The sequence below is a fragment of the Hibiscus syriacus genome, unplaced genomic scaffold (assembly GCF_006381635.1).
Source record: "Hibiscus syriacus cultivar Baekdansim isolate YM2019G1 unplaced genomic scaffold, ASM638163v2 tig00110940_pilon, whole genome shotgun sequence".
NCBI lineage: Eukaryota > Viridiplantae > Streptophyta > Magnoliopsida > Malvales > Malvaceae > Hibiscus > Hibiscus syriacus.
Window position 1 is genome coordinate 2,912,442 of NW_024062923.1, and position 65,561 is coordinate 2,978,002.

General features: G+C 34.5%; 2 protein-coding genes, 2 long non-coding RNA genes and 5 pseudogenes across 4 annotated transcripts; 5 read left to right on the top strand and 4 right to left on the bottom strand.

Annotated features, from left to right (window-relative positions):
* Window positions 1–7,848: 7,848 nt before the first annotated feature.
* Window positions 7,849–10,525, bottom strand: LOC120147643. The gene is made up of 3 exons (XR_005518302.1): window positions 10,392–10,525; window positions 9,578–9,585; window positions 7,849–7,858 (listed from the first exon to the last, which is right to left on the bottom strand). It is a non-coding gene; the product is annotated as an uncharacterized LOC120147643 (long non-coding RNA).
* A 4,419-nt stretch (window positions 10,526–14,944) lies between these two features.
* Window positions 14,945–15,302, top strand: LOC120147694. Its single transcript, XR_005518307.1, has 3 exons — window positions 14,945–15,007; window positions 15,087–15,188; window positions 15,293–15,302. It is a non-coding gene; the product is annotated as an uncharacterized LOC120147694 (long non-coding RNA).
* A 4,937-nt stretch (window positions 15,303–20,239) lies between these two features.
* On the top strand, window positions 20,240–23,745 carry LOC120147633 (annotated as a pseudogene).
* A 1,192-nt stretch (window positions 23,746–24,937) lies between these two features.
* LOC120147520 lies at window positions 24,938–26,531 on the top strand. The gene is made up of 3 exons (XM_039160873.1): window positions 24,938–25,204; window positions 25,329–25,807; window positions 26,264–26,531. The coding sequence occupies exons 1-3, from the start codon at window positions 24,938–24,940 to the stop codon at window positions 26,487–26,489; spliced, it is 972 nt and encodes a 323-aa protein (XP_039016804.1). The 3' UTR covers window positions 26,490–26,531.
* Window positions 26,532–26,610: 79 nt separating this feature from the next.
* On the bottom strand, window positions 26,611–28,379 carry LOC120147634 (annotated as a pseudogene).
* A 2,161-nt stretch (window positions 28,380–30,540) lies between these two features.
* LOC120147636 (ribulose-phosphate 3-epimerase, cytoplasmic isoform-like) lies at window positions 30,541–32,857 on the bottom strand. Its single transcript, XM_039160954.1, has 8 exons — window positions 32,590–32,857; window positions 32,483–32,487; window positions 31,907–31,969; window positions 31,705–31,811; window positions 31,500–31,597; window positions 31,217–31,309; window positions 31,093–31,134; window positions 30,541–30,784 (listed from the first exon to the last, which is right to left on the bottom strand). The coding sequence occupies exons 1-8, from the start codon at window positions 32,695–32,697 to the stop codon at window positions 30,632–30,634; spliced, it is 669 nt and encodes a 222-aa protein (XP_039016885.1). The 5' UTR covers window positions 32,698–32,857; the 3' UTR covers window positions 30,541–30,631.
* Window positions 32,858–38,312: 5,455 nt separating this feature from the next.
* On the top strand, window positions 38,313–40,885 carry LOC120147635 (annotated as a pseudogene).
* Window positions 40,886–44,263: 3,378 nt separating this feature from the next.
* LOC120147594 lies at window positions 44,264–53,255 on the top strand (annotated as a pseudogene).
* Window positions 53,256–53,809: 554 nt separating this feature from the next.
* On the bottom strand, window positions 53,810–56,528 carry LOC120147576 (annotated as a pseudogene).
* Between the last annotated feature and the right edge of the window lie 9,033 nt (window positions 56,529–65,561).

Sequence of the window (65,561 nt, forward strand, 5' to 3'; positions counted from 1 at the left end):
TAAATGATAAGTATATTGGTAAAAGCTTACGAGCTTATGGGATAAATGGTAAAAGATTTTATACTATTTTAATCATGGTAAATTATTGGATATGAAAATAACATGATTTTATGGCATTTTGAATTTGTCATTGAAATTCATGCATGAATTGTATTGCAATGTATATTGTTTTAATTGCCTCACTAAGTTTATACTTAGCGTGTGATGATTTTTTAGCCTGTGATGATTTTCACGCGTAGGTAAAAAGCCAATAATGGAATAAAGAGTTCAACGTGACATCAAGCATCGAGAAGTATATTTCAATATCAGTAAGACATCCTATGATGGAATTTGACTTAGATAGTAGCATGTAATTTGATAATGTTTAATTTGTTTTGTTGAATTAATTTGGAAACAAATTGATAAATTGAAAGGTTAATTTTTATGAGTTTTATATGTAATTTTCGAAGTTACTGTAGCAGTGAACAATAACCATGTTTTAAGAAAATTTCCAGAATGCATTTAGGGAACCGATTCCTGCTACAGGGGAACTGATACCCCCACTGTTCACTGTATATTGTTCACTGTTCACAGGTACTATTCACTATTCATAAAAAAAACTTTTGAAATAAATTTGTTATAAAGAAACACAATTCATATGATATGATATTTTATAATATCATATATCATTTTAAGAAAATAAATTTTAAATCGCTTTCGAATTGGAAAATGGTTTTAGAAATTCGGGTGACACCTATAATCTGTATAGGTATAATTATAGGGTTATAGGTGTTACAGAATTCGTTTCGACGAAGCCAGACTGCTTTTGGAAGTGCAGTGTGCTTCGACGGTTCTTGAGAAATGTTTCGTTATCATTAATGGTTGGGTAAGTTCCATTAAAATTCTTACAGAGGCTCGTGAAGAAGGTAGAATGCTCATAGATGTCACTCAGGCGGGTGGTGGTCTGGTGCTTCTAGCTGGCGATGTTGATGTTCCGTTTTCAAGGTTGCATGAGGGTTCTACTACAGTTGATGTTAACGAGGTAGGCTTTATTGAAGATAGTTTTAATGAAACGCAAAGTATGAGGAGCGAATGTGGTGTTCTGAAAAACAAGTTTACGCATGCTGCCCCTTTTGTGAGGAATGTTGAGTTTGTCGAGGATGGTTTACACGATGTGCCCATATTGGCTTTGTTGAGATTAATAGAGAGCCAACCCATATTGGATTAACCCAATCCATCTCTAATAGTTCCAATTATTAGAAGTTCCTATAGCTGAAGCATTTTTGCTCTAAGGGCGAACAGATGGAATTTGGGTTGTATCATCAGCGTCTAGCAAAGAGAAAGCTACAACCAATTTCGATGGAGTTATTAATTATGTTGTGGGCGAGTCAAAGAAGGTAGCAGGAAGAGGATAATTCCCGGAAATTCTCAAAATTGGGTTGGTAATTCCAGTGGTGATAATTTCGTTCAGCCTTCGGGGAATGTAAATGAAGCTAAGGCAACCTTAGCAGTGGCGTATACGTTGGTGTATAGTTTGGAACTTCAAGGAAAAGGTTGCTCGAGAGATTAGAACCCACTGTTTAATCGGGTAAGCCTTGAGTATGTGATTGAACTATGGGTGATAATTGCTTGTGTGTTTTAGTCTTTTTATATGGATTTTGGTCTATATGTTTTGTCGTGGAATATAAGAGGGTTGGGTAAGAATGAAAAAGTTATAACAGTAAGTCGGGTTATTGATTCGAACCAAGCTAGGGTGGTGTTGTTACAGGAATCAAAAGTTGTAAGTTTACTTGTTGGTGTAGAGGGAGGGTTAAAGGGTAGGTTTGTTAGGGAGATGATCTGTGCTCTGGCAGAAGGTGCTTCAGGGGGTTTGATTTCTTTGTGGGATATGGACGTTTTTAATGTTATCTTTATAACGTTTACAAGAGATTCATTGTGTTAAAAGGTCTGGTTGTGCATCAAAATTTGGAAATAGGCATCATCAACATCTATGGTCCGAATGCCTACAGAGATAGAGTGAGCTTTTTTGAACAGTTAAACAATATTATTGAAATTCTGAAGGTTCCGGTTATTGTGGGCGGGGATTTTAATATCGTTAGATCGGACTTGGAAAGAATATGGAATCACGATATTTCGTCTTCAATATTACTTTTCGAAGAATTCATTTCGAAATGGGACTTGGTTGATGTTCTAATCTCGGGTAGCATTTTTACATGGTTTAGGGGAGGGGTAAGCACAGTTGTTAGTAGGCTCAAAAGGTTTCTAATTTCAGCCGACATTGTGTGTTTAAGTCCAAATCTGGTGTAAGCAACGCTACATAGAGGTCTATCATATCATAATCCTATCATGTTATGTGAAAGGAAGCCAAAAAAGGTTTGTAAGCCCTTCAAATGGTTTGACCATTGGGCGGATGACCCATCTCTTGCTGATAAAATTAGGAGGGTCTTCGGCGCTAATCAAGGAAAATACTTGAATCACGTGTTGTTGCTAACGAAGAAAGCGACTAAGGAGTGGGTTAAGTTGAGTAGAGAGTTGAAATCTGATCTGATTGTGGTTTTGGGGAAAATGATTCTTTAAAATTATCGTGTTTGGAGAACCCAAGCGATAAGGCTACACAAGCTGAACTCGTGTCAGTAAAGGCGAAGTTGTGGGCGGAGTATAGAAAGGCGGAAAGAGAATGGTTGCAAAAGTCGAGACTAAAGCGGTTTAGGGAAGAGGATAAGAATACCAAATTTTATCATCTCACTGCTGCGATCAGAGGCCACAGGAATCAGATTTCGAAACTGAAGGTGAATGGTTCGGTTTTCAAAAATCAAGCATGGATTCAGTAAGCTTTCGTCAACCATTTTCACTCTTGTTTTAACAAAGTTAATACCATTCAGTTAAAGAGGTTTGATATTCTGTTTAAAAGGATCAACTCTGCATCGAGAAGATTAATCGAAAGCCCTTTCTCGAAAGAGGAGGTTTGGCTCACAATTAATTCTTCTGATTGTTCGAGAGCTCCCGGTCCGGATGGGTTTAACTTGGATTTCTTCAAGAAGTTTTGGAAGGATATTAAAGGCAATGTTATGAAGTTTATGGATGAATTTTATTGGGAAAATTACAGATTGTTCCTTGATTACGAATGAGATTGTTGATGAACTGAATAAAAATAAGACTGAAGCAGTAATGGTAAAAGCAGATTTCAGCAAAGCATACGACACAGTCGACTGAGATTTTTTGAACCTGATTTTTAAGAAAATGGGGTTTGATAAAAGATGAAGGAAATGGATTTATTTGTGCATTTTGACGCCTAAGATTGTTGTGTTGATTTTTCTATTAAAAGGGGCCTTAGGCAAGGCTTCCCGTTATCGCCGTTTCTGTTTAATATTGTAGGCAAGGCGCTTAGTAGATTGTTAAAGAAAACGACTGCTCTCGATGTGTATCGAGGGGTGCATATTGGGGTCAGTAAAGTAGATGTCTTCCACATTCAATTTGCTAATGATCTAATTCTATTTTCAGATGCCAAAGAAGATAAGATCCTAAATTTGTTTCGTGTTCTAAGAATCTTTGAGGTTGTTGTTGGCCTAAAATTAAATATGCAAAAGAAGAAATTATTTGGTATTAATGTGGATGATTGCAGAGTTAAAGGGTGGGTAGATTCGATGTTGTACGATTGGGCAAGGTTGCCTACAACGTATTTGGGGCTGTCGTTGGGTTATAAAAAACCTTAAATTGATGAGGCTTCCTATTGTGGAGAAAGTCAGATCCCGTCTCCAAAGCTGGAAAGGTAAGTTGTTTTCTTTTGGGGTAGGACTACATTGATTAAATATGTGTTGGTAAATTTGTCGGTGTATTACATGTTGTTATTTTCTATGCCAAAATCCATAACTGAGACGATTAACAAATGTATAGCAAGATTTCAGTGGAATGTTAAGTCTGATAGAGGTATTCATTGGATTAAGTGGGATATGGTTAATGGCCTGAAATCTCATGGTGGTCTAGGCTTCTTTGATGTTAAAGTTAGAAATAGAATATTGTTGAATAAATGGATTTGGCGTTTTAGTGAGGATAACGATAGCTTATGGAAAAAGATTATTGTTGCTAAGTACATGTATGATCCTGAGGTGATTTTACCTAAAGGTATTAGCGCTCGAAGGTTGAATGGGTTGTGGTACGAGATAGTGCACCCGCTGTTGTCAAATGAGGATGAATTCCTTGTTGATGTTCGGTGTGTTATGGGGAATGGTTCAAGAATAGATTTCTGGACCGATGTTCGTTCTTTGAAAGTTGACTTCCCTAGAATCTATGGGATGGCCATTAAAAAACAGGGAAAGATTAGCGAATTCGGGAGCTGGGCGAATGGGTTATGAATATGGAGGATTGAGTTAAGGCGTGGGTTGTTCTCATGGGAATTACTGATATAGAATCAATTTAATCATGTTATTAATAGTGGTGTTTCTTCTTTTCCTGGGTTAGATAGATTGATGTGGTTAGGTGATTCCAATGGCATATATAAATCTAAAGAATTCTGCATAAAATCAGCATCGGTCGGCATTATTCAAGATCCTATATGGAATAAAGTTTGGAATAAATTTGTGCCTCCTAAAGTGGTTGCCTTTGTTTGGAAAACGGTTTATAACAGGCTGTCGGTTGCGACTGAATTGACCAAGAGAGGGGTTAACAGTAGTGTTCAACTTATTTACCTTTTTTGCAAAGATCAACCGGAAGATGTCATCCATGTGTTATGCCATTGCATTGTTGTCTGGAAAGTGTGACAAAGGTGTATCTTATGGGAAATTAGGATCACTTTCCCATCGGATGTTAAACAGCTCTTAGAGATATGTTCGTCATAGTATATTAAAAGAAGAGTTAGGAACCTTTGGCATCTTGGCTTCTTCGGCTTGATTTGGCAGATTTGGTTGAGCAGAAATAAGTCTAGATTTAATGGCAGTTCATTCTCAGTTGATCAGATCTTCAATACGGTTTTACTGCAGGATGGGTTTTGGGCTAATATTCTTTGGCTGACACTAGTTCCTCATATACTAGACTTTGTGCGTTGTCCTGAGGCCATTATTTTTTGCTTCGATTATTGACTCTTCCTGATGTGTTTCTTGTTTCTCAATAGTTCACAGCCATCGTTTGCTTATTCGCACATTATTTTAGTTGTTTCCTCTGTGGATCTGCGTATTAGTCGATATGCAGCATCTGTTGTTAGCCCCCATTCTTATCGTTTGATTTTCAGTTAGCCTCGGAAAGTTCTAGATTTAGATAGTTATGTTATTAGTGGGGCATCATTCTTCCTTCAAGCTAGATGATTCGACTCAGCTGGTAAGAATTGAATTGATATCAATCCCTAGTAATATGGCTCTGTTATTGCATAAGACCAATGGCAACTTCTGCAATCCAGGAGCTGATTTCGCTGGAGTTCCTTGCTTGGCTACGTTTAAGTTTGGTTGATGTTGATGGTTCGTCTTGATAGTATGGTGTTTTCATTGGTTTAGTTGGCTGCGTTTGCTTCATTTCTAGTCCTCATTTCTGTTCATTGGTTTGTCTTTGTTTGTTTTTTCATGAGTTCAAATTGTGGTAAGGCGGGGGTATGGTCTGTATTATGTAAGCGTTTCTGTGTTATTGATCCTTACCACCTCAAGGTTTACTCTTTTTCCTCCATTTAGGGTTATAGAGGTTTTTTAATGAGGTCTTTGAGGTGATGTTCTTTGTAATCATTCCTAATACAAAGTACCATTTTTCAAAAAAAAAAAATCACAAAACGTATATCAACCATGGGAGACAAATTATCCCACAGGATTTCTAGACTAACTTTATACACCACCCTTAGATACAACTGTTTAAGTAAAGTTTGATAGCAGTTTTGAGCAAATTAAATAAATTCTTATTCGCATTTACCCTAATACTGAAAACCATTTTGTATACTTGTTTGAACAAAACCATCTTCTGAAAGACCCTAATTCACCATATTTAACCCAAGAGAACATCAATAAAGAATTGACTGTCTCCAATTCCAACGTGAGTATACACAGAGTTATAATTTACCAACAACATAAGGGAAGTGCATGATATTTAACTGAATTTATTAAGAGTTTAATTAAATCAGGTCTTACAAGCATTTACCCAAATCCCGAACTTCTTTAATCATATTGTTTACCATTTTAAAAAATCCAAATCTTTTTAAATAAACCATATTCGCCAGGTTAAACCCTAAAAATAAACACAAAAAGGAGAACACGATAGTCGCATTTAACATTTTCAATCATGCATGATAAATTAATTGCAATATAAAGAGAAGCTAATTTGTCTGATTCGTATTTGAAAAATTTACAGTTGAATTTACTAGTTCAAATCTCCAATCCTTACATCGGTACAACAAAACCCTAACCCAATATCAAATCCCCGTCAACCCAACAAAAAAAACCCAAATCCAGCTTCAAAAATAACAAAAACCCAAGAACAACCCCGTGAAACTTACCAATCTGCCACTGCTCTTTCACGGTTCCTCGAATCTCGAAAATCCTTTCGTCAACTCCCTAATCTTTTCGGCAACGAATTAAAGGAGGTAAACAGAAAGCTATTAACGATTGATTTTTGATAAAATACTCACTATTTTATCGAAAATTTTGAAAATTTGTATCGCCAAACACAAAGGGAATATTCTTCTTCTACGACACCAAAAGCAAATTGACTTTCCCGACTTTAGAGGAACTTTGACCTTTAGATTCAAGATGAAGTGATCGGACGGTTATAATTACCTGCAATCTCATCCGTTGGTTAGATTTATATAAACAACCTCACCCGTCAGTTAGATTTTTATAAACACTATAGCCTTATGTTTTTTATATGCTAAGTGGGTGAAGTATTTCAGACAAAATAAAGAAAAATTTTAGATTTAATGTTTTATCGATAGATTTTAATTTATTAAAATTGATATATAAATATATTATTTTAGTTATCCATGAAATATGAGTGTATTAAATCGGTTATTATTAACATATAGACGTACTATGTCAGGAATCATTAAAGATTTAGTATATTAGTGGTCGAAATGAACTTTTCCTATACAATAATTTTAATGGTCTTTTTAAATTTTAGTGATCGAAATAAAAACATCTTAAAAGTTTCATGACCAACAGTATAGTTTACTCTTTTTTATAAAATACGAAGGCTTCAACAACCATTAAGCCTTTGGATTTTGGATGTTCCGCCCAAATTGCTTACGACTTATGCACTTTGAGAGCAGAACCACATAAAGAAAAATAAATATTAAATTATTTAAAATATCTATTTCAATATTTAATTAATAATTATTGGAAAAGGAAATAAATCTTGATAAATATATTTTCTATTACTTACATTATAAATGTGATGAAAAAATTATATTAAACCTATATTAATATTTGTATTATATTAATAAGTAGCATTTAAATTCGAGTAAGTAAAGATGGAAGTGAAGGATGGCATTCAGCAGCAGCCTTAGCATCAGATACAGCGGTGGGCCCATTTACATATTTGTCCCATTTGTTTCTTAACACGTAGCTATTTGTCATTTAGATGTTATTTAATCTTGTTTGATTAAGCTGTCTATAATTTAAGGGTAAAGTACAGTAATGTTCACTGAACTTTTCTAAAGCTTTCATTTAGGTCTTCTAACTTTTAAAACTTGCAATACAGTCCTCCAACATTTAGTCCGTTTGCAATATGATCATCGACGTAATCAGCCGTTTGAAGCCGTTACACTGTCGTTAGTACATTTGCAATATGGTTTCTGAACTTTTTAGGCTCTTGCATTTAGGTCCCCAACCTTTAAAACTTGCAACAGTTCTTAATTTCATTCTAAACCCTAAATTCCTTTTCGATCTCGAATTTCCTTTTTCGCTTCTCTCTTCTCATTTCCAACGTAACTTTTCAGTCGGGGATACATGGGAAATTCTAATCTAACTTTGAATTATGTGGAGGTGTTGACTTGAATAAGAGTCCATTGAGAGAAGATCCGACCAATGGACTATCGGGACCATCAATGATTAAGGTGTAATGTTAGATACATGTCATCTCAGGTGAAGCATAGATGTACCGATGAAATGTTTGTGAGAAAAATGGGGTTAGAAATGCAGAGTTGACAAATACTACTAAGATGAACTAAGTATCATTGTTGAAAGTTACCAACAAAGCTGGAATTATTTTGTATAAAGGGCATATAATAATTTCTTCGTTTAATTATTGTGGTTAAAGATTTTCCAATAGATGATCAAATATAATGAAATCCAAACAACGCATTCACTTCTCAGTCTCTTTTGCTCACATGCACTCTCGTTTGGTGTTTGTTCTTTAATTTTCTGCCATGTATAATTGTAAACCCAAGCAATGCTCCGTCTTTCAGCTTTTATTTACAAAGAAAAAATGGAGGAAGAATTGTTGGACGCAACACCGATTACATTTATTTCTTAGCCTCTCCCCTCACTTGCAAGATGATATTTATTTTCACTTTTGGGCTATCCGGAAGTAAATTTTCTCTTTCGCACTTTCCCATTTTCAACTCACATTATGTGTTTTTTGTTGAAATTTTTATGTTTCTGGAACTGCATGTTAATAATCTGGATATTCAGTGTTAGTTTTGAACCAAAACCATCTATTTTTCTTTCTTTATTCTTAATAAAAACTTTTAGTACTCCTTATGAAAGATATTCAGTCCATCAGAATAGAAGTGAAAGAGGGTCTAGGCTAAATTTTTTTGATCTTCTTGTTTGGTTTTTTTTTTAAATCAGGGAATTGGTTGTGAGTATCGACATAGTGAAATCGCCAGGCTCAATCCGAGAGACTGATGGTACTAATTTACTGGGAATTGTATTGATCCGACCTGTGGTTTTCGGCGTCCTGTGAGCTCGTATTCTTTTTAATAAGTTCATGTTGATTATGGGACTGATATATCATGAACCAATTGGATTTTTTTACATGTTTTGGAAATTGAAGACTGTGTTGCAAGTTTTAAAAGTTGAGAGACCTAAATGCAAGCGCCTGAAAGTTCAGTGACCATATTGCAAACGTACTAACGACAGTGTAACAGTGTCAAACAGCCGGTTACGTCGGGACCATATTGCAAAGGGACTAAATGTTGGAGGATTGTATTGTAAGTTTTAAAAGTTGGGGGACTTAAATGAAAGTTTTAGAAAAGTTCAATGACCATTACTATACTTTACCCTTAATTTAATTATTGACTATCTTTGTTTGTATGTCATGGAATGAGACAAGGAATCTTACTGATTAACTCTTTCTGTTTTCCGCTAATCATTTGTTTAACCTACTAGCCATCTCTCCCAAGAGTTGGAAGTAGACGAGTTCACTTTGTGTTCAATGAATTAATTGGTAAACGAATTTATAAATGAGCTTTCAAATTAGTTTTTTTATTAAATTAATATAAAATTTTATTTATACTAATTTATTTTACTCGATAAAGAAATATTATACAACATATGATCAAAAGTTTTGTTCAATTACACCCAAATATCTGCAATGATGTCTATGAAAGTAGGAATAGCCTGAGTCAGTCAGATGGTAATTGCTATATCCAAACATGAAGATTCCAGCCTGCTTTGTTCCCTCAACCTACATATGTCTCTTTGTCTCCGCATATTCCCCCCCCCCCTTTTATGCTTCAATTTGAAAGGCAAGTGAGTGGTTTCATTTTCCACAAACGTACAAGATTCTCTTGATCAATATATAAGACTATAGGAAAGGAGAGACTAAAATCCATGGTTTTGAGGTGGGATTTTGGCATTTTGTGATTCGAAACATTGGGCACAAGCGCCTGGTTTAAGGTGGTGCTACTGCTGTAGTTGATCATGTTGCATGGGATTCCAAGGCTTAAATGTAACGTGGCCTTGCCTTCAAAACAGGCTGTCCAAGAGGAAAAGGTCCCAGGATTAGAGTGACTGCAAAGCTTGTTTACCATTATTCCAAGTTCCAATGCTATAGCTTTCTTCTTCTTTTTTAATTTCTTTTGGGGGTGAGAAGACATTGAAATTGCTTGATCCTTTTTCCATTCCCATATCTGGTACTGATATGATGCCTTACTTTTGTTCATCAACTGCATGTTTTGCAGATGATTATCTTATGATAGACTTATGTTGTTTTATCAAAAGACAACTTCATTTAACTTGAAATCTGTATTATTTTGGTTATACAGTGTTCACTCTCCATTTCTGCATTTCTTAAACACGCTTTTCTCTCAGCAATCCTTGCTTTGTATTTCTCTCAAGAAAAATAAAGGATTTGCCATTAATGCACCTCCCTCTTAATTGCCCTCCCTCTTAATTGCCTTATCGGTTATCTTGGACTGTTTCTCCCTTTTGTACGGTGTTTTTCAACTACCACCTTCCATTACATTTGCATTTTGCAGGCGCAGTCTCACTTGTCTTTAATACCTCACTTTCTTAAATACTACTATCGTTTTCAGAAACTTAACCAACCTATGTTAAACTAACCTTTACAGTTTGCTAATTACTTCAAGGTACAGTTTTTTAACCTTGTTTTGGTTTTCTGGGTAGTTGTTTACTTTCCCGGAAAGTAGCAAGAGGGAGAGAGAGTTAAAGACGTGTTCCTTGGATCATGAAAGTTGCTTGTTTGTTAATGTTCTCATGTGTTCTCCCATTGCTTGTCTTTCTCTTTTGACTGGAAGTTAGTGCTGAACTTTCTTGGGAAAACACCGCCTTTGGTCTTCCCGAGTAAAATTTTCTTTTTGTTTCCTTTTGTTTTTTCACCAGCATTTGCTTAAATTTCAGGCATTTATACTTTCAGTGTGCTTTTGAATTTACTAAGAGCGCATATGCAGGATTTGCAGCTCTCAACTTCAGTGAATTTTCTATTCTTGGGGTTTGCAAATAAAGGTTCAAACCTTCAGGTAACCATTGCTTATGAAAGCTTCAGTTTGCAGGTAGTCTCGTTTCTTCTGAACTTAACTTTCTTGCTTTCAATCCTAGGGCTCTTTACATCTGGAGTTTGTTGGTTCACAAGCTTGTTCAATGGGATCCTTTTTCTGGTTTGTTCTAGTAATTTACATGGAGTTGCTTTTGCCTAACTACAAATGGATTACAAAGTTATCAAACTCAACTTTTGCTGCAAATAAGGATGCATTTAGAGTACCCTTCAGAGCTCCAAATTCTGGAAAATTACAATGGGGACCTCTGTACTTGTCTGAAACGTCACATGTGGTGATATCTTGCCAGGATAATTGTCACTGAGCTTAAGATTAGGGGAGATAAAGCTTGCCAATATTGATGGCTTCAATGGATATGCAATTCCTGGTAAAACATTGTCTCTGACTTTCTCCATTGATTCCTTGGTTACCACATTGACAAGGTTAACCAGTTTGAGGGTGCTAGCTTAGTGTCTCTTGGAATATGGGGTCCACTTCCTGATAAGATTCATAGGCTAGATTCTCTTGAACTTTTGGACTTAAGCTCCAATTTCATGTTTGGCTCAATCCTCCTCAGATATCTAGAATGGTTACGCTTCAAACTCTAACATTGATGTTGGATATAAGGATATGTCGGAAAGAGATAAGTTATTTCATTTCCTTGAAGGGCTCAAGCCATGGGCTAGACTCGAGTTGCAGAGACAGAAGGTTCAAGATTTGAAAGTAATGATAGCTGCTGCCGAGTGCCTTAATGGTTATAACGATCATCCTGGAAAGCGCAAGATGTCTTTTACGAGTGGAGCTAACACCCAACAGGTTAGTGGGAACAAGTTGGCTCGAAGGGAGAAGACATCGAGTTGGGGAGCGAATAGAAGATTCCCTGGAAGGGACCCAACTCAAAATAGAGTCCCTACTGGTCCTGGATCGAGCAATGGAGGGAATAGACCCTCATTAAGGTGTTTTCTTTTCAATGGACTTCATTAGGTTGCAGAATGTCCACAACGAAGTGCTTATAATGCCATGGTCGCAACAACAAAGGACGGAGAACGAGTGAACGCTCCGATGGGAGATACCGAGCCTGAGCCGGCTAGAATGGGCTCCATCCGATTCATAACTACATTACAGTCTCAGTTGAGTAACTTGAGGAAAGAGCCAGAGAGGGGATTGATGTATGTAGACATCTCAGTAAATGGGAAAACCTCTAAAGCTCTATTCGACACAGGAGCCACATATACGTTTATCTCTCCAGAGGAAGCTAAGAAATGTAAGTTGATTGTCACCAAGGAGGTGGGACAAATGAAAGCAGTTAACTCTGCCACTTCAACGATATGTGGAGGTGTGAAGAGGGTCAGTATCAAGCTTGGGTCTTGGGAAGGAAGTGTAGATTTCACTGTCTCCCACATGGATGATTTTGACGTGGTCTTAGGGCTCAATTTTATGATGGCAGCCCAGGTGATTCCTGTCCCAGCATCAAGCTGTTTAATGTTCATGGGGGAGTAGCTATGTATGGTACCATCTACGATTTTCCCTCGTCCTAGGAAGAAGATATTGTCCGCTATCTAATTTAAGAGAGGGGTGAAAAAGGGGGAGCCTTCCTTCTTAGTATTTCCAATTTCCAAAGAGGATGACAATCTTGGCACGGTGCCCAAGAATGTTCAAGAAGTGTTGAGAGACTTTGAGGATGTAATGCCAGGTGAACTGCCAAAAGAGTTGCCCCCTAGATGGTTGGTGGACCACGAGATTGAATTAATCCCGGGAGTAAAACCTCCTGCGAAGTGCCCGTATCGGATGAGTCCTCCGGAGTTGGCAAAGTTGAGGAAACAATTGGATGAGTTACTCCAAGCAGGATTTATTCGACCCTCGAAGTCACCTTTCGGGGCGCCTGTGTTTAGGGCTGTAAATGAGACGAGATAGATCGCGAGCTATTCGAGATTGACTCAATCTTGGCTCGATAAATACTCGGATCGAATGGACTCGACTCGAGCTCGAACTCGACTCGAGTTCTTAACGAGCCGAAACGAGCTACTCGATACTCGACTCGAAAAGCTCGTGAGCAGCTCGAAAAAAATGTTATATTATAATTTTAGATTTTTTTAAAATTACATTATTAAAAATATATTATTGATGAATAAATATTCTTAAATTGAAAATGGTTAAAAATTATTTTTGAATAAATTTTCTTATATTTATTTTAAATTAATAAAAAAAATTATTATCTAATGACAAATATTTAATATTTCTAATGATAATATTTGTAACTAATTTTTTAAATTGTTGTTATATTTTGAGTTTCAAGTTCAAATATCATAAATATCAATGGTTGAGCATTAATATCAAGATGCTATATTGTACTTACCTCTAACTAATTTTTTATTTAATAATAAATAATATAATAAAAAATATGATTCATTTAAATATTAATAATTTTAAAAAATATATCAAAACAAGTATACCCTCTCTTTACCCTCACTAAGCCATCTCATTCCTTCAAATTATATGATAAGGTTTAGGGTTTAGAGTTTAGGATTTAGAGTTTATGTGATATGATTTAAGGTTTAGGGTTTATGGTTTAGAGTTTAGAGTTTATGTAATAGGATTTAAGGTTTAGAGTTTAGTGTTTAAGGTTTAGAGTTTAGGTGTTAAGGTTTAGGATTTAGAGTTTAGAATTCAGAGTTTTAGAGTTTATGTGATATGATTTAAGGTTTATAGTTTAGGGTTTAGAGTTCAAAGTTTTAGAGTTTATGTAATATGATTTAAGGTTTATATGTTTAGGGTTTATATGTTAAGGGTTAGGGGTTAGGGTTTAAGTTATGACATACAAAATGGCATAATTATCTGATATGATCCGAATATAACATATTTTCAGCTAAATATTTCAAAATATTTATTCTAAATATATACATATATTCTGAATCCGACAAATCACCCAAAAATTCAAATATTCTAAATGTACAATATCCATTAAAATCCGACAAGCCAACATGGAATATATAATATTTATCAAAATTGTATTTAAGGCAATAAATTTTACATAACATTCATGTTTCAAATCAATTTCAACCAAACAAATAATAAGAAACCAAAAAAAATAATGTAGCCCCAATTAAAAAGACACACCTCATTAACAGTTAAGGACCGATAATAACCTTTATTACGATTAGCTCGAACAGTGGATCGACCCGAATTAGAACATACAAAATATTTTAAATAAACAAATTATTCTAAAATTAATGACAAGACCAACCTACTAAAATTTGACAATTAACACTCACAGTCAACACAAGCTGCAACAGTCGATTTGAAGTTCGTGGGTAAAGTGGAGGAGGCTGTAACTCGATTCCTAATTCAAAATTTCCTACAAAATTCATGATGCTTGATTTCAAATTCAAATACCAAACTTCATAATGTAGGAACTAATTTTACAGTGACAGAAATGTGTATGTATATATTTTTCTGGTTCGAGTCGGAGAACTGGTCTGGCAGTGAGTTCCATTCGAATATAATATTCGAACGAAACAACGGAGGGGGCTACCGAGAGTAGTCTACAAGGGTCGGCGAACTTACGGTTGTACTTGCCGTGACATTAAACGGCCGGCCATCATATGGCAGTGGCAGCAACAACCAAACAGAACAGACAAAATGGAAAAACAAATAAGAAATAGAGACAAAATCAACTTGTTCGTGGCGAATCTTTCATATGAAGTGAGGGCTCTGAGGGTGCTAATGTTGTTTCTGCTGAAGTTATATTTCATGATAATCCGAGAAAGTCATCCGGCTATGCCTTTGTCTCTTTCAAATCCAAGAAAGAAGCTGATGCAGCACTGTCTACTTTCCAAGGGAAGGTAGTTCCTTATTTTGTAAATTTCTAGATTATTTTTTTTGTATTTTCAGTCAAGAAACTGATAATTTGTGATTGCAGATGTTTATGGGAAGACAGATTCGAGTGCAACGTAGTCGACAATTCGTGAAATTCATGTTAGGTCGTGAATGCTTGAATTAAATTCAAACATGAAGTTAACCTACTTTGGTAATTTGTGACTTTTCAAAGTTTCCACCATGGATGCAGCACGTTCTGGAATAAACCAGCATATTAACATATCTCCCGAAATGGCTAATGAGATAAAGGTTTGTAGACATTTTTGTTGAACTTGTTCTCCTACTCTTGTGATCTTCCACATGTTAACAAAATTTAATACATATATAGCAAGCGGAGAACCAGATAAAGAGAATACTGGGAATTGGAAATCGCATATCAGAAAGAAGGTTGATCGATGATCTTACTAGAATGGGGATGAACAAATCAATTGTAAGTAATTAACTTAAAAACTTATTCATTCGAGTATGCCAATTTTCAGGTTGTATGTACATCCGGTTCAATCATGTTTGTAATATGGTGGTTATGTTTGGCAGGTAAGAAGAGCCATTCCAGTTATGCACCAGAGGGGTAAAGTTGAATATCAACGAGAAAGGCATGTAATTGTCTGTAAAGTATGATGTTGCTGTTGTAATATTTGGGAAGACATGTTCACAGTCCAACGATAAATCGGCCGAGTGAAAGAGCTGAAACTAGAACCAGAAACAAGGTTCACTGTCCTAACTCCTATGTGAGTTATATCCCACATCGGTGGTTCTTGGGGAATAAGGGGTAAGTTGAATGTATAAAAGGGGATGGGTTTCAACAAAAGAATATTAACCCATCCTCGAGCTTAAGTCGAGCTCACAATCGAGCTTGAATCGAGCTCACAATCGAGCTTGAATCGAGCTCAAAATCGAGCTTCAATTGAGCTTGAGTCTTGAGCTTCAATCAATCTCTTGAATTTTTTTGAGTTCGAGCCTTTTCGAGTTCGAGTCGAGTTTCAATATTATTTTTCGAGTTCGAGTCGAGCTTGAAAATTTTAGGCTCGCGATTTTTCGAGTCGAGTCGAGCTTATGTTTAAAGTTTTCGAGTTCGAGTCGAGCTCGGCAATACCCGAGCTCGACTCGGCTCGTTTACACCCCTACCTGTGTTATTCCAGAGAAAACATGATGGGAGTTTGAGATTGTGTGTTGATTATAGAGCATTAAACAAAGTGACTGTCAGGAATAAATATCCCATTCCGTTGATTGCCGATTTGTTCGACCAGCTGAGTAATGCTAAGTATTTCACGAAGTTAGATCTCTGGTCGGGATACCATCAAGTGAGAGTGGCCGAAGGGGATGAGCCAAAAATGGCATGTGTAACTCGGTATGGAGCATTTGAATTCTCTTGTTATGCCTTTTGGACTAACCAATGATCCCGCTACTTTCTACACTTTGATGAACCAGGTATTCCATGACTATCTCGATAAATTCGTAGTCATCTACTTGGATGATATAATGATATTTAGCACTTCTATAGAAGAGCACTTGGAGCATCTTCGGTTGGTGCTGACGAGATTATGGGAAAATCAGTTGTTTGTGAAGAAGGAGAAATGTACTTTCGCCCAAACACAAGTCCACTTGTTGGGCCACATCATTGAGCGAGGGCGCATTCGTATGGATAAAGAGAATATGAAGGCTATCCAGGAGTGGCCGACCCCACAAAATGTTAGTGAGTTTAGATCTTACCTTGGTTTGGCCAATTATTATAGACGATTCGTAGAAGGTTATTCTCGTAGAGTAAAATTACTCACTGATTTGCTAAAGAAAGGTTGTGAGTGGGTTTGGTTCAAGGACTGTCAAGAGGCCTTTGACGATTTAAAGAAAGTGGTAATCAGTGAACCAGTGCTTACCTTGCCAGACCTAGAAAAACCTCTAGAAGTAGAGACAGACGCATCCGACTATGTAATTGGAGGGGTACTCTTACAGAACAAACATCCCGTGGCGTTTGAGAGTATGAAGCTAAATGAAACTGAAGCGAGGTATACGGCTCCAGAGAAAGAACTTCTCGCAGTAATTCATTGTTTTAGGATTTGGAGGCATTATTTGTTGGGTTCCAAATTTGTGGTAAAGACCGATAATACAGCAGTTAGCCACTTCCTGACACAAGCGAAACTGACAGCAAAGCAAGCTAGATGGCAAGAGTTTCTGGCCGAGTTTGACTTTAACTTTGAGCATAAGGCGGGGAAAAAGAATCAGGTAGCTGACGCTTTGAGTCGCATGACAGATTTGGCAGCACTCCGATGTGTGGCCCCTATATCCGCTAGTAGAGTGTCCAATGAAATTCGTCAGCTCATTGTGAACTTTTCCAAGCAAGATCCGCAAGTGGTGGCCCTTATGGAGATGGTTAAAAAGGGTGGTTCGAAATGGTTTTGGATAGAAAATGGTTTATTGATGACAAAGGGGTCACGAATGTTTGTTCTTCGAGTTGGGAATCTGCGACAGAAGCTGTTAAAGGAATGTCATGATACCCCATGGGCTGGGTATCCCGGTTGAAGGCGTACTGTTGCTTTGTTGGGACAAGGGTATTATTGGCCTCAAATGCGCCAAGATGCGATGGCTTACACCAAGACATGTCTTATCTGTTAACAAGATAAGGTAGATCGACAGAGGACTGTCGGGTTACTCGAGCCACTACCAGTACTTGCTCGTCATTGGGAGAGCATCTCCTTGGATTTTATATCACGCTTGCCTCGAGTAGGAGATCTTGGATCAATTCTGGTGGTAGTGGATAGGTTCTCGAAGTATGCCATTTTTGTACCAGCACCGAAGTATTGTTTGGTGGAAGAGACTGCTAGGTTGGTGTTCAAACACGTGGTGAAATATTAGGGCATTCCTCAGAGCATAGTCAGTGACCGAGATGGAAGATTTATTGGGAAGTTTTTGAAGGGATTGTTCCAATTAATGGGGACGCAACTCAACTTTTCATCGAGTTACCACCCACAAACAGATGGACAGACTGAGCGATTTAATGGACTCTTGGAGGAGTACCTGAGGCACTTCATTCAGGCCAATCAGAAGAATTGGCCTCCACTATTGGATGTGACACAGTTATGTTTTAATTCACAAAAGAGTTCATCTACAAATAAAAGCCCTTTTGAACTGGTGACAAGTCAGCAGCCAAGGCTTCCACATACTGTGGATGAGACCTCTCAAGGAAGATGCCCTCGTGCCTCAAATTTTGTGGGGGAGTGGAAGCAAAATATGGAGAGTCAAGGCTTTCTTGGAGAAAGCAGCGAAGCGTATGAAGAAATGCGCAAATCGTAACAGACGAGACCTACACTTTCAGGTTGGAGATTGGGTGCTTGTCAAGTTGATGCCAGAACAACTTAGATTTTAGCGCCAGAGGGATCATCTCTTGGTGCGAAAGTACGAGGGTCTAGTCTCGATAGTAGCAAAGGTGGGGAATGCTTCGTACAATGTGGACCCTCCTACTTGGATAGGAGTTTACCCTGTCTTCCATGTGAGTAATCTGAAGTCGTTTCACACCGATCCCAATGTCGCTAATCAGAGTATGCCTCCCAGAGAGTTGATTGGTACGCAACCACCCTCACAACGACATGTTGACGAGATTCTTGCAGGGAGAATTGTTAAGGTGGGCGGAAAGCAAAGACGAGAGTATCTAGTCAAGTGGGGAGGCTTTGATTAGGAAGAGAACACTTGGGAAAGAGAGTATGACCTCAGGGCATTCAAGTAGAAGATTGAAGAGTTCCAGGCCATGCAGTCGACAAAGATATCGATAAATTAGGTGGGGGAGATTGTCGTGGCCGTCCCTTTTATGGGGCCACAACCGGGTAGGCACGCCAATGCCAATCATGTATAGGGCCTAGTGGCATGGTAGAATAAAATTGTCCTATTTTCAAGCATTTCAATGTTTTAGGTAGGGAGTGGGGGTATGACTTATTGTCCCCTGTTCGAGCATTTCAACGTCTATAGGTAGCATTTCTGTTATTTTGTTTTCGCATATATGTAGGGGTGGACAACTGACAGAGTTTGGGTTGATCCACATGTAAAGGTACGTGTCTTGTGAACACCATCGAGGGCCGCCCCTACGGCCTAATCGATGGTGTGGGTGAGTCTTATGTAACCCGATATTTCTTTTTTTAATAAAATATTTTTCTCTCAGAGAAGTCCGGGGGTTGATGTGTGCATCCGCTATGCCCCACGGGCTCGGATTATTGGTCGAATGACCATGTGGCTATAAAGATCTAAAGCAATGTTTGTTTCGGTTTGATCAGATATACGAGATAAAGACTGACTTGGTTGGGAAGCGTCCCTTTCGAATGCCGCACGGATTAGCAACCGAACTAACTACTCTAAGTCTGTGACACTTTGGTCCCTCAACCTACATATGCCTCTTTGTCTCCGCATATTCCCCCCCCCCCTTATGCTTCAATTTGAAAGGCAAGTGAGTGGTTTCATTTTCCACAAACGTACAAGATTCTCTTGATCAATATATAAGACTATAGGAAAGGAGAGACTAAAATCCATGGTTTTGAGGTGGGATTTTGGCATTTTGTGATTCGAAACATTGGGCACAAGCGCCTGGTTTAAGGTGGTGCTACTGCTGTAGTTGATCATGTTGCATGGGATTCCAAGGCTTAAATGTAACGTGGCCTTGCCTTCAAAACAGGCTGTCCAAGAGGAAAGGGTCCCGGGATTAGAGTGACTGCAAAGCTTGTTTACCATTATTCCAAGTTCCAATGCTATAGCTTTCTTCTTCTTTTTTAATTTCTTTTGGGGGTGAGAAGACATTGAAATTGCTTGATCCTTTTTCCATTCCCATATCTGGTACTGATATGATGCCTTACTTTTGTTCATCAACTGCATATTTTGCAGATGATTATCTTATGATAGACTTATGTTGTTTTATCAATAGACAAAACTTCATTTAACTTGAAATCTGTATTATTTTGGTTATACAGTGTTCACTCTGCATTTCTGCATTTCTTAAACACGCTTTTCTCTCAGCAATCCTTGCTTTGTATTTCTCTCAAGAAAAATAAAGGCTTTGCCATTAATGCACCTCCCTCTTAATTGCCGTATCGGTTATCTTGGACTGTTTCTCCCTTTTGTACGGTGTTTTTCAACTACCACCTTCCATTACATATGCATTTTGCAGGCGCAGTCTCACTTGTCTTTAATACCTCACTTTCTTAAATACTACTATCGTTTTCAGAAACTTAACCAACCTATGTTAAACTAACCTTTACAGTTTGCTAATTACTTCAAGGTACAATTTTTTTAACCTTGTTTTGGTTTTCTGGGTAGTTGTTTACTTTCCCGGAAAGTAGCAAGAGAGAGAGAGAGAGTTAAAGACGTGTTCCTTGGATCATGAAAGTTGCTTGTTTGTTAATGTTCTCTTGTGTTTCTCCCCATTGCTTGTCGTTCTCTTTTGACTGGAAGTTAGTGCTGAACTTTTCTTGGGAAAAACACCGCCTTTGATCTTCCCGAGTAAGAATTTTCTTTTTTGTTTCCTTTTGTTTTTTCACCAGCATTTGCTTAAATTTCAGGCATTTATACTTTTCAGTGTGCTTTTGAATTTACTAAGAGCGCATATGCAGGATTTTGCAGCTCTCAACTTCAGTGAAATTTCTATTCTTGGGGTTTGCAAATAAAGGTTCAACCTTCAGGTAAACCATTGCTTATGAAAGCTTCAGTTTTGCAAGGTATGTCTCAGTTTCTTCTGAACTTAACTTTCTTGCTTTCAATCCTAGGGCTCTTTTACATCTGGAGTTTGTTGGTTCACAAGCTTGTTCAATGGGATACTTTTTCTGGTTTGTTCTAGTAATGTTTCATGGAGTTGCTTTTGCCTAACTACAAATGGATTACAAAGTTATCAAACTCAACTTTTGCTGCAAATAAGGATGCATTTAGAGTACCCTTCAGAGCTTCAAATCCTGGAAAATTACAATGGGGACCTCTGTAACTTGTCTGAAACGTCACATGTGGTGATATCTTGCCAGGATAATTGTCACTGAGCTTAAGATTAGGGGAGATAAGCTTGCCAATATTGGTGGCTTCAATGGATATGCAACTCCTGGTAAAACATTGTCTCTGACTTTCTCCATTGATTCCTTGGTTACCACATTGACAAGGTTAACCAGTTTGAGGGTGCTTAGCTTAGTGTCTCTTGGAATATGGGGTCCACTTCCTGATAAGATTCATAGGCTAGATTCTCTTGAACTTTTGGACTTAAGCTCCAATTTCATGTTTGGCTCAATCCCTCCTCAGATATCTAGAATGGTTACGCTTCAAACTCTAACATTGGATGGCAACTACTTCAATGATACCATTCCTGAGACATTGGATTCCTTATCAAATCTTACCGTTCTGAGTTTTAGGGGCAATAGGTTGAAGGGTCACTTTCCTTCTTCAATATGTCAAATTTCAAACCTAACAGATATTGCCTTGTGCCACAATAAGCTTTCAGGTAAGTTGCCTGTCATGCCCCAAGGACTGGTTACAGCTCTTCTTGCTCAGAACTTATTCTCCGGTGACATTCCGGCTCAATTTGGCAGATTGAGTCATCTTCAGCACCTTGACTTATCTTCCAATCATCTGAGTGGAACACCCCCCTCTGCCTTGTTTGATTTGCCAAGCATCAGTTATTTGAATTTGGCATCAAATTTGTTGAGCGGTTCATTTCCGGAGCATCTAACTTGCAGTAGCAAACTCGGATTCATAGATATTTCTAGTAACAAGTTGGCTGGTGATCTTCCTTCTTGCTTAGACAGTAAATCAGATAAGAGAGCAGTCAAATATGGTGGGAACTGCTTGTCAACTGATGGCCAACAGCAGCATCAAGGTTCGTATTGCAAAGAAGCAAACACAAGAAGAAGCGGAAGAAAGCTAGCATTATTAATTGCTGTTATTGTAGTATCTGTTCTGCTTCTGATGCTTTTGGCATTTGGGACTATCATTCTGTTCCAAAGATGCCGGCCAAGGCGGACTTTTGAAACTCACATATGGCAAAAGGCTGTTCAAGACAATCCAACAACAGGAGTTTCATCCGATGTTCTTGCAAATGCCAGTAAGCAAAAACTGTTCTTGCTACTACTATCATTCCCAAATCAATCCAAGTTCATTTTACAGTAACTTATTAGAAGGGAGTTCATCATGATTTCTAACCCAGCTTTATAGTGCTTCAAATGGATATTTGAGTAACTATTAATGTTAATTACTGATCCTTAATTATTTGATTTTATTTGTTTAGGATTCATTTCTGAACTTGTGAAACTAGGGACACAAGGTTCTCCAGTATTTAGACTGTTTTCAATGGAAGAGTTAGAGGAAGCCACAAATAACTTTGATTCATCAATGTTTATGGGTGAAGGATATACTGGAAAGGTATCCTCACGACTTGTTCTTTCATTTTTTCCCTTTCTCGAAGCACCACACCAAAGAAAACAGCTTGCTGAAGCTAAGATTTACAAAACAAGATTATACCCTTTAAGTACTACAAAACATGGTTACAAATAATGTACTTGGTTCTGATATATATATATTGGATGGTTCTGAAAATTTGCATTTGATATCACCAATGGCCTAGCTGACTTTATTTGTTTCTATTTGTCAGCTCTACAGAGGAAGATTGGAGAATGGAACCTATGTTGCCATCCGATCATTGACTTTACTGAAGAAACACTCAATTCAAAATCTTAAAGTTAAGCTTGTTTTCTTGTCAAAGATTCACCATCCACATTTAGTAGGTCTTTTAGGTCACTGGGTTGATGGTGGTGCACTAGATGATTCTGGAGTAAACAAAGTGTTCCTCGTATACGACTATGTGCCCAACAGGAATTATCGTATGCATTTGTCAGGTCAGTGTTTTGCTTCAACTTTGAATTGTATATGTGTGTGTATGCTAAGTGCCAAGCAACATAGTGTGACCTTTCCTATATAATCCTTAATGTCTGCCAGTTTCTGACCATTATAATCTGGAAAAATGATGCAGAAACTTGTCCAGAAAAGGTTCTTAAGTGGTCAGAAAGATTAGCAATTCTAATAGATGTAGCCAAGGCTGTACATTTTCTACATACTGGAGTGATTCCCGGAGTTTATAATAACCGGTTGAAGACTAACAATATATTGCTGGATGAGTATCGAATTGCAAAGCTGAGTGACTATGGGATGTCAATCATCATGGAAGAAAATGAAAAACTAAAGGCATGTTTCCTTGCTATTTATATTTAACTTGATACTTTCAAAAGATATAATGATCCTCCTGAGTGGTTGTTCTGAAACATTTTATTGTTCTGCAGGCGAAGGATGCCGGCTTAAAGTCGAGGTATTGTCTAGAACCAGACCTCGGCAGAATATTGAAACTTTTGGCCTGCAACATGCATGACATTAATTATGTGTTGGATACTGATATTCGAAAAATGAAGAGTCGGAGCAATATACAACGATCATCATTTCTTAGACTTTATTGCCCATTGTTGTTTACATACTTACTAAACTGCCTTTCATTCTATATTGCAGCCAAAGGAAAAATTTAGAGGATGATGTTTACAACTTTGGGTTTATATTACTTGAGTCTCTTGTTGGGCCTATAGTGAGTGGGAAAGGATAAACATTTCTTTGAATGAAATGGTAAGTCATTGTTTTCTCTTATGAGTTCCATTTAACATACTAATCGACAATTAGTATCGGCTAGAAAATACGAAATTGAATATATGTTAAAGTTCATGTTTCTTAGAACTTCTAAGATCTTGTATTATGCATCGCAGGCATCTTTCGGCAGCCAGGATGGTCGAAAGAGAATTGTGGATCCAACAGTGTTGACCACTTGTTCACAGGAGTCATTATCCATCGTGGTATCGGTTACCGGAAAATGCATATGTCTTGAACCATCGTCTCGACCCTCTTTTGCTGATGTTCTTTGGAACTTGCAGTACGCAGCTCAAGTTCAGGCCTCGGCCGATGCTGATCAGAAATCCGATTCTACATCATAGTCAATTGAGTATGAGATAGGCCTAGATTGAGCTCACTTCCTGAGAAATGCAAAGTAGAAACTGTAATATTTTAGACCTTATAAATAGAAAATTTTGGTAAAATAGATGTCTTACACACATTTTGTTGGAAGTTTACTGTGTGTCCATTGACAACAAGGAAATGACACCAAATACTGGTTTTCAATAATCATACTAATAGCTTAGCTCAAACGTCTGTTCTGTTTTTTCTATCTGTTACTCGAATTCGAATGTCGGATATATATTCGGAAGGTCATTGGAATATCATATGCCAATACTTATGTCCAGATATAAGGGTATCGGATATAAATATTGGATATTTATTTTTCGAATTCATATTACATAATACTTCAATCTTCACCTGCTACCTATCTAGCTTGGCCATGTTTGGTTTGATAAAAGCTTGTTCATCTCAAGTCTCAACTCTCCTCTTTTCATTTTTTTTCCCTCTTCTTCTTTGCTTGCTTTGAGTTGAAGTTCATTTTGCTTGGGAAACTAACTGCAAACTACAATTTAATTTCACCTTTTTGCCTGTTAGGTACTTTGCTTATTTTGGTTAAAAATAAATAAATACAGTAATCACTTCTTAATCTTAATTCATTATCTTTAAGAATGTCCTATCAAGACTAATCAGTTTTAGAGCTTTTAATTATTAATTCAAATAATATTTTGAATTAAATTTAGATTTTCGTTTTAAAAATACACTTGTAACTATTAATGTTAGTATTATCTATAAATAAAAATTATTGGAATAGTATTTACTTTTTATAGTTATAAATAAATTAATAAAATAAATGAGATAATTTACAAATTATATTGAAATGTACAAAGTAATTAATTATTCATCACTTGAGTAATATTTTTACAAAAAATGTGAGAAGGAGCTACCAGAGGACAGGAAAAGAAGTGAGTCCGTTACTTCTCTCATGAATGAAGAATATGCCGAGGAAGCTGAGATTGCGTCATTCACCGATGATGATGTTTACTCACACTCCTCTCTAATGTTAGTTCACTTCATCACATTATCTCCCCTTAGATCAAGATGGTGTTGTTTTGGGACATGGCCTTACGGTCAGCTTAATGTGATGCCTCGATTTTTCTTTTATTAGTTAAACTACGCTTGGTAATGTAGTAATTGCTACTGGATTGCAGAGTGGATCGGTTGCTGTAATTGACGGTAAGGATGTCAAAAGGTGAAAATACGTTGGCGTCAAAGTCGAACTTGGAAAGAACAAGTGTAGCAAACTTCGAGAGCTCTGTAGATGCTTTTGCTTCCAGATTTAACTCTTATGGTTCCTATTCACCTGCACGGGCCGACATGAGAAGAAATGGTTGTGAAGATTTACCTCAGAAGGCTCGTGAAATGGTTGCCAATAAAGGAACCATGTTTAGGCGTGATGAAAGTATGGAAGATGCATCTTCTGGCTCCCAGGCTTCAGCTGCTGCTGATGCATATGATTGTTCTCTGGAAGGGAACTAGGGATATGGCTGGCAAGAAAACGGACATGAAGGACAATACTTGGAAGAAAACGAGCTACTGAATATTCAATTAGAAGAAAATGTTTTAAATCCAGGGGAATCTTGGCACAAATGATGGCAAAAGTGACAGACTACTGAATGTCAAGTCCGTTCGAGCTTCATCAGACTTGGCTAGGAGCAATGGGGAGTTGAAGGAAGTCGGCGTTGTGACAGATGCACACCATGGGCCAGGAAGCTTCAGAAGCAAATTGAGCAACGAAAGGAAAGTTTCAAAGGTATATCCGAAGGATACCAGAAGTGCCGTTTTGGATAACAAAGTGCAGCGGTTGGAAAACAGGATAAAGATGCTTGAAGGAGAGTTGAGAGAAGCTGCTGCCCTCAAGGCTGCTCTGTATTCAGTAGTTGCTGAGGATGGAAGCTCCATGAGTAAAGTGCATGCTCCAGCTCGGCGCCCTTGTAGGCTGTATCTTCATTCTTGTAAGGAAGGATCACAATTAAGACGCGCGAGTGCAGCTATAGGTGCTGTTTCTGGACTTGTTCTGGTTGCAAAAGCATGTGGAAATGATGTTCCGAGGTATCTTCAAGTCACGTTAATCTTGTTTCGCATGAACATTCGTTACCATCAGTTTGCTGTAACATTTTGAAGTTCTATTAGTCCAATCCTCAATTCTCCAGCGTGGATTTTCCCGAAGTCTTGGCTGTAATTCAGGGATGGTGGCAATGGCCTTCTCCCCACCCCCAAATTGTGAAATTGCTCTTTAGTCCCTTTAAATTCAAACATTTTTAATGTGTGATGGTAAAATCATATTTCGGCTCCCTCAGAAATGATAGCTTATGTTTAGTCTCTTCAAAAATTGTAAAATTTTAATTAATATAATATCCAACTTTTCATTTTTGCCTCTTAAAAGTTTTAACTTTTTGCCCCCAAACAATTTTCAGGTTTCGTCACTGCTGTAATTTAACCTCATACATGATACATCATATACATGATTTCTCATTAGCTCATACATCATATGTATGATGACTACAGGTTGACGTTCTGGTTGTCAAACTGTGTTGTGGTGCGAGCAATTATAAGTGAAAACATTGGAGAGTTTAAGTTACCACTCTGTGCTGGACCCATGGAAAGAAATGGAGGTGGAAAGGGGAAGAAACAGGCATCATCTCCGTTGAAATGGAAAGAATCCTCTCCAGGGAGAAAGGAAAATAAAACATCTAGTGACCGGGACAACCACTTGTCTTTATTTCGGCCCTAGAAAGGGGTTGAAACATGGATCTTTTCCAGAATCATCGAGTCTGTCTGGTAGCTTTATGGCTTTTGATTAGAAAAACAAAATAGTTTAGATGGAAATGAAGAAGACAAAGCAATCCTTATATTAAAAGCGATTTATATGGGACAATGATCATCTCTGCCCTTGGCCAAAACTACATTACATATTTTCAAACAGCGTAGTAACTCACAAATGGGAAACAAAACTCCAGAGGCAAATCCAACTAAGGTTGTTTGCCACACTCAAAAACTTGTCTAACACTCAATAGTTACATATTTACTACGATGCCGGAATATCAAAAGTAAACGTAGTTTTAAAGAATAACAACATTTATGCCGTCAGCTTCTGTGAAGCGGTGAGAGCATTAACATGCTGGAGATGTAATGCAGCCAAAAGACCATGCCATGCATCTGCCGGTGTACCGGAGACCTGAAAGTTGAGAAGCTTCTTTTGCCTACTGTAATAATCCTCCACTGACTTGGCCTATGTACATCAAAACAATTAGTTGGATAGTAAAAGTTAACTACATTCGATCCAGATTTCAAGAATCTAATAGTTCATCACATTCACACATGCATATCACTAATCAAAGAGAGAGAAAAAAAGACTAAAAAATAGCATGCTGCAGACCAATGGATGTTTTCCAACAATGAATATTATTACCTGCTCTGAGTATGCCTTGACATTTTTCTTCCAGGGACTTCCTACATCTTTGGAATTGCCTATGTGAAGAAACTCACTTTCTGAACTTTTCAACATATATTCTTCAGTGCATTTAAAGTTCACAACCAGATCAATATCAGTAATTTGATCGAGAATCTCCTGCAAGAAAAATAAAACAAGTGAACAAGCATTTCAAAGGAACATTAAACAAAAAAAGGGGGTTCATTCAGCTTCAAAAACTTAGAACCAAAAGGAGATTGATTATCCTAAACTTGAATAGGATTAATATATAAACATGGAGAAACTATAGCTGCAATTTGCAAACACCATCATAATCATAGACGACTTACAGCTTGGATCCTGGTTCGAGGAATCCCATCAAGAATGAAACCATTTTCACCTCCATAGTAACCTTCTTCAAGTCTCTTAGATAACAAAGCAAAAATTACATCCTCTTGCACAAGCTTCCTTCATTCACAGCATTTGCAATCTAAACCCAAATGGCACCAACAATTAGCGTTCTTCACCATATTATATATAAAACAAAGTTATTTAATCAGACAATTAATTAACAAATTTATTTGATATCTTTTACACTTAAAAAACAAATCTTCTCCAATATTACAGGAACCTCTAAAGCACAAAAGAACAATCCAAAACTCAAAGAGAACTCTAAAATTAGCCTTCTTTATAAACAAAGAAAATACCCAACTTTAAAGAAGATCGAAATTTATTCACAAAGGAAAAAGATATATATAGACCTGTTTGTAAAGAGAAGAGCGGGGATTAAGCTCTTGTCTAACAAGGGTACCCATTGAAATATGTGGAACTTCTAGAAGCTTCGACAGCCTCTCAGCAAAAGCATGTCGTTTAACCCCAGGCTCCCCAATAAGCACCCACTGTACTCCCCTGTCTGTCGCCAACCCATCCACGTCAATCTTCGGCTGAGATGAACGCGGGTCCCGGTGAGCTTGTTCGTAGTCGTAGTATTCATCGTCGTAGGGGATCTCCAAAGCGGCGGCAGATCCGAAGGATCGGATCCGATGTCGGAGAGGATTAACGATTTTGGAAACAGCGGCGGTGGCAACTCGGAGCTTTGGGAGGCAAGCCATTGCCATGGTGGCTTTAGGTTTTTAGGTAAAAGAAAAAAAAAGGAAAACGTTGGAGAGGGGTAACGAAAGAGCAGAGGATCTTTTTCCTGAGATGGGAAAGAGACAAATGCCACTGTTGGAAGAGAAAATTACTGCCGTAGCATTGACAGATGCCGACGTTTTATTTGTTGATTGAATGATTGGAAAAAATCATTTGGTTGTGTTTTGCGAGGCGTGAAAACGATGTGTTGTAACCGCACGGTTTGAAATGGTTGAAGGTTTAGACGGTGACACGTGGATTCGTTGCAAGAGAACAGCTTTCTAGAAGAATAACACTGGAATCAATCTCGAATAATTTTAGAATCTAAACTGAAAAAGCTCGGATATAATTACAGTAACTTAAGGGTGTAATGAGACCAATTAAAAGAAATTTTAATTCCTAAATAACATGATGAAGCGTAAGTATATAATATTTAATTTTTTAAGATTAAATTTGATGATGATTAAGATGATGTTTATTTATTATTATATTGATTTTCTCTAATTTAGATCATCAGATTAGATTTGAATAAACGTTTTGCATTTAGAGATAGTTTTCTATGATATTTTATTTTAATTTATGATTGTCAATAGTCTTTTAATAGTTTAGTTTCATGTTGTAGTCCGACTGTCGATGCAGTTATATTTATTTGTATTTATATCAAATGATTAGTTTATTATATTTGTTGTTACATCGATTTATTTTAATTTATGATTTTCAATAGTCTTTTAATAGTTTAGTTTCATGTTGTAGTCCGTTTGTCGATGCAATTATATTTATTTGTATTTATGTCAAATGATTAGTTTATTATATTTGTTATATCGAAATATTCTAATTCTTTATTTAGTTAGTTTATGGTTGGTTATAAATTTCATTATAATTTTAGATTTTTCTAATAAATTAACCGCTTTTATTTATATCAGAAAAAATATGTAAAATAAAAACAAAAAAATCGATTTAACATTTTCATAACTTTTACAGTATATGTGTTCCTTTTGGGTTAGGATTTAGTAAAATATTATTTTTCTATTATTTTTAAATATATTAAACAACATCATAGTTCATAAATATGTGTAAAGTTTACTTATACTTATAAATTAAAAAAACATATTTATAAATGGTATTGAATGATTGTTAAGTTTATATTAGATGACGATGGACAAAATATAATATTGAATCTATCTATTTTTTTATTTTAAATAGATAATTACAATTAATTTATTAAATAAATAAAATAATATTCATAATATTGAAATAGAAAAGCTAACAAGTCTAAAATAGATTAATATAGAACCTAACAACTAATTATATCACAACTCAAGTATTAGGGGTGATTACATGTACCTATTAATATCAAAATAAGTCCGAAACCAAAATAAAATTAAATAATCAAATAAACGCTAATGAAAGAGACCATAACAAATCCCTACAAAAAAAAAGAAGAAATGTACTATAAAATACCCAATAAAATATTTATCATTTTCATAAAAATAATGAACGATTTTTTTAAATAAATTAACATACGAAACTTAAATATTCAAAAACAAAGCTAAAGAGATGAAAAAAAAAAAGCAAAGCAATGAAATCTTATAAAAAAGTCAACAAACATTTTGAAAAAAAAGCATATGAAATATTATATAAAAAATTCGATGACAATCAACTCTTTTACCACCCTTCTAAATAACTCTAAATTTATTATATAATTAAGGTGATGAAAATGGAATATTATTCTCTTTTAAGATACCAAATTCGAGTGACTATATTAGAAGTATATCTTAAATAAGTTCACGCATATATGCATATGCAGGTATTAGTAATTCGACTAAGAGTTTAATCTTTCGACAAATTGAATTTTATTTATTTGAAGTAATTTCATTTCATTTTATAATATCAAAGTTGATGGCTTTATTAATCCCACTGCTTCTAATTTACATATAACATAACCGATTTCTTCACTAAAATATTTTCTAAACATTCAAATACAATAATAATAAAATAAGATATATATACATATGCACACCAAATTCTTGAAGTTGAGAAAATAAAATTCAAGATATAATATTCCATTTCCCACTTGCCCAATTTCTAGGAAAATTGATAAGTAAACTATAAGAAAACAGCATCAAACAATAAAATAAAGCTTTAGGCTCTTCAGCCTCTTTCTCGGTTATTTACAAATATTTTAGTTTATTTATTTTATTTATATTTAATGTATTTATCAATATATAAATTTTATATACTATAATTGAATTAGATTCTGATATTTTACTATAAAATTTTAAAATTAAATTTTGAAAACCCACAAATGCTTTATCTTGCATACGTGAAAATGTTTAGTTCTGATGATTTTCCGAAACACTTTTCCGCATAAGGGATATAAGTGCAGCTGGCTCTGGAGCTCCAAATACTGAACTCCCAGCAACGATGCAATTAGCTCCTGCTGAAGCCGCCATATCGATAGTTGAAGGCCCTAAGCCACCATCGACCTGCAAAACAAAACCGGGGGAGCTTTAACAGTTGGTCGTTTCAGCTAAGTTACTCAAACTCGAGTGTGCCAGATATGAGTTTCATCAACATATTTGGATGATCCTTAGAGGATCATATCTCCATACCTACGTTCATATATATGTTGGATATCAATACTTCAACTACAATGAAGGGTCGTTGCAAAATAACATTGTGGTAATGAAAGAAGGTGATGTTCCTAAGAATATGTAGTTTCGAATACATATTCGTTGCTGAAATTCAGAAACGATCAAGTTATAGAATATTACGAGGTAATAACTTTAATTACCTCTATATCGAGTGATCGGCACTTCTTTCTTAGGGCACGCACCTTCAAAGCAATTACAAAAATGACATTCAAATAAAATCTAGAAAGTCTGAAATGGAACTGAACAATGAGAATCATATGAAACCTTATCCATCATTTCTGGAATGAACTTTTGTCCACCAAATACCGGTTCTACAGTCATCACGAGAACCATTTCCACAGGATTTTCGCTGTCAATCTAATAGATAATCACCCACCGAAGAGAAAAATTCAATCACATTGTCATAAATATTTGCTTTTTTCTTCAAAAAAAATCCACCAGTATAACAGTGATCAAAGAATTGGACTGAAATCCATTAAATTCCAAGAACTAGCTAAAACAAACAATTCAAAATCCAAATAATCACAGAAAGGGAAGGCATTCATACCAGAGGATAAACCTCCTCAATTGGTGTTCCAGGCTTTAACACCACACCAGGCCGCATGCCTTTTGACTTGATTCTTACTATAAGTTCTTGCCAGTTTTCCGCAAAAGCCAATAAAACATTTTTGCATAAGAAATGAGGAATAAAACAGGTAGATAAGGCAGGAAGTAAAGCAAAAATGAAAGCGGAAGACCGGATCACAGCCCACCTTTGGATACTTCAACATGAAAAGTGAAACCAGATGCACCAGCTTTACCCATAGGTTCAACATAATCAATCGGATTAGTGACCATAAGGTGGCAATCCAGATATGCCCTGTAGGAAAAGCAGAATCCTTGATCTATTTAGTGTTGTCAACTTGCCAATAATATTAATAAGCCAAAATACTGCCAGGGCATAACGAATGTTACTTTGTGTGCTTCCTTAAGCTCTCAATGACAGGAGCACCAATGGTTAGATTCGGTACAAAGTGCCTGTATATCAATATGACAATCAACAAGTAATCATCGACAAGTATTCAATAAGATAAACAGATAGAGCTTGGCTAAACATGACTGCAAATCTAAATAACTACAGCAAATTATAACGAACACAGATTAAAAAACATGAATTTACATACATATTGCAAAAATCAATCCAATTTCACAAGCTAATATAACAATGTGGATTAGTCATTAAAAGCACAAAAATTTACTCAAGTTAAACAATTAGGATTAGTCATTCTTTTCCAATGTTTCAAATAACTTCCCAAGATATTAACAATTAAGGATACATAGTCCCTCAATTTCCTGACATATAATCATATCCTCAGCCCAAGTACAGAATTCATAAAAGAAATTGCATGGCAGCCATTGGTTCTGATTACTTAAAAGTGTCTCCTTTAATTAGCTAAAAAAATATATTAAAGAAAAAGTTGAGAAGAGTGAGAAAGAGAAAGAACCAAAACCCTAAAAGGACAGAATTTTATCAAAAGCAATGAAACATACCCATCCTGCAGAAGAAAACCCAGAACCCAAAAAGAGTTAGATTTTTTGAAAATACATTTTCTTCTAATTCATTATCCATTAAAAGAGAAAAGTTAGAAGCTTTTTACCATGATATCCATATGAAGCCAATCAGCTCCACAGTCAAGCATGAACTTTGCCTCTGATAAGTTAGAAAAATCAGATGAAAGCATGGATGGTGCAATTTTCACGCCCATCTTTGGAACCCGGCCCGATTTTGGTCTTCTTCTTTTTCGGGTTTGCAGATGTTTTCGGCCGGTTTTCTGAAGAAATGGTGAACCTCTGGTTAAGGTGGGAGAATTTCGTTGTGGTTGGGGACCTTTTTTTGGGTCAGAGACTCAGAATAGCTGGGGACTTCGGTAGATAGATTTGTCTGAAGGCATAAACGGCACCGTTAATTCCCCAAATTTTTTTTGTACCTATTGAAATTTGTTTTATTAAGTATTGCACATATTATCAAGGCTTTCATTCTCTTACAATTTTTTTTGTTTTGATAGGAAGAAAAGTAAATTTGGGGTATTGTGCATAAGAAGGAAAGCAAAAATAATGGAAGATGAACATAAAGCTACAAAATTATGAAGAAATATATTACAAATCTTTGATATAAAATTTAAAGATAAAAGAAAAGTTAATAATGGATCGCTTATTAAATATAAGGTTTTTTTATATTTATTGAAAGTAATATGCTCCCAATATCTTGTATATCATTAATGATTTAAATATTTTATTTTTGTTTGTCTTTCTTGTTTCAAGGTTTTACATGAATTAATTCGGATCGATCTGTATTGCACACCTGATTTTAGTGGGTCTGCATGAATTTTGTGCATATACAATGACTCAAACTCAATATTTTACTTAAGTGATATCAAACTACTTATCACTTGAACCAATACCTATATCGATTTAAATATTGATTGATTAATAGTGTAGATATATGATAATGTTTATGAATTTGAGAGGCTTAAACACCCAGACAGAGACATTGGAGACAAGAAAAACATATTCCTTTTAGTGCACACAACTAGTCTTTTCTTTGTTCTTAACGAAAGGCATTGGCAACTTTGATGGGTTCCCTTCTTTTGGAATTTGGAATTTCTTGCTAATTGGACCCCTCCACGCACTTCTACCATTTTTGGAAATTTTGCTTAAAGTTTGTGTTAAAATTATATATTGAATTTCACCACTGTATATACAAGTGGAGATCAAACCATCAAAGGGACAGATAATCCAAAAGTCATAATTAGTAGGTAAATTACAAAAGTCGGTAAGAGCGTTTAAATTTAGGATATTTACAGGTTATCACTTGAATTATTCATCATTTTCTATATTTAAAGTTACACATCCTTTCTGCCGACAGATCTTTTTCTCACGCAAACGTGCATAAAAATGATTTTTCCTCTCTTTCCTTTTTCCATTATTAAAACGCTGCTATTTTTTAAAATATTTAATATGAATTCATCAGTATCTTAATTTTAAGATTTATTAAAAAAAACATTACTAAATTTTAATATAAGCGACTAAATCTTAATTTAATAATTACTATAATATAACACATAATATTCGTAAAGAGATTAAAGAAATTAATTGGATAATTAATAAATAAACTTTCAATTTTTTATTCAATTCTTTTGATATTAAATTTAAGTTGCACTCAAGGATTTATCCAGATTATTGTTTGTCCCGCTGATTTACATGTGTTTTGAGGAATGCTCACGTTAGACGTTTAATATACGGTTAAAAAAAAGTAGTATTAATTTTATTATTGGCTAAAAAAAGGTGGTACTTATTTTATTATTATTGTGCATAACAAAACCGGTAAAAATTATCGAAAACATTATTATTTCTATCAGTTTTATTATTATTTGACATTTTACCGGGTAAAATATACCGGTTTTGTTATTGTTGTGCATAACAAAACCGGTAAAAATTACCGAAAACATCATTATTTTAACAAAATCAGTAAAGTGCTACTAGTTTTGTTATTTTTTACCCGTTTTGTTATTGTTGGATATTTTACCGGAAATGTTAAAAAACATTGATGTTTTAGGTAGAAATAATAATGTTTTAGGTAATTTTTATCAGTTTTGTTATACTCATGAATAACAAAACTGGTAAAAATAACATTTTTAATGATAAAATTAGTAAACACGTATTATACAAAATAATTTTAATTTTTTAGTTTGTAAGTTGCCACAATATAACTAATGAAAAAGGGACACGATATTTCTATTTCGATATTAGCTTTATAATAATAAAATAAAAAAATAAAAAAAATTATATATAATTGCAATATAATTTTAAAAAATAATCATAATGAAGTGATGAAAAATAATCATAATTACAATATAACTATAAACATTAAATATAATAAAATAATATTATTTATTAACAAAATAATTTTTTAAATATCAGAATAATTTATTTAATATTATTTATGTCAATATTATTATTAAAATATTATATCTATAATTTTATAAATAAAAAATTATGATTATTATATTTTATTAAAATAAAATTATTATAAATTATATTTATTATTTATTATAATAAGAATAATATATCATTAATTATATTATAATGAGAGAATAGTTAAACATATGCGTCGATACATTTTGCTAAAAGTATCGAAATATATGTTACATCGAAACCGATAATTATAATATAATAGGTAAATTTACAATGTAACTGGTATACAACAATAATAAAACCGATAAAAATTACCGAAAACATCATTATTTTAACAAAACCGGTAAAGCGCTATCGATTTTGTTATTTTTACCGGTTTTGTTATTGTTTGGCATTTTACCAGAAATGTTAAAAAACATTGATGTTTTAGGTAGAAATAATAATGTTTTAGGTAATTTTTACTGGTTTTGTTATGCCCAACAATAACAAAACCGATAAAAATAGACTTTTTAATGATAAAATTAGTAAACACAAATTATACAAATTAATTTTAATTTTTTAGTTTGTAAGTTATCACAATATAACTAATGAAAAAAAGGACACGTATTTCAATTTCGATATTAGCTTTCTATTAATAAAATAAAAAAAATAAAAAAATTTATATATAATTACAATATAATTTAAAAAAAAATCATAATGAAGTGATGAAAAATAATAATAATTAGAATATAACTATAAACATCAAATACAATAAAATAATATTATTTATTAAAAAAATAATAATATTATTATTTTTAAAATATTAGAATAATTTATTTAATATTATTTATATAATTTATTTAATATTATTTATGTCAATATTATTATTAAAATATTATATCTATAATTTTATAAATAAAAAATTATGATTATTATATTTTATTAAAATAAAATTATTATAAATTATATTTATTATTTATTATAATAATAATAATATATCATTAATTATATTATAATGAGAGAATAGTTAAACATATGTGTAGATACATTTTCTAAAAGTATCGACACATGTTACATCGAAACTGATAATTATAATATAATAGGTAAATTTACAATGTACCGGTATACAACAATAACAAAACCGGTAAAAATTACCAAAAACATCATTATTTTAACAAAACCGGTAAAGCGCTACAGGTTTTGTTATTTTTTTACCGGTTTTGTTATTGTTGGGCATTTTACCGGAAATGTTAAAAAATATTGATGTTTTAGGTAGAAATAATAATATTTTAGGTAATTTTTACCGGTTTTGTTTTGTTATGCCTAACAATAACAAAACATAACAATAACAAAACCAGTAAAAATAGACTTTTTAATAATAAAATTAGTAAACACAAACTATACAAATTAATTTTAATTTTTTAGTTTGTAAGTTGCCACAATCTAACTAATGAAAAAATAACAAAATATTTCTATTTCGATATTAGCTTTCTAATAAAAAAATAAAAAAATTATATATAATTACAATATAATTTTAAAAAATAATCATAATAAAGCGATGAAAAAAAATCATAATTACAATATAATTACAAACATCAAATACAATAAAATAATATTATTTATTAACAAAATAATAATATTATTTTGTTAAATATTATAATAATTTTTTTAATATTATTTATGTCAATATTTTTATTAAAATATTATATCTATAATTTTATAAATAAAAAATTATAATTATTATATTTTATTAAAATAAAATTATTATAAATTATATTTATTATTTATTATAATAAGAATAATATATCATTAATTATATTATAATAAGAGAATAATTAAACATATGTGTCGATACATTTTCTAAAAGTATCGACACATATGTTACATCGAAACTGATAATTATAATGTAATAGGTAAATTTACAATGTAACTGGTATAAATATACCGGTTTTATAAGATAATATGTTAACATAATGTATCGAAACAAATTTAAAAAGTGTCGATACATTTTGTCCATAATGAATGCCAAACGAGGTGCACGCATAAAGTGTCGATACATTTATTAAAAGTATCAATCCCAAAAACATCGAAACCGATAATTACAATGTAATAGGTAAATTTACAATGTACCCGGTAGAAATATATCAGTTTTATGAGAAAATAGGTCTATATAATATATCGACACATTTATGTTTGTGTCGATACTTTTTTCCATAATGAATGGCCAACAAGGTGCACGCCTAAAGTGTCGATACATTTAAAATTGTATCGATCCCAAAAACATCGAAACCGATGATTATAATGTAATAGGTAAATTTACAATATTACCGGTATAAATATACCGGTTTAGTTAGAAAATAGGTCAATATAAGTGCTACCTATTACATTATATAAACGCTACCTAATATGTTATTGTACTTTATAATATTTTCGGTTAAATACCTATTTTATTATATAAGCGCTACCTAATATGTTATTGTACTTGATAATATTTCCGGTTAAATACCTATTTTATTATATAAGTGCTACCTAATATGTTATTGTACTTGATAATATTTCCGGTTAAATACCTATTTTATTATATAAGCGATACCTATTACATTATATAAGCGTTACCTAATATATTATTGTACTTGATAATATTTCAGGTTAAATACATATTTTATTATATAAGCGTTACCTATTAATTATATAAACGCTACTTAATATGATATTATACTTAAAAATATTTTCGGTTAAATGAATAACCAATGTAAATTTTAATGTTGAAGGTACAAGTAGCTAAGAGATAATGGGGATTAATTGGCCACTCGTTGGATCACAAAGCAACACTCAATTCCAGCTTTAGGTTTCAACAAAACACCATTAATTATTGAGTAAACCTCGTGAGTTTTGCATCTGTGAATGGGAGCCACATTTGCAATGAACTAACAAATTTATATTACCTCGCTTCCAAAAATTATATTAGATTTCTAAAATTGATTGAATTAATTATAATATGTTTGGTTATATAAGTAATAACAAAAGAAATATTTTAATTATTATATAAGATTTTTTTTAAACTTATTAATTGATTTAGTGATAAAAAAGAATATTATTATTATTTAATTAAAATTATCTTTTTTTAATCTTTTAATTCTAAGATTTCGTCTTGACTAATTTGAATCGACCCGTTGATATCCTTATTTTTTTTCTAATCTTGAGTACATCATAATTATGTTTTTTTTCTTAACTTTAATTACCATAGTTAAATAAAAAGATACATTTTAGAATTCTCATCCAATTTAATTGTCTTACTTTATGCAAGATTTTTTAAATATAAAAAACTATTTCATGCATTGCTTTGCTTATGGTTATTGTTGTCTTCAAGGGGCGTTCCCATTTTCTGCTCGTTTAGGATAACGCCAATAAAACGCTCTATTCTCTTTCTCTCTCCCATTTGTTCCTTTGGGTGTTGCAGTCTCCATACACTGAAAAGGAAGGAAAGTCTTTATATTTTTTTTCTCTGCTTCTCTATGTTTTTCTGAGTTGCTGATGTTGATGAGATATTAAAAATATCCTAAAGGTGAAAATAAAGAGAGAGATGGGTTCATGTGCATCGGTGCATAAGAGCTCTCAAGAGTCAGCCATGAAAGTTAACTCTCTTTTGGGTCTAAAACAGACAATCTCATCATCCCACCTTCATCTGCTAAGGAGAAACCCGATGCTGCCAATGGTGATTCCACTCCCAAATCCCAGTCTTTCTCTACTTCCAAAATTTTATGTAGATTGATTATAGTTTCATATAAAACCATTGTTGAATCTAGTTTCCTTGGTTATGAGGCAAAGGGGATCTTTTTTTTTATTCCAATCTTCAATGGCATTTCCCTCTATTTCTTTTTGTAGATGATGCTTTGCTTTGATGACATGCGATGTTAAATGGATGCAAAGTTTTTTTTTGCTATCAGTATGCCGATCTTGATATCAAGTGATCTACTTATTTTTTTCAGTGTCTGCCATAGATGTATGCCTCATGATTGGTTTTTGACTTTGTTGATTATAAGATAAATATGGTGCCTTTTCATTTTTTTTCTTTGTTCAAATTTCTGTTTTTTCTTAGCTTAAGTTTTAGGATTCTCTTCTCTTTCTCAGATTACTTAGACCCTTTCTTTGACTTCACTTCTCCCTCTCCATGGTAGTAGTTTTACTTCTAATTTGTTTACTAATTAATTTATTTAGGATTAGAGTTCAGCTCTTGACAATTTGTCTGATTTTTTAAGGTACTCATCTTTCTGAGGGCCCATTTTCTTTTCATTTTTCCATATTTTCAGCAGTCATCATGTGGTAGATTTAGCTGCCCTTGGTGAAAAGCTGGTCAATGGATGGACCACTGGTTAAGGAAGAGCAAATGGTTAAGCAAGCTTTTTTTATGGATGTAAAAATACTCACAAGATAGACATTTTTGTGTTTACGTTGTTGTGGTCCTTACTCTACCTATATGTAGAATTTGTGTTCAATTCAATGCCGTTGGCTGGCTATGCATCACAGTGCTACTGGTATTGATGCTAATGTCACTTAAATATCGTAGTGATTACATTCTTCTGAACGCAAACAATTTCGGTTTATATTGTTGTGGTCCATTACTATATGTCCAATTTATGTTCAATTCAATACAGTTGGCTTGTGTATCAAAGGACTACTGAAATTGATGTTAATGCCACTTAAGTATAGTGGAGATGACATTCTTCTGTCCAGGAATCATTTTTCTGAAGTGTGTCTGGTTGTCTCTTATATCATGTACCATTGCTGTCGATTTTGATCATCTTGACAGTGGGAAAATGAAGTTCATTTATGTAGAAATGAACTGCTGGTATGTTTTTAATATCAAATTGAGGTCGTTTGGAGGACTTGGATGCTGCGGTTCTCAAAATTTTTGTTTTTGTCGTCTGTTTTCCCTAGATGTTGAATCTCTTCTTTTACAAGATTGGAAATAGTAATGCTCTACATCATGTTGGTGCAGTTTTATCTAATTTCTAGATATATTCTATGATGCCAATGCTTAACATTGATTTTTCGTTTTTGCAGGTAGTAAAGATGAAACTTTTTTTGATTCCCGAGCATACCTAGATTCGGATTGTGATGACGATTTCTTCAGTGTCAATGGTGGTAAGGATGTTAGAAATATTCGAATTAATTCGTATAGCAAGCATATATAATTTCGATATCTGTTCCTTTATTTTCTTCTGTTTCCTACTGCACTTATTTTTATGCTTATACAACTCTTGTTCCTTGGGTGTTTAATGAGTAAAAGATCGACATCTCTGTTTACTACTGCTGGAATATCACTGTGCTATCTCAATTTTCATTTTTGTCTTCTTTTTTTTTTCAGAAATTGGTTTCTAGTTAACATGTTTTTTTTGATCTTTTATTGTCTGATCCAAATGTTGTACATCTGTGAGAAGATTTCACTCCATCTCGTGGTAATACCCCCGTTCATCATAATAGCTTCTCTGCTGGGGCACCTAGAATTTACAAGGCCACTGAGGAAGGATCTCCCGGTTCAGCTTCGGAAATATCCCCAGGAAAGAAAAAGAAGTTGGTCGATCTATTCCGTGACAACGTTAAAGAAGATCATGATGTCAACGAGCTGAATACCTCGATCAACCAGGACACTGCCAATGGAAAGCTCGAAGTCAAACCAACAATCCAAGACATACTGCCTCCGAAATCTGCCGATTGCACCCCTCGTGTCTCTCGAGCTAACTCCCGGTGCAGTAGTGAAAGGACCGCGAATGGAGATAACCTTATGTTTAAGGAGAAACCTCTTAGGTCCACGCACCGTTGCCTTCCTAGCTTGGTTTCGTGCGGTAGCTTTAATGAGAGGAAGAAGAAAATGAACCCTGCAATAGATGTAAATTATAAGCCTTAATTCCCATCGATATCCTGGCACTTAGGTTGAAGAAGCCTGGAACTCGAGTCCCACAGATCGTGCTCGCAAGATAACTTCAAAATTTTGTTGGATTTAACCAAGTGTTGGAGGATCATAGTTACATATTGGATTTTCAGATTCAAGGCAATGTAAAAAGCGTTACAGCAAATACATGACTTATGAAAATATTATATATACATATGTTAGTAACTTCTGTTTAAAAGTCTGAATTGTGGTTTTACAGGCTTTCAGCTTCTATGATATTTCTCAGTTTAGAATATTTTTGCTTCTGGAAAAAGACCCCATTGATGAACAGATCACCATCTCAGCTTTGTTTAAACTCCCAAGTTTTTATGACCGTTTTAATTGTAATTAACCCTTTTCACCATTGGTAACTCTTTTCACCATTGGTACTTCTAGTAATAGACTGATACACCATTCGTTATATTATGTTGCAATCGTGATAAACTCTATGGTTGAAAAGGGTTCTAATTAGTTTTTTTTGGGCAACGGTTTCCGAATACTCTTCAGAGTGTATTTGGATGGGGTATGTGAGATTGTCGGGGGAATATTTTTTTCTGGAATGTGATTCTCCCGTTTAGATTGCAAAGATTCTCAACCCCCGATAATAAGTCATTCTAAACAGTAGCATTTTGGGGGCTTATTATCGGAAATGTGATTCCCCCAATCCCTTAGGTATTGTTACATTTTCGGCGTTTTGGACTAAAATACCCTTAACATAATTTTTTTTCTTTTAAAATTATATTTCTCCTGTCGTTGAATAAAAAAAATTCTGCGAAGTTTAAATTACAAATTTATCCTTAAACTATTTTAGATTTACAAAAAAAATCATAATTAAAATTTTATATGAAGTTCAGATGTTAAAATAAAGTTAAATCCTTTCATAAAACCTATTTATCTTTTAAATTTTATAAAAAAAATTATATAAATTTTATGAATTTAAAATTTTTAAAATCTATATAAATTAATTATAGTAAAATTATATATTTTCACTGATGTTACATTCCAATATTTTCATTTGAATATTTAGAATTCAACTTGTTAAAAAATAAACATATAAAAAGAACAATTTGGTAAAATATACATTCTAATAATCTTTTATTCTTTTAATCAAACAATGTAATCTTACATTCCTGTTAAACGAATCAAACACAACAATATAATATTCCCAGTAATGTGTTAGGTAATGTTACATTCCAACAATCCTATTCCCAGAGATAATGTTACATTCCATCAACCAAATGCATCCTAAAGGTTACACAGTGTAGTCGAGCTCGGAAGCAAAACGGCGTTCGAAAACTGCAACCCGGGAACATCATTGGACACCAAGAACACAGGCAACGATGTCATGAAACTCAAAACGGTGGGCGCCCGTTACTTTGGTTGTGGAACATTAGGCCATTGCGACCAGGGCATAAAGATCTTATTCTTTTCCCATATTTCTTATGTTTTCGCCATGTTATTCACTTTTCTGCTTTATTTTTTGTTTTCAAAAGGGAAAGACTTGAGAACATTATGTTATAAAAGCATTGATCAAGGTATGTGAAACGATGCTTCATTTTTATTTTTTTGTATAATTATAATTAACGTGATAATATATAATTAATGAAATTATTTTTTATTTATCATTTTTCAAAGAAAAAAAAGGACCGATGGCCAGAAAAAATGGTTTTTAAGTTCCCAAGTGGTCACAAAATTTGTTTTATTGTCTGATTTTAACATTGTTAATGAATATAATGTTTTTTTCCGTAAAAAAACATTAATCAATTAAAATTCAACACATCCGAAATCTAAATTTAAGATAAAAAGAAAGAGAAAAAGAGAGAAAACAAAGATAGTTATCCCAGTTTAAGGTTAAAGAAAACCGTAAAAAAATATTAGAAAAAAATTAAAATTTATATTACGTTCAATAAAAAATATTAAGATTTTTTTAATATTTTCGATTTTTATATTTCTTTAACCTAAACTAAGTTACCGTTACTTAGACATTTCCCAACAACAGTGGCCGGCGTATCCACTAAAAGATGAACTTATAGTTAAATTTGATAATTAATCGCACATCCCAAGAAATTTGATTCATTCTTAATCACATTACATTGCATGGGATTAATTCTTATTAATAAATGCTAAAATAATAATATATCTTAAATTTTTTTAAAATTAAATTTAAAAATTAAAAATATATTATTAAAAGAATATCTTTAAAACTATTAACATAAACTTCAAAACAGAAAAGATAGGGGGGTAAAATAATACTGAGGTGACGTTTGGTTCGTTGGAATCTCTTTGAATTAGGAGGAATTAGAACTCAATTCCACCACTTTTTCATGTTTGGTTCAAGTTTTCAAAGGGAATTGGAATCCAATTACATCAAGGGAGGGAAAGTAAATTTCATCCATAACATGATTAAATTGAAATCCTTTGGAGGAGGTAATTTGAAATTTAACCATACTATCCTCATCAATCTTTTGATATTTAAGTCAGATTTTTTTTAAGTTTGATATTCATGTCGGTCCGGGTCGGTTTTTATTTTAAAATTTTGAGATAGGGTCGGATTTTTTTAGAAAAAAATTTGGGGTCGGGTCGGGGTTTTTTAAGTGTGATATTCGGGTCGGGTTCGGGTTTAGGTGAAAAATGCCCGACCCAAAAAAAATATAATTTTACCTTATATATTTATGAATAATTACAATAATACCCCTCTATATATAATTTTTTTCAATTAAGTCACTGTTTCTATATATAATTTTTTTCAATTAAGTCACTGTTTTTATTGAATAAAAATAATTTTTTTATTATTTCGGATCGGGTCGGGTCAGGTTTCTAATTCATATATTCCGGTCGGGTCGGGTGAAACTTTATTTTGGTCGGGTCGGGTCTCGGGTAGAGATTCCCTTGTTCTCGGGTCGGGTCGGGTGGTTAGGATGATTTTAACTTATGATGTTTATTAGTATGATTTTTATAATATATTGAAATGAATAATCAATCAATAAAATGAAAATTTAATATTTTTTTAATTTTTATAATATATTGCTATATGTAAGTTATAAAATAAACTAAAATTAAGCAAAAAAAATAAGAAGACAATTTTGTCATTTTACATTACTGAAATCAAATTTGTATGACTTGTCTACGAACCAAACATAATATGAAATTAGATTCTAATTAAATTTAGTGCTAACCAAACAGGTTTCAGATTCAAATTCCAATTCCTTCACAAATTCTAATTTTTTCATAAACATTCCAGCGAACCAAACGTCACCTAAAGATTTTTTTTTTTAAAATTCAATCATTTTTTTAAAATCTAAAAAATTGCAGTTTTTATTTTTCTTTTTACACTGCGAGAGAAACAGAAAATGGAGGAAGCGGCGCGCAGCCTCTTTACTGTATATATGTTGCAACTTTTGAGTTGAAATCTCAATTTTTTTATTTTCTGTTTCAAATTTTATAAGCAATTATTTTTAAAGATGCCGGAGGAAACAACCTCCATCGATTACGTCATGTAGAAGGCATCGGGACCTCACTTCACCGGCCTCCATACACTGACCGTCACCTCTGCCTCCTCAGCCACCTTCTCCGACGCCAATGCCCTTCGTCCGCCTTTCGTCATCGGTATTCCTCGGTTCTTTTTGAAGCAAACGAAGAAAAAATATGAAAAGAAAGCTGTTCTTTAGCTCCTTCAAATCACTCTCCAAAAAGTAGCTGAATTTCGCGCTTTTTTTCTTTTGAGAAACTTAGTAGATCTGCTCTTTTCTTTTGTCTGGATCTAATTTTTGTTTCATTTCTTAAAATTAAATAAAAGATTTTTTTTATAAAAATCTGCAAAACTTGACATTTTTTGGGGTAAATAAGCAGGGGTTTCAGGAGGCACGGCTTCTGGTAAAACGACAGTATGTGGCATGATCATCCAATAGCTTCACGACCACCGCGTAATTCTTGTAAATCAGGTTCAGATTCAAGTTAATTTGTTGCGGTGATTACCTGAAATATGTCGGATTTTTAGCTCACATTGTTTTCTTTGAATGCAGGATTCCTTTTATCGCGGTTTAAATTCCGAAGAGTTAAAACGTGTAAACGAGTATAATTTTGATCATCCTGGAATGGTAATTGATGTTGTTTGCTGATTTTGCATGTTATATTCAGTGGCATTTTTTTTATTGTCCGTCGTTTTCTTTGTGTCTATAGATGCATTTTATACTGAACAGCTTCTGGATTGTGTTCAGAAGCTTAAAAGCGGGCAATCTGTTCAAGTCCCAATTTATGATTTTAAGCTTCATCTTCGATCTTCTGATAGTTTCCGACAGGTAGATAGTTCGTTTATTGTTGAACTTTGTTTAATAATTCTGGAAGAAGCTCAGTGGATTCAGTTAAGAACTAATGATTGTCATTTCGGGCACATGTATTATACTTTTTCTTTTCACCTTTCAGTTATTCAGTTTTTTTTCTATTTGCAGAATATCTATCAAAATTCATCGATGATAATTCAATAGTTCTCATTTTGCAAACTTATAAGAATCTGTCCATGTTTAATATGTTGTCAGGTGAATGCATCTGATGTCATAATTTTGGAAGGAATTCTTGTTTTCCATGATCATCGTGCGAGGAACCTTATGAATATGAAGATTTTTGTTGACGCAGGTTTAACTTATTTTATCTATTTTCTTACCATCATAGCATCTCTGGTGATTGATTTAGACATTGCTACATTTACATTCCTTTACTTAAAATCTATTATCAAGGTTAAAAACTTATAGCCTTAAGTCTTAACCAACCGCTAAAAATAAAAACTATTAGTTCAATAACATGAAATATAAGATTGATAGAGACAAAATTGTACTGATATGGAAGTCATGTATAAAACATGCTCAAAGCCAAAATTTGTGCATCAATTACTCACTACAGACTGTTTTAAGCTTTAAATAGTCTATAATTTCCAGCCAGCGAAGAGGAACTCTTGGCTACGGTTGTTTTCTGAAAGCCAGCCGAATCAGTTTAAGGATTCTAATTTTGGGTTCTTCGATATCTAGGGATTGTCACCAACAAAATACTCTAAGAATATTATGGCTTGCTGCACTTATTCTAATTGAATGAGTTTGCATGCATTTGTATTTGGCTTGAGCTTGTATTTCTTATAATGTATCTGTTATTTTTTCTTTTTTATTCTGAGCATGTTTTCTTCTTTCTTGCTCTGATGGGTTGTAACGATCGCTATTTTGTTTGGCAACATATTGTAGATGCTGATGTGAGACTTGCTCGTAGAATAAGATGAGATACAGTTGAGAGGGGTAGGGATGTAAATTCTGTTATTGAACAAGTAAGCCTATCTATACCATAATTTGCTTTCTAATTTAATACTTTGAGAAAATATTCCTGAACTTACCATGATATGCAACGTTACTTTTGCTTTTACTTAGCTTTTTCAAACATTTTGATAATTACAATGCCATACTGTGTTATATCTGCAGTATGCAAAGTTTGTCAAGCCTGCATTTGATGATTTTGTGCTGCCATCAAAGAAGTATGCCGATGTCATTATCCCTCAAGGAGGTGATAATCATGTTGCCAGTGATTTAATTGTGCAACATGTGCGCACTAAGCTGGGTCAGCATGATCTCTGCAAAATATATCCCAATGTAAATGTAATTCAATCAACATTTCAGGTATGTCTTATGGTCTATCTCTTTCTTATTTCTGTTATGTTGAATAATCAAGTAAAGAAAATGGAAACAACACAAGAATTTTAACGAGGTTCAGCAATGTGCTTACGTTCTCGGTGCCCTAAGCAGCGCTAAAATTTTTATTCAATTCAAATGTCTCATAGGTTTAGGTTACATCTTCTTTTATAATAAATAAACCGTGGTACATATTTACAAAAATAACCCTATACCGTACCGCGGGGTCTGTACCTCGCACCCCTAACCCACATAATCGTAACCCCCACTACGAGACTTTCTTTGTTACCGGTATATTTATGAGTCATACCTAACAAATCTCTACCTTGGCGAATATCCTGCCCCTTAGGAAACATTCAATGTGGGTTGGGTTACCTTCTTTAACAACTCGAAACATTCAACAAGTCCAAGCAATGCATGAACTTGTCTGTCGTAACTGGCTTGGTGAACATATCAGCAGCATTCTCATCAGTATGTACCTTCTGAAACAAAATCTCTCCAGATGCAACCAACTCTCTGATCTTGTGAAACCTTACATCAATATGCTTAGTTCTAGCACGATATACCTGATTCATAGTCAAGTGAATAGTACTTTCATTGTCACAAAGCAACTGAATTCCACCTTACTGAACACCCAATTCCTTCACTAAACCAGTAAGCCATAAAACTTCTTTTGCAGCTTCAGCCGCTACCATGTATTCAACTTCAGTTGTAGATAATGCCACAACAGATTGAACAATAGACTTCCAACAAATAGGCCCTCCACCAAGAGTAAAGACATACCCTGTCGTAGATCTTCTATTATCCAAGTCACCCGCATAGTCTGAATCCACATATCCTACAACCAAAGGATTATCCCGCTGACTACCAAAAACAATTTCATGTCCCACAGTACCCTTTAAGTACCTAAAGATCCACTTGACTGCTTCCCAATGTTGCTTACCAGGTTTAAACATGTACTTACAAATTTGACTAACAGCATGAGCTAAATCAGGACGAGTACATACCATTGCATACATCAAGCAACCAACAACATTAGAATACGGAACCTTTGCCATATCTTCAACTTCCTCATATTTCTTAGGGCACTTTTCTGATGAGAGCTTAAAGTGATTCACCAATGGAGTGCTCACTGGTTTTACACAGCTCATCGCAAAGCTTTCTAGAATTTTCTCAACATAACCCTGTTGAGATAGCCACAATTTCCTTGAGTCTCCGTCTTTGCAAATTTCTATTCCAAGAATTTTCTTTGCAACACCTAAATCTTTCATATCAAATTCCTGACTCAATAAAGTTTTCAAACCGATAATATCATCCATGTTCTTCGCAGCAATTAACATATCATCAACATACAGTAACAGAAAAATAAAAGAATCATCATCAATTCTCTTAACATAGACACAACAATCATACTCACATCGCTTGTAGCCTATCTTGATAATATAGGAGTCAAACCGTTTGTACTATTGTCTCGGAGACTGTTTCAACCCGTACAAAGATTTCTTCAATCTGCAAACTAATCGTTTCCAGGTTGAGTGAAACCTTCAGACTGCTGCATGTAGATCTGCTCCTCTAAATCACCATGCAAAAAAACAATTTTAACATCCATCTGCTCTAAATGCAAATCCCAGCTAGCCACTAATGCAAATACTGCTCGAATTGAAGTGTGTCTGACCACAGGAGAAAAAATTTCATCATAAACAACTCCTTTCTACTGTGAAAAACCCTTTGCTACCAAACGAGCCTTGAACTTCTCCCCCTCTTTTTTTTTACTGTTGGTTTCTTCTTATACACCTATTTGCAACCAATAGACTTCTTACCCTCAGGAAGGCAAACTAACTCACATGTACGATTTTGATTCAAAGACTTCATCTCCCCAACCATGGTAGCCATCCACTTGTCGTTTTCCTGACTAGTAACAACATCATGAAAAGTAATTGGATCATCACTGCTAACAGTAAGTGCAAAAGAGACCAAGTCTTCATAACCCAATATATTCGGAAGCTTTATATTCGTCTGTCTTACCCTATCTCTGGCGAGACTATAATCATGCAAATCAACCGTAGCGGAACCACAAGAAGTCGGTTGAGAAGTTTCTGTTTTCTCAACTGGAAATTGTTCGAAATTCACCACTGTCGTGTCTTTCTTTTGCTGCAACATGGGTTGTTCATCAAAAACATCTCTATTGATCACAATTTTCTTCGCAACTGGATCCCAGAACTTGAATCTTTTGACACCTTTCTTGTAACCCAGAAAAATGCACTCATTCGATTTTGCATCAAGTTTGGATATCTCATCAGCAAGTACATGCATATAAACAGGACAACCAAAAATCCGTAAGTGATCAAAAGTAACATCATGACCAGTCCATACCTCTTCTGTAACTTTCCCAGCTAATGATGCCCTTGGCGATCTATTGATAAGATAACACGCCATGTTAACAGCCTCAGCCCAGAAGTGTTTGGGAAGCTCCGCATTCAACTGCAAATATCTGGCTATTTCATTTAATGACATGTTCATCCGTTCCGCAACACCATTCTAATGTGGTGTCTCGCGCACTGTAAAATGCCTCTTAATCCCATGCTCCTTACAGAAGTGTAGAAACTGTGAATCTGTGTACTCCGTACCATTGTCAGACCACAAAAACTTGATTTTTCGTTCTGTTTGGTTTTCTACCTCAGCTTTCCACAGCTTGAACTTATCAAAAAGTCAGACTTCTGTTTCAAAAAATACACCCAAACTTTCCGTGAAAAATCGTTAATAAAAGTGACATAATACCTAGATCCACCCAAAGACAATGTCGTGGAAGGCTCCCATACATCAAAATGCACATAATCAAGAATCCCTTCAATTGTGTGCTTTCCAGTCTTGAAACGAACTTTAGTCTGTTTACCAAGAACACAATACTTGAAAAAATTGAGCTTACAGCTTTTAACACATGTAACAGATTTCTTTTATGTAATTCAGCCATACCACGAACACTAAGATGAACAAAACGCATATGCCACAGTTTGGTAGTATCATCACATGACTCAACAGAATGAACTCCACCTACAATGGTACTCCCTAACAATCTGTAAATATTCCCTGCAGTCATCTTTCCTTTCATCACAGTCAAAGCTCCTTTAACAATCCGAATGGTTTCCCTATCCTCATCAGCCTTAGAGATAAAACTATTCTTGTGCAAAGTGCCCAAAGAAATCAAATTCTTCTTCAAATCTGGGATATGTCGAACACCACACAACGTCCAAACAGAACCAACATATATCTTAATTCTGACATCATCAATACCAACAATATTACAACATTGATCATCACTCAAATAAACAGAACCAGAATTAACAGACCTATATGTCGAAAACCATTCCCTATTTGACGTGATGTGATAAAAATATCCAGAATCAAGAATCCAGACATCCGTCAATTGAGTCGTTAAAATAGAGAGCATATCACTCTCACTACAATCAAAATTGTCATCCTCGACCACATTCACAAACTTGGATGAGTATCACGCTTCTCATCAGTCTACTTTTTCAACTTCGGACAGTCTCGCTTCATATGTCCCACCTCCTTGCACTTGTAACAATGAATTGTGATCTTATCCCTAGATTTAGATCTGAAATTCCGCTTCCCAGGCCCTGCCTTCTCTGGCTTTCGTCCACGGTCTCGATTACCCTTGACATATAAGCTATCAGCTTGAGAGCTTTCCCCTGCATTTTGCTTCCGCTGGTTGTGAGCCAACAAAGCTGCAGTAATCTCCTCAACTTTGATAGTTTCTTTCCCATATGTAAGAGTCACCATGTGTTCGTAAGAGGAAGGCAACGAACACAACAGAATCATCGCTTTGTCATCCTCAATTTCACATCAAGCCGAGCCAAATCAGAAACGATTTGATTGAAGACATTCACATGTTGCCAAATCATGATCATCCTGCATCTTCAGCCCATACAGCCGCTGCTTTAGATACATTTTAGTCGTTAAGAATTTGGACATAAACTGACTTTTCAACTTCTTCCAAATTTCATCTGGAGACGACAGATGCATGACGTGATATATGACCTCATCCGCCAAACATAATCGTATGGTTCCTGCCACTCGCTGCTGCAATTCTTCCCAATCTTTCTCCTTTATCGACGACGGCTTTGTAGGTCGCAAAGCCTTCAGGATCCCTTGCTGTGCCAACAGATCCTTCACATTTGTTTACCATAATCCGAAGTTACCTTGACCATCGAATTTCGCAACTTCGAATTTGGCTCCTGACATCTGATACTAATTGTTGAATAATCGGGTAAAGAAAACGGAAAGAATACAAAAATTTTAACGAGGTTCAATAATGTGCTTACGTCCTCGGTGCCCTAAGCGGCGCTAGAATTTTTATTCAATTCAAATGTCTCATAGGTTTAGGTTACATCTCATTTTTTAATAAATAAACCCTTGTACATATTTACAAAAATAACCCTATACCATACCACGGGGTCTGCACACCCCCGCACCCCCAACCCACATAATCGTAACCCCCACTACGAGACTTTCTTTGTTACCGGCATATTTATGAGGCATACCTAACATGTTATAACTTGTTTCATCATGTAGAGTAACTCATATCTGTTATTAGCTGCCAATTCTCATTAATAGAAGGCATAGAACTTTTCATTTGTGCTATGTTCATCTCCGGTTCTTCATGTGCTATTTACCCTAAAATATTTACGTCAATTATGATGAAAGAATGTTGCCACATATATTATAGCTAGGTAATGAAGATTGGCATGTCTGGATAATTTCTATTATGTTAGACAAAATAAAAGATTAAAATAAGAATTTTTTGTACAAAACTTGTTGAATGCATCTCCCTCGTGTATAATTTTCTAAATTAATGTATAATTTGTCTGTACCTTTATGTCTCTGGCTTTTTTTTAAAAAAAAATTAGAAAAAAAGTCTTATGTAATACTTATGGTGCAGATTAGAGGAATGCGTACACTGATTAGAGACCGGGACATTTCTAAACATGATTTTGTCTTCTATTCAGATCAGCTTATTCGTCTGGTACATTTTGCTTTAATCTTAACATGGTGTAAACTGTGTTTTGTTTCTGTAAGCATTTTTAAAACGTAAAATATAATTGTTTGTTGAATTTGATTTAGGTGGTGGAGCATGGTCTTGGACATTTACCGTTAACTGAAAAGCAAGTAGTAACACCTACAGGTATGTTTAACTAAATAACAGTGTCATTTTTTTCTCTCATTTATGGAAATTTCCAGCACTTTCTGAGCTTGTACAATTGGGAGATGTCCAACAAGAATGCTGGAATTCTGTTAATTAAGATGTCTTATCATGGAAACAATTAACATTCCCCTTACCTTTGGAACTTGCTGCTATATCTTTTCAGCAACGTTTTATACTGGAGTTGATTTTTGCAAAAAGTTGTGTGGCGTTTCCATTGTTAGAAGGTAAGCTTTCAATCAGGTATTGGTTTGGTCGGCTTTATTATTTGACAGTGGACCTTGTTTAATCAAAATGGGGTATTGGACAAAGCCTCTATTGCATATGATAAAGTTATTATGAATCTTATTTCAGGTTTTCCTCCTAATGTCTTTATCCGGATGTTTGTTACATGCTTAGATGTCGAAATTTCTGTTTTACTTGTATACCTTTCCAATTTTTATGTTTTTATTCTTCTTTATTTATGTAACAGTGGTGAAAGCATGGAAAACGCATTACGTGCATGTTGCAAAGGAATAAAAATTGTAAAAATTTTGATTCACCGTGAGGGAGATGATGGCAAACAGGTTAATAATGATTTCACAATCTTTAAGCTGGTAGGTTTTTAAATATAATTAATTCCCAACCATTAATAAGCTATTTTGAGTATTCTTAGCTTATATACGAGAAGCTTCCCAAGGATATTTCAGAGCGGCATGTTCTTCTTCTCGATCCAGTTCTTGCTACAGGTATTCTTGGTTCTTGATCCGTTCCTTGTGCCTGCTTTTACTATACCATTTCAAGAGTAGGCCAAGGAAAATAGTCATCCTGGAGCCTTTCCACGCCTGTTTTCTTCTTTGGTTAGTGATTCGGCTTGAGTGGACAGATTTAGTCCAGAGAAATCATAAATAAGCAATTTTCTGGCTGTAATTTAAGAATATTGCCCTTTGTTTCAGAATATTTCTGAAAACACGATTGTTGTCGATTCAGGTTCAAGCCCCCAGAAATCCATATAGTTTGCTTCTCTTCATTTGATTGACTGATTTATGCTTTCTTATGGGAAACCATTTCGGTGACTTTTCTTGCAGGGAACTCGGCTAACCATGCCATCGAACTACTCATACAAAAAGGAGTTCCACAATCTCGCATTATATTTCTGAACCTCATCTCTGTGAGTTCATTTCGTTGGCTGCAAAATCATCTTCCAGTCCTTCCTTTCATGTTTCTTTTCCAGCTCTTGCAATGTCCTGATCCTAATTTTCTTTTACCCACATACCCCTGAAGGAATCCGTTGTGTTTGCAAACGGTTCCCATCGCTTAAAATCGTTACTTCAGATATCTATGTTGCACTAAATGAGGAATTCCGTGTTATACCAGGCTTGGGTGAGTTTGGCGACCGTTACTTTGGCACTGATGACTAATCCACCATGGCCTGCAAGTTGCAATTATAACCAGTATCAGACGGAGCAGTTTCTTGAAAATGTAACATTCTAAAATATATACAAGCAAGATTAGCTTACCCCTTATAGCTACAGGCTTGGACCATTGTACTTCATCAAGCATCTTGAAAGTTGCAAGAATTCCGGGATCTTTTATTTGATTTCGTTCTATTCTACAGTTATTGCTCGGTTTTCGAGCTCAGATGGAAGAATATTTGATCAAAGTGAAGTTATTGGAGTTTTTTTTAGAAACTCCAGTTAATATCGGACAAATCCAAGCTAGTTGTTCTTTTAAGTTAAGTTTGTTTTCAGAAATCAGTCAATCCTAGATAGGATTAAGTTGGACTTGTCCAACCTTTGTACTAGTATGGTTGGCAACTTGGCATTATATCGTACGAGAAGACAGCAAACAAATTCTATGTAATATATTCCTAGGATCTTGATCACATGGAAATATTTATTATTAGACAGGAATTTAATACACAAACAATACATGATTGTTGATTCTCTGCTTTCGCTAATAAAGTAAACTGCAAAACTGAGAAAAAGAAGAAGAAAAGCAAATGGACATGTGTGGTTCAAATTAATTAATTAATTAATTAATTAACTAATTATGCTTTTGTGGCTCTTTGTGACTTGCCAGATGAGGAAATGCGGTCAAAATGTTGCATGCCCTCAAGTCCTGCCTCGTTAGGATCCCAACTACAGAGGCACCTGCAAATGAACCATAGCGTTGTCTTAGAATTTTTTTTCTTTCCCAAAACATGTTGGAATAAGCTGATTCTATAAGGTTGAGAAATGTAAACTCACCCCGGCGCCTTGATATTTTGGCACGATCAGCATATGCCGGAGTCCGACTTGCCGGAATAGAACCATGGCTTTAGCCACTGACATGCTTTCCACAACTGTGTAAGGTGTTGTATTGGTAAGGAGATGCAAATCGACGTACATTTCCATTTCTTGATGGGTAACGGCCACCTGCTCGATCTTCAGTTCCCGTTCGGATAACTCGATCCAGTTGAATTTTTCCCTCACTTACCATTCCGTGGTTTGTCGTTTCTCGGTGAGGAACCATTTCTTCTTCAGGGTTTGTACCAGGTGAGCTCTAAGGATCAGTCCATGCAATTCTGTTGCAACAGTGGCCACAGTGCCTGGCACCAGTATATCCTCATCAACGATTGGGAATGCATTATGATCAGTGTTTTTCAATACGTCGATGATCGAGACACTTTTTCGATCCCGCAAAGAGTGACCACCGGTGCTTGGCATCGGCAAGTTCACCAACGGTGAGATTTCTCATCCAGGGTTCGGGATTTGCATCAAGGAAAGGAAGGCCTTTAAGTTCGAGTATAATCTCATAGATGCTCAAGTTGAAACAGTCACCTACGGTTTTCGCAATGAGAAGGACTATCATTGTTATCGGTAGCAAAAGAAGGTTGTTTGTGAGTTCGAGGAAGATCACACAAAGCGAAACCGTCATCCTCATCGAGCCAGACATTAGAGAGGCTGCACCTAAAACAGCATAAAGCCCTTGATCTAAGTTTGTATACGGTCCCATGAGCATACTGAGAAGTCGACCGTACCCTGCTCCTATGAGGATGATAGGGAGGAAGAGACCAGAAGGAACTGCAATTCCAAAAGTAATGAGTCCCAAGATGCAATAGAGTGTAAAAAAGATTAATATCGAGGTATGGTGAAATTCAGAGGAAGTGTTGCTCGAGAAAATGTTTCGAACAGCATCGTTATTCGTTGTAAGGAGGAGGGTAGCTAGATCATTGTAGTGGCCAGCCGGACAGTTCAACTGCTTGAAGTTCCCGGCTCGACCATTTGTAGGACAAGCCTCTGGAAAAGAGGGATCACAGGGTCTGCATTGGGCTAGAAATGGGAGACAATATTGGCAAACCGAGGTAAACAGAGAGACGCCGAGAGCTAGTAGTAGTTTATGCAGTTTCCCTTTTCTGCAACAAAAGAAAAACATGTCATCGCTTATCAGAAATAAGATCGGATTATCGATTTCGGACTTGCTAATGGACTTACTGGTTAATGAGATTGTAGATCCTAAGGACCTTATGGAGAACATGATTATAAGCTTCCCAAAAGTCCACCAATAATTCCAATGATTATCACAGGGATTAATCTATGGCATGGTAGCTCACTTTAACATCACTAATATCAAATAAGATCAACCCTCCTGTTCCGAAAAGGCCGCATTTCCCGGAACTGCAGATTTCCATGAACGCCCTAAGCACCATCACCACAACAGCTGCGCTAAAGAAAGTTCTCCAGAGAAGGGCACTCCTCCACATGTTGCAACCTCTTCGAGAGCGAATAGAACACCTCCCACCGGAGCACGGAAAGCTGCACAAACACCCGACGAAGAACACAGGTGATAATATCTCTGCGATCACGATCGTTGTTGAAGTAACGAAGCCAACTCCACTTGAGACGGTAGTTGTCAGGCCCTCCTTGAGCTAGTAAAGAAGCAATGCAACTCGCAATGTGCACTAAGGGCCCTTCTTTCCCCAGATCTAGACCAGCAGAAACTGCTCCAATGCTGCCAACAATCTACAATTATTGAAAATTCATCAGTATTGCAATTTGTGAAAACTCTGCTATTGGATAGAACTCTAAAACCTGTCAGCACATATGGGAGTGGATCATCTACCAAAATCCAAATACGATCGACATCTACTACTAGTATTTCTATTGAATCTTAAATCAAAAGGCAAATATGAAGTCAAAGCTTCATTTTTAGTATCGAAACGTAAGTCGAAAACTCAAAATCAAGGTGTCAGCCACATCAAAATTCATTGCCTTATGTTAATTTTCCTTCCTACAGGTAAATTTCCAGCAGTATGATTTAAACCTATGTCACTCGAATTCAGAGTACAGCCATATCCATGCAAATTTAAAGCTAACCAACCTTGACAAGAAGTGTTGTAGCACCGAACATGTTCGGAGTGTCGACTCCATTGAGATAAGCCTTGATTTCGGGAATTCCGGGGCCGGCTGCAGCCGGGGCAAAAAACACACACAAAACTGCAGCACTCAAGGTCAATAAAAAATTGATGCCGGTGAAAAAATCAACCCAGATAAGTACCTGCATCAATTCACATTCGCAGTATAAAAATCCAATTCAGTTTCTCTCCAACATAAGCCAAATGTTTTGTTTTTAATCATATAAAAAACAATTTGATTAGTACTCGGGTATAGTATTGAGTTGCTAAACTTGGAGTGGAAGTAAAGGAATTTGAGTAAGAAAGCTCACCTTTCCTCCTTGATGAAATCGACAATGGCAAGAAGTTTGTAGCCAGTAATGTTTTCGATAGCGAGGTTGATGACAGTGGCAATTAATCCAGTTAATAACCCAACAAGGAAAGCCAGTAACCATTTGAAGAATATGTATTGAAGAACTTGTACTCTGGATCTGCTTCTCCAATCATGCTTGAAAGATCATTGTCGTTTATCCTGCATCAACAAACACCCGTTACTGATCATCAACTCTCCAAACAGATTAAAATCCAATCAAAAATCAAAATTCAGTAGAAAAAAGAAAAAAAAAAAAGGAAAGATATGTGTTTTAAAAAAGATTATTACTCGTAATCCAAGCTTTCTATATGGGAAACAGTGGCTCCAACCAAGGCTAATGGACTGGTAGAAAGGGTTCTGTTCTTCAAGAGTGGCTTATTCAGAGAATTGCTTTCAGGGTCAGCTTCCATGGTGTTGGGAGTTTCTGGTTTTGCCAAATGGCTTGGATCATCCTCCATTGTAGAAAAAAAGAGAACTACTTTGGGAAGACAAAAGAATTATTGGAAATTTTGTAGCTTTTTGCTTTTTGGATGCAAATGGATTGAGAATTGTTACTTATTAGTGTTTATATAATGTCGGATCTTAGAAGAAATATTTTTTATTATGGATATATATAATATATATAACAAGCCCACTTCATTAGTTAAATTGATTATTATCTTTATAGGTTTGAGTTTAAGTGTGCCGTCTGTATGTAAATATTTTATTTTTTATAATTTAATAAAAAAATAAATAAAATAATCAAAACATTTTCAAATAAAATTAGGCTCCAGTTGTTAATAAATAAGGATAGGGTGTGGATGCATGTTTTGAAGTTAAAATATAAATGGGAAAGCGAGTCCACGTAAAATCACAACTGTTGGGTTTATGGAAGGGTGTTTAGAAGGAAGTACATAAAATATATGTAATAATCAGAGATTTTGAATTTGAATATGACTCGATGATGACAGATCGTTAACTAAGAAGAAACTAAGTTCAATGTTATCTACCCAATGTTCACTGTTTCGAATTAATAGGATTTGGAAGGTGAATGTTCCCCAAATAATTCCAGATTTTATATGATTATCCATTTACTAGACAACTTTGATTAACATCAAAGAGTTCACGCATATATGATGAATGGAATATTTTTATAATGAAAAAGATAGAAAGAAGAATTTATATAGTGATCTTAGCCGTTAAGTGATCATTTGTTTTTGAGGTCTTCAGTTTGTTAATTATGTCTGTGGGTATGTAGGGATAGGCATGGGACTCACTAGATCGATTTCAACTTGACTCGATCGGATTGGATTTTTTTTTAAAAAAAATTGGATTTAGGGTGAAAAATATCTGAACCGACCGGAAAACATATAATTTTACTTTATATATTAGGAATAATTACAATATAAATACTCATCTATATATATTTTTTCAATTAAATCATTGCTTTTATTGAATAAAATAATTTTTTTATTATTCCGGGTCGGGTCGGATCGGGTTGGATTTTATCTCAAAAAGTCATGTCAGGCTCTGGTCGGCGGAGGGTATATATTTTCAGGTCGGGTCGGTCAGGTAAAGGATGTAAAATTTTCGGGTCGGGTTGGCCGAAACCCGACCCATGCCCATCCCTAGGTATATGTGCGTTATCAATATTTTTTTTCGTTTAATAAAATATATTTTTAACATATTTTCATATTTCATATTTATTTTTAATTTTCATTTAATATTTAGTTTTTAGCTTTAATTTTCATTTTACCAGATGTTACAAATAAAAGGCATCAATTTAATTAATATACTAGAGAAAAACAAACTAAAATTAAAATATGTAATCAAAGGATAAGATCTTTTACTCTTAATAATATCTATTCATTAAAAGTGCCTAATCAATTAAAGAATGTCTCTAAATTTTAAGTCATTTTCTTTTAAAATATATGGTTTTTTATAAAAAGCATATTCCCCACCAATGGAGTGTTGATGGTCTTTTTATTCTTCTTTGAAATCTACAAAAATATCATTAAATAAGTAAACCTCAATTCACTGCAGCCCAATAATTCATTTCTTTTTATGAGTAAGAATCAAAGGTATAATAATAATAATAATAATAATAATAATAATTATTGTTATTTGATAAAGAAAATTGGAAAGTTAAATGTTTGTTTTTGTTTTTATAAGCATATTATTTAGTGAAAAAATATTTTAAATAATTTTTAATGTTCAATTTATTAATCAATTATTTATATAAGTACATAATTTTCTAATTCAATTTTGTATTCATAGTATTTTAATTCATTTTATTAACCCTAATACGGGGAAATATATATATAATAATATAGTCATAGTATTATAATTCAAAATTTTAATTTTATTTGAAAAATCGGATACTTCATTTTATTAACCCTAATACGGGGAATATATATATAATAATTATAATAGTTGGACCTTTGGCTTAAACCTGGGCGTAAATGAACGAGTGTTCGATGAACTGTTCGTAAACCGTTCGTTGTTAAGCTAAATAAACGGTATGAACAAAAAAAATTATGTTGTTTAATAACGAACGAACACAGACATAGGTGTTCGGTTTTATGTTCACGAACAAGCTCGTTTATCGACTCTTCATTTAGTTCATGAACAAGTTCATTATCCAATTCTCCTTTTTCTTTATTTTTTATATTTTAAATATCGGTGAAGATAGAGACTAAATTGACCGTGATAAAAGTTGAAATTTAAATCGTGGATTTTAAGGAGTTTAATCACTAGTGGTGTAATTTTTATCATTTTCTAGCTTTGCAAATGAAAGAGTAAAATTAAAATTGAATATATAAACGAACACTAACGAACGCTAAAAAAATATATTTGTGAACATTATTGAACATTGTCGTGAACATATAAATGAACACATTCGTGAACAATAATAAACAGACATCTTCAAAAATAAATAAATGGTGAATATATATTAAAATTCGTTCAAGCTCGATTTATTTACACCCATGCTTAAACCACTCTACCAGGGACCAATATTAACCAAGGAAGTAGCAAAAATACAAATCATGTGATTTTAATCAATCATTTTCATTGCTTTTATTCCCCCCCCCCCCCCAGCTATAGTTCTACAAGTATAGAATATGCAGGTAAATCATCTTAAAAAGAAAGGTATTTCGAAATTTATTTTCTTTCATTAGGTGGGTCCAAAAACAGAACATTTATTTTATTGTATTAGAAAATGGTTGAACGGTGATTTAACAGTGATGTTGATTAGCTTATGGACGTATTTATTTTAATTTAATAAGAATAAAATATTAAATACGACATGAACTTTATTTAAAAAATAATAAAATCATCATCAACTTAACCACTATTTGTAGATATTTATGACCACTTTGTCTATCTTCAACATTGATATGTATTTTTTAGATTAAATATATATTGGGTAAAGAACAGATAGTCCTCAACTATAAGGTGTTATTTTGTTGAGTCTCCAACTATTAAAAATTATAAAATGATCTACGACTATAGGTAATTGCTTTGTTAAGACTCTCGATTATTAAAAAGCTATAAAATGATCTTTTTTCGTTAAAAAATTACAATATTGTGAACTGGACGTTAACTTGTTGGTTAGAATATGATAAAATATGATCCTATAATCTCAAACGACTATACAACTCAAACGGTTCTGTGATCAAATTTTATCATACTCCAATTAACAAGTTAACATCCAGCTTAGACGACTGTCAATTTTTTAACGTAAAAAGAGGAGTTTGTAAGTTGTAACATATGTACTGCCGGCGATGCGCTCTTGGCCTTAATTGGTCGGGTCGTTCTTTCGGTGTTGTTACTTTTAAGAAATTAGAGTGCTCAGAGCAGGCCTACGCTTGTATACATTAGCATGGGATACCACCACATGATTTCAATCATATTGTGTTGGCCTTCAGGATCGGAGCAATGATTAACAGGGACAGTCGGGGCATTCGTATGTTATAGTCAAATGTGAAATTCTTGAATTTATGAAAGACGAACAACTGCAAAAGCATTTGTCCAAGATGTTTTCATTAATCAAGAATTACCATATATATTTTGATATTAAAATTTAATTTGGTTTTTTTAGTTTGATACAATATTTATAATTTTAATTTTAATTAGATACTTAAATTTGATGTTGTAATTTAAATTAATCCATAAACTGGATTATTTCATTTTCGTATGGTAATTTTATATTGAATTTGTGCTACGTAACCATGCTATGCAATTTAATTGAACAATTTGTCGAATAGAAAAATTCCCAATTGGATTCCTATTGCATTCCTATTGCATTTGTGCTACGTAGCCATCTTAGTTGAGCTTATTAACAATTTGTCCAATAAAAAAAGAGTTGTCAATTGGATTCTTTTCACTTTTCATCCACCTGTGTTAAAAAACACTTAGGACGCAGATAAGCACGAACCTCCATTTGATTGGACACGTACAACTACAAAACAAAAAACATTATAAAACTCAACCATGGAGAATAATAATCCGGCGTTTCAAGGCAATTGAAGGCTAACCTTATCCAAATTATAATTTTTATAAATAAATAAAAATGAAATGTATTTTTTTGTCCTCCCAGTTTCCCAAGACATCGTTCTGGTTAATCCAAATCGAATCGCAGCACGCACCTGATTTTGATGGATGAGCCTCTTAATGGAGATTTTATACATACACAAGATCTCGAACTCAATATATGTTTAAATGACATTAAGTTGCATACCACTTTAATCAACCTAATTTACTAAATGTATTTATTTATTTTTATTTAAACGTTTATGTGTTCCTCCTCACACACCTTACGTGCATTTGCATGACATAAGCTCTATACCCGAGCTTCGTCCCAATTAAGTGGGGTGAACGCTTTGCTCTCGTAAGAATTTATTCTTCGTATGAGTCTTAGCAAATAACCTCTGGGGTACACATGCCTTATACATTCGTAGGGATTTATTCCTTTTATGGGTATAAGGAAGTGAATCACCTTGAATTGAACTCGATCCGTTTGAGCCTATAAAGAGTGAGGATTGAGGGCTTGGCAGCCCAATGGGGCACCGAAAACAAGGACAATTCGAGTATATTTCCATGTTAGAGCCGAAACCATACATATAGTGAACCATAGAACGGTCACCCTAGGTAGAGCCATACATAACCTCTGCCCGTTAGTAGGTACCGAAATAAGTGTACACGAAGGAGGAATAACTCTAAACCTTTACATTTTGCTTTAAATTCATATAATATATTTCTTTTGAAAACTGTGAATTAGATATCATTCGGATATGATTAAATTCTTGAAATAAATTATTATGGGTAGAAAGCATGTCCAGATATGATTGTTGTTTAATAAAAGCATGGTTGGGTAGATATCATGATTGGGTAGGTGTTATATTTATCTTTAAATAATATCTTTTAATTCTATTGATTATCTTGTTTGTACTAACTCATTTATTCTTTTTTTTTTGTCATTTTCACATTTTTTTTGCATTGCATTGCATTTCATCGACATGACATAATACAAAAGTGTTGATTCGCAAAAGGATATTTAAGTGAAAATTTTCACAAGGAGATAAAAGTTTTTAGTCAAGCAGTCGCGTACATAGACATGCATCGAGGGCTAAAAGAAGTTCGATGAGTACAAGAAGGAAACTTGCTTGAAGATCATGCAACATCGAGACTAGAAAGATGATCTATTGATCGAGAAGTAATCCACTAGAGTCTTATCTACGATCGTTCCATTGCTAATCACCAAGAAGTGAACTGTGACTTCAGCGCCATAGGGGCATTAATTGAGTTAGGTTACAGAGCGTTTAAGGGGCATAATTTTCAAAGACGAATCTTCGAGACGAAGCACTAACCTATTTCATACCCAACGTCTAAGCGAAAACATGTTTGTAAAATGGACTATCTTGTGATATGAAGACTTTTTATCTGTGATGAAAATTATTCTATAATATTCATCGTTGAGATCAACACTTTTTGCATCTGCATTTGCATATTTACATTATGCACTGCTTTATTTAAGCACTTTCACATTTCACATGCATTACAAACATGTAATTAATTTGTAGAGGATTCGATGACAATGATCCTAATCACGTGACCCACATTAAGAATAAAAGTAATATTCAAACAATTAAATGGAGAAGCTGAAATCAATATGGTGGGAGCCTATTCAGGTGGTCGTAGGGTTGCGACTTATAGGATGATCCGAAAAAAAAAGAGTCAATTTGATCAAATTTCAATGACATATGAGGAATTACTTCCAACGCTGGTTGAGAAGAATCTTGTGAAACTAGTTCACTCCAAGCCAAAAGAGTCCCCATATCCTGAGGGCTACGATGTTGATGCCATATGCAACTGTCACATAGGAGGTTCAGGATATTCCACTGAGAATTGTAAGGCACTGAAGCGCAAGGTTCAAAATTTGATTGATTCAGGGGCATGGACATTGAAGATGATGGGGCATTCTGATGTGGATCGAGATCTCATTGCATCTACCATGAGCTTTCTTGCACTTATTAAGAGCATTATTTTGTTTGAATTCGTTTTTGTTTCTTCTTTAATATTTGCTTAAAATTTGTAAATTGTTTGATGATTGAACTTATGCTACCTTCTAAGGCTATGAACAATGAAACAAGTTTTAATCTTGTAGTTCTTTGAATATCGATTGAATTAAAGATTCTTTTAATTCTTCAAGAATTATAGATTTTTGGCATATGAAAAATTTACCTTTCTTATCCCGTCTAAACAAAAAAATAAAACTTCCCAATTATTTACTCGGAATAATTCATTGTCACTATCAAAAGACCAAATTTTAATTACCTCACTTTAAGATTTTGAAATATACCTTTATCTTTTTCGATACACAAAAGTCATACCCTTACCTTTCGTTGAGCAGATAAAGTCACACCATCGTCTCCTTAGACTCAAACCGACATTTTTCTACCAATAAAACCAAAAGCCATGAGTACAATGTTTACTTACATTAGTATAATCTACTGGGAAAGAAGATAGAGCCTCTCGAATCAATTTTCTGAAGATGAGCCTAAACAATTGAGACATACTAGAAGTAGAATAAAAAAAAAGTAAATTAATTCGAAATAATTCTACCATGCATTAATTACATTATTTTATGTGAAAAAAAGTTAATCCTAAAACTTTATCCCCCTGGGATACATCTTTTGCAAGGACTCCCGTGTATGAAATGATGAATGATTTTTTTCATTTATCCCTTCGCAAAATGAGAAAATGTATCCCTTGTTTTCCCCATTTGAGCCTGAATATTTTTCTTCTAATTCACCCCCACCAAAGATCACCCTCCACACTAGGGGCAAGGTGAAGAAAATATGCTCGCATGAGTAAAGACTATCAATCCAAAAGATATCATAAGGTAGACCAATACGAGGAGTTTGAAGATCGAATCAAGTCGAGAACAAAAAAAAAAGAAAAGAACAAAGGAAAAAGAGAAAAAAAAAGAAAAAGAAAAATGGGAAAATAAAGAAAACATATCAAGTATTTCAAAACAGTGACTCATCGAGCTTCAAGCCACAAGAAAGCAAGTACAACTAGTTTAAAGATCTAGAATCACTCACTAGAAGATCATGGAACTCAAGAGAATAAAAGACACGTACGAGCATATTCAAATCGAGCAAGACAAGATTGAAGACACAGAATTAATTGATCATTGGTTCGATAACCCTTAACATTGTTTGGGTCTATTTATTTTCCTTCATAACCGTGAACAATAACTTACGTGCCTTAAAAGTCTCTTCTAATTATATGAATTTCTAAACAAAGAGACTATCTTCAGATTTCATCCCGCCTATAAGGATTAATCTTTTTATTTTCAAAATGTTTTTCTAAATCTTTATGTATGATAGAGAAAAATGAAAAAGGGAGTTCAAGACGTAAAATTTTGAATAACCTTGAAACTAAAGGAGGATTCAAGTTGAAAACCTGAAAAGGTGACTCGAATATAAAGATCGTGCAACTGTTGTATAGAATGCGATATCACAAATCTCTTGGTAAGACATCGCACAACCGAATGTGCTCATGAGTGTTGAGAACTGGAGAACTTCTAGTAGATGAGCATAGAAGTTACTCATCATATCAATGACATAAAAAAGAGAATGTCAGATCTTGACCAAAGACAACAACCCGAGACACCTTATCCTTTCCTTACTTAACCCTACCTAAAAAATTAGCATTAATCTTGACACTTGTCAAAGAGCTATAATGTTGAGCGATTAAAAGAGAAGTTGCTTCTTTGATATCTAATGAACTATTGTCTTATGATTTGTCTCAATTGTGAACCCAAAGTAAAGGGCATCTTTTAACAAAACTTTTTTATCAAACATTTTCACCTTTGAAAGTAAAGAGGAAGAAAAACATTTTCAAAGACAACCTCTCTAGAATAGAGCTTGAAAATTGACACTATATCCCAAACAGAAGCTCATGCTTAGAATCAGTATTGGAGCAAGAAATGATAAATGTTGGGGCATTATTGAATGCTCATATCATCCAGGAGTACAATCATTGAATTGAGTATACATTTATTTTCAATGAGACAGAGAGGTGTGAAGACTGAAAATGGTGAAGCAGAGATAGTGGAGCTTACTATATATGATTGTTTTGTCAACCATAACAACATACAGTTGTATCTTGCTGATGATTTGTCTGGCATTAATGTTAAAGCCACAAAAAATGATGAATGCTTCATGTACCAATAGTTACGAAGTTGAGCCAATGTTGAATTAATAAGGGGTTTCTAAATCCCAATTGGGAGGTCGTGTTCTGTTTGCACAAAGATCAAAAGTAGATAACGAGGAAGATCTATTTCTGTTAAATGGGCGACATAACTTTGAAAAATCAATGCAAAGCCTGAAGAGTTGAAATCGATGTTAGCAATTGAGAAAACACCTTCAATTTCGATTTCGATTGCCTCTATGGCTCCAACTACCATCCTGGGCATGGATATTGTAGAGCTTGTCGGGGATGTCGATGTCCCATCGATTACTGTGGTAACTAGCTACAGACAATAACTATTGATTTTTTGTCATAAAGTAGATGTATATACACAATCTCCAAGCTTGAAATGATGGATTCTCTTTTCAAAGCAAGGATGAAAGCTTTATTA

What these genes read in the sequence shown, in the direction of transcription:
- LOC120147520 (XM_039160873.1), top strand. Translation starts at nt 24,938, where the DNA reads ATGTCAAAAGGTGAAAATACGTTGGCGTCAAAGTCGAACTTGGAAAGA. An exon ending in AGGCTTCAGCTGCTGCTGAT is followed by an intron (nt 25,205 to 25,328) that starts GCATATGATTGT and finishes TTTTAAATCCAG; the next exon opens with GGGAATCTTGGCACAAATGA. An exon ending in TGTGGAAATGATGTTCCGAG is followed by an intron (nt 25,808 to 26,263) that starts GTATCTTCAAGT and finishes TGATGACTACAG; the next exon opens with GTTGACGTTCTGGTTGTCAA.
- LOC120147636 (XM_039160954.1), bottom strand. Translation starts at nt 32,697, where the DNA reads ATGGGCGTGAAAATTGCACCATCCATGCTTTCATCTGATTTTTCTAAC. An exon ending in AGCTTAAGGAAGCACACAAA is followed by an intron (nt 31,812 to 31,906) that starts GTAACATTCGTT and finishes CTTTTCCTACAG; the next exon opens with GGCATATCTGGATTGCCACC. An exon ending in GCCGATCACTCGATATAGAG is followed by an intron (nt 30,785 to 31,092) that starts GTAATTAAAGTT and finishes TTTGTTTTGCAG; the next exon opens with GTCGATGGTGGCTTAGGGCC.